Consider the following 71,331-nt stretch of genomic DNA (forward strand, 5'->3'; position numbering starts at 1 on the left):
CAAATACTATTAAATAATGACCAGAGCTTTTATTGCGTACCACAGAACACGTCACAAACAAGTTCAAATAAGAAATAATTTGGGTCAGTTAATTTCCAGGCATTTGCAGATATACGACAGGCCATCTGATATGTCGATAAAACTTCCTTCAGAACACATTATATTTTACGGGTGACTGATGCAAATACTATACTGTACTGTATAATGTACCTTGTCATATCAGTTACCCTGCCCTGTGCTCTTAAAATGGCCTGTGAATTAACTAAGCCAACTTCATTATTTATAACCATCAAGTGCCACATTAGTTACATGGTTTAGTTAGTCAGGGTGCCAAACCATAATATTAACTGACCCATTGACAGTGTCTCGTATATGCTCTCCTCCAGTGTGGAGTTTTAATACAGTATGCAGAGCCTTTGAAATTATTTCCCTCTGTACAGGCACTAAGGTGTAAGAAAATTACCAAAGGGGTATATCATTAAGTCAGCACTGTTATCAAACTTTAGGTATATCTGCCAGTGCCAGATAAGTGTCAGGACATTGAAGGGTAAAAATGGATTGAAGAATTTGAACACTCACTTAAGACAGTTATACAGACAACAACCCACAGAACTGTTAGCTGACCAGACCAGTTACACAGAAGTACTTTTTTAACTAAGCTGAAAGCCATAAACCTTCTACTTTGCTGCTGACAAGTTAGAATAAAAGTTGATTGTATTATCTTGCAGTTACTCTACAATATGAATTATAGTATTACATTACTATAATGCAGAACACTAACATGACCTTGGTTGTCCAGTTTAATGCAGATTTCTAGTAAAGCAAAAACAGGTTACATCCAGTCATATATTAATGTATTAAGGGTGTACAGATTAGATGCATAGACAACTGAAGTGGCCCTCTCAAGCAGCCACAGGTCTTTTATCAGCGTCATTTTTATAGATGAGATGATAGTAGAATGGTTTTATCATCCTTTCTTATTTATAGCTTCGATACGGTAGATGCTTATAAAACACACAATCTATGCATATGCACTTGGTCATTCCTTTTCAACTTAAGCTTTGGATAGGCACCTATAAAACCCCAAATCTTCATATACTACAGGGTCATGGCTTTTTAACCCGTCACGTCCCGAGCTGTTTCGCACCTCCGACACCCCCCAATCCCAAGTGTTTTTTTTTTTTTTTTTTTTTTTTTTTTTTTTGTTGCTAAAACCTCCGCTTTTGGTGAGAAACATTTAAAATTCATAGAGAAATCGCTCGCCTGAGGTTTAAAATACTCGATCCAAGTAGCAGTACCTCCTTACCTTACTGGGTTTTCTAACAGGCTGGCACCAAAGAAAACGAGTTCTGTGGGAGGGTAACTATTTCACATCACTCATAAATGGTATTTATTTATTTACTTGGTACGATTTTATATGTAGTACGAGAGTATATTGGTTTTCAAACAGTAATATAGGCATTATAAGCATTGTTTCACTCACTAACTCATCACCATACCTGACCTTTTTTTGCCACATTACCTGATCATCATTTCTGACTGTTTCTTCCTCTAATGCTATGTAAACTTTGTCCTCCACATTCTCATCGATTGGGGAATCACTCTGGCCCTGAATGTCTTTATTGGCCAGGTCACTGGTAACAGGTGAATTGCCGAGACAATAGCGTGCGGGGGGGGGGAGGTTATGTGGTGTAAGGCACTGTCCCTGCTTGGCATCTTGTAGAGGAATAGAGGAAGGTGTCCCGTGTATACGTACGAAAAATCACGCGCGAAAATTGAAAATTGTGCAAATTATGAACTTGGAATTGCACGACGTACCAGTATGTCGACGGGACTGGCAAGTGCAAAATGTTGCAACGTACCCATACGTCGACGGGACACCTTGGGTTAACTGAAAGTACGGATACAGACAGTACATTATCCAGGTAGGCAGATAAGTATCTTCCCAAAATTTAAATACATCACAAAAAGACAAACCCTATGAGAAAGATATTGGCTCAGTGAAGACTTTGGTTAGATTTTGTTAACTTTACATTATCTTCAGGAAAAAAAAAAAAAATGGCTGATACTTGATTCCCAAACTAAAACACTGAATCAACACATACCATCTACAGGTGATTAGTAAGCTCTCACGGATCATAATATACAAAAAATCCCACCACTGTCTCCTCAGAGTTACACTGTCAACACAATTTTGGGTACCCTGACTAGCTAACCTTCACCCCAGTGAGGCAAGAATATTCTAATGTTTTGTTGATGGTGTGAAGAGTATATGACTAATAAAACTGTAACTGTAACAGGTTGTCTTTGTGGCCCCTGTCTAATTCATTTTTTGCTAACACTTAACCCCTTAAATCTGATGACACAATTTTCATTTTCATAAGGCCACTCAAGATGATTTTATTCAACTTAAAGGAAAGATATTGTTATGAAGGAGTTTGTCAGTGCAATATCACATCTCTTCAGTTCTATATGTCTCTCCAAAGCTGAATAAAATTAGCTGGTGGTAAACAGAAAATGTCTGAATTGAAGGATTTAGTTTGTGATACAGTAATAAGTATGAAATTCTCCACATTCTAAAATTGTAATGGTTTAAAGATTTTTTTTTTATTTTTTAATATGGCAACCATATCTCATTCCACATTTGGGTTAATAATTTGGACTGTTTTTGCTATTTATGTTTTCAGGTAGTTATCTCTTAACCTTATATTTATTTCAAACATTTTCAGGTTTTGTTTAGCTCCATTGCTTGAAGTGTTCCCTCTTGTTTAGAATTTGTAGCCATGTGCTTTGTGTTAATGTCTGCTTTCCTCTCCTCTTTTCTAGGTTTAAGCAGAAACACAGAAGCAGGGAGATAAAATTACACTTGTGCTTCATCCAAGAGTAACGGTAGCAGTCCCATCACCTTTGTTACTCACCAGCAGTTGCCAAAGTATCCAATAGGGAACGTATTACTAAAACCGATGGCATTATTATTAAAGCTGGGAGCATGGGAAGCTGGACAAGCTCCCAACCTTTTTCCATAATTTCTAAAGTATGTGGTGATGATAGAACACATCCAAGCTTTCTGCATTGTAGCTGACTGCACTCCAAAATATGGCATAGAGGCAGATCTAGCCACTACCATCTTACTGATACATAACTGGCCTTTCCTTTGTCTAGGTTTGTTTACCAGGTTTCTTCTTTGTTGATGCTTGCTTGCATACATATACAGTATCTGTTTTCAGTGCACAAATCAAGTAGCTGTTATCGTACTGAGAAATAACTGCTGATTATATACTGAGAAACTTTAATTCTGTGATCACTCATTTAATCATGCTGATATACAACTGAAGATTGTTTTCATAAGAAATCTTAATTGTGTGATATTGTAATTTGTTTCTGCAGATTAATACCCGGTTTGTATAATTATGTAATGTACACTTATGAGGTATAGTTTCTGCCTGCCGTCTACCACAATGCTCAGGTGGAGTCTAAGTCATAGCCAAGCCTTCCATCATTAACTATACTTTGTTCACTCTATCCTGGCCCAAAGCTGCTATCTCTCCTTCTTGAATCCTGAGCTGTAACAATAGATTAACATTAGAATATGATGCTTGTCAGGAAGAAGTGCTATGGAAATAATGTGGAGCTGCAGTGTTATGTATTCCTGCCACTAAGCTATGTGCAATAAGCTACAAAAGGACAAACACTAGGGCCAGGTCAGTTAAAAGAAGTATACTAACGAAGCTTTACGCCACCTGCTAAACCCCAGACAGTAGGTAGAGTGTTAGTGTGTAGGTGGTAATCTTCTTAAATTCGCAGTCAGTCATGTGACCAGTTCCCTGTCATAACCGAGACATGACTCTGCAGGAAGGCCAAGGTAAGGAAAGCATAGAATCTTAATTTTATAAGAGGCTATTGACTATATTTGCCCGTGAATATGTGATCTGGTTACTGCTTCACACCAGCCAGGGATAGCGGGCAGAGGGTGCCAAAAAATTACCATCTCTGTGTACATACAATCTTCCTCATGAATCTCCTAACTTCCCTCTCCCATTGGAAGTTGATTTGGTCGACTAACACCCTTCCTCCTCGATTCATTGTTCCTTTACATACCTCAGAGTGAGAAAAATAGAATAGAAGGATTCCATATAGCTCAGTAGTGCTGATCTTGGGAATCCACTAAGTTAATAGTGAGAGTGAGAGCAGTAACATTCCATTTAACTGTTGGGCTGCTCTTTTCTTTTCTCTTTTTATTTTTTGTTTTACTTTTTATTTTTTTACCTGATCGGTCTATTATTCCTATTAAGTTTGATGTTAGTTCAGTCCTCGAAGCCTGTGACATACAGTGTATGCTGAAAATATGAATGTGAGGGTTACCCCAAGTCAGTGGATCGCTGCTATGTCGGCTTAACCACATTGAGTTCCACTTCCAGCATTAGAATTTAGTGGTATTCCCAGTCTAATTCAGATGACAGATATCCCCAACACCTAAAAGCTTCAAGTTCAGATTTACTTTGCTGAACTATAAAGTTTAATATCATGCCTAACATCATGCTTATCTGAATACCTAAATATACTAATTCATCACTACAGTACCAGCATAACAGAACTTTTATATTTATTTGTTTATTTTTTATCTCATCCTTTAGAGGAATGGCACTGCTGGAAAATCCATGGAAGTATAGTACCTCTGGTTAAGGTGCTCTTAAGGATATAATTGTAGTACTGTATATAGTTACATCCTTAGGTATGATTGATAGTTCAGTGTGTGATAATAATAGTATCATAATAACAAAAATAACAGATGATAATAATGGAGAACCTTTGGGTAGACTAGTCTTAGTTTTAGCCATTACAGGCTAACCCCCAAAACTATGGTTTTAGGAGGTATAGTACAAGTCAACATTCCTACAGCTGACTGAACTTTGCCCTGGCAAAGATTGGTTATTACAAGGTCCCAAGGCAAGTGATGGAAAGAAGACTTTTTGATCATATCCTGCATGCTTCATTGTTAGTAGCCTATCATTCAGTAAGTCCTCATTGGTTTATTTACTTATATTTTGTTTATTTTACCACAAAGTACACAGTAAATTACAGATTATTTGCATTTTGAAGTTTCAGCAGTTTGCCTCAGTTTAATTTTATGTAAATGTTGTGATGCTTTTAAACGAATCCTTAATAGTATATAATGAGGACTTAGTGTGTCAGTTACCCCCTCCATTAATCATGATATATTCATATACCTCTTCTCATCTCCTTTCTCCCTTTTTTTAAAAACTTTCATTTAGTTGTAGTTCTTTAAAAAATTAGTAATTATGTTGTCATGCAGCTTGGCATACAGTAGGGCATGTAAGAAATAGTATAGGATACAGTGATATTTCTGGTAAGTAGATAGGAGATTGAATGTTTGTGAAGCACTACATAGTACAGTAATTCCTTGTATGTACTTTTTTTTTTTTTTGTCTTTCTGCAACTAAATCTAATATAAACAAATAATGCAATTAAAGTTCCATTACCAATTGTAAAAGATGATATACCATCTTCTTCCAAATTACAGTCCCATGAAGAAAGTTGTATTATTCTGCAACACATCTCAGACATATAACCAGGACTTGCTGTATAAGTAGCTCATACAAGGCCTTGCAAAAGTAAGGAAGCTGCATTCTTTGATTATTTACCCAGATTAACCTGTATTGAAAAGTGCAAGTAGATAAGTTGCACTGAACCAGCCTTATCCCTGTACAGTACTTGAGTACTAAGTAGATGGTGTAGTGGATTATTGGTGCAGGCAGTTCTCATTTAAATTTGTGTTGCTTACGGTTGTTTCATCCAATAAATCAGTCACCAATTTCATTTTATGTTTGTCTTTATTCAGAGTAATGTATTTGTATGTCAGCCTGTATTTACATAATTATATATTTTTTTATGTTTAACACAACAGTATTGCAGAATCGCATGCTCCTAAAAGTTGCTTCACTTAACTCTTTCAGTCTAGTGACATGTTATTTTGAGTTATTCTTGCTACCTTGAGATGTTTAATTGAGCTTTAGGGAGAGAAATCCGGTTATGAAGGGGTTAACCCCTTCACTATGAGAGTTCTCCTGGAAGATGAATTAAGATCACTTTGTAGTAATATGTGCATTATATTAAAGAACTAAATGGGGATTGATTTTCTCCTCTTCGCTCTGAGAGGTAATTCTCGGGCTAAAGCAGAGTGAGATCAAAGTATGAATGTTAAGAAAGAAGATGTTGTATTTTAAGAATATAAAAAAAAGATGAAGTGAAGGGGTTAGCTGAACTAGAACTGATGGGGCAGTTACTGAGTTGTTAGAAATACTGTACTAGTATAGTACAGTACTAGTCTCAGCATTGTGATTGTAGTTTTGCTGATGTTATTAGTGTAGTGCATCATAAGCTGTATTGTTGATAGTCTATTTTTGTACTGTTTGTATTAATTTAATTTTGATTATAATAAATTCTACAATTGTTTAGTACTTACTTTCTCACTTGTTATTTATTTGTTTTTTCTTTGGGGAGAATAATGACTTCCTGGTAGAGTGAAGTCAATGAGATCAGTTAAGTTATTAAACTCTGAGCAGTGATTTATGTTGTATCTCATTCTATGTATACTTGTACATTTTTTCTGGACCCTACCTCATCTCACCTTGGGATGGGAAAGGAGATCTATATTTTGATAATGTTGAACAGTTTAGAGGATATCAAGTGACTGCATTCCACAATTGAACTTTGGTTAACTCTGGCTTTGTGAATAAGTGGCCAGTCTGTCAGAGAATTAATTGAGAGTACGAGTAAACATAGCAAAGAACGTAATGTGACTGATACACACATCTTGGCAATTTCTTATGATACTAAGGGCAGTATATATGGTAAGGTTTTTTGAACTGACTGCAACAAGAGTTGGAGGAGAAAGGAAGCCCAAATACTGTACTGTCACAGCTCCCAACCTTCCTGTGCCACGGTAAGTAGGTGCTTGTACCACAAATTCTGGGCAGCGGGATCACCACTTTCTGATGCAATCCTATTTACCTGCCTTATGCAACACTCAGGTGAAATGTTATTAATGTTCTTTATCCCTATCCCTAATTGAAATGTAAATGAAATATGAAGAAGGCTTCGTAAAGTAAAATGTACCAGTATTTGACAACTACTGTGGAAGAACGCATAGGTTGGAAAGCAGAGGTTGTTTGATCGCTTTTTAAAGGTGTTTTTTGAAACCTACCTTATCCCACTTCTTAGGTGGGAATATGGGCCAGGATGATGATGGTTCTAAAATAGCCATTACCAATCACTTGAGGTGCAGCAGCTTTACAGCTCCCGTTACACACACACGGGGATGTGAACTTGGGCTGCCTTATCCACTGAATGATATTCCAGATAAGATCACCATCTTAGTGCTCTAGGTTAAAAGCCTTGTGATATGGGAAGCCGACAAGGATGATGATGATGACAAAGATTTGTGTGTGTCTGTGTGTACAGGAAGATTTGAAGTATAGTTTGTAAAATATTTTCATTTTGAATGGATAACTTCACATGGAGGTCATATTAGTAAGAGAGAGAAGTACCAAATATAGTACAGCATAGGACTGTGTCTTGTTTGTTTGTTTTTTTAAGTAACTTTTTATGTACATTATATTTTAAAATTTTAAACTTTTATTTACTAAACCATTTAACTCCTTTAATCCAGGGACATGTTTATAAGTATCATTCAAACTACTGACAGACAACTGCTGTTAATTTACTATCTGCTGGTGATCCCCACTACTGAAAGCATGACAAAGGTGAAGAGTAGCTTCCAGGGGAGTTTATTCTGTTGGATCTCGTAAATTATCATTTCATATGAATGTGATGAAGCAGACTGATAAATTGTGGCTAAAGTTGTATCAAACTTATCTATTATGGCTGTTGTCAGATAGTTTTACTGAGTTTAGGAGATACCTCTCGGGCTGAAGGGGATGATCAGATATTCTCACTGTGTTATGAAGTGTGGAGCTGTAAAGTGTAAGTCTGTAATCTGTGATTTATTCATATAAGTTTGTGATGTAGCTGATAAATTGTTATATAATGAATCTCAGTGTTTGCAGTAGAGTAGCTGTAATGATACTTCCATACATCTTAAGGATTTTGAGGAACTTTGTTGTTTTAAGCTGGTCAGTTATTAGAAGTGGCTCTGATTTTGTCAATTTGTTGTTGATGAGCACACTTGCCAGGTACCTATTAAATGTGTTGTTTTCCTTATTAACTTGTCACTTTTAGTTTGGATTTCAGTATCTTGTACCTAACACCTTCAGTTCGATGACACACTATTGTTCTTGGCATAGCCATACCATATTATTCAGGTTAATAAAGTTCCATTAGTAAGAGAGAGTTTGAGGGCTGTATCAAATGGAATGTACATGCCCCTGTGAATGAGCAACATACTGGAAATACTGTATTTATGTGCATGCTGTGCCTTTGAATGCCTAATATATACACAAGTCTGGTTTTTGAGTTGTAGCTTCCACAATGAATATTAAGCAACAACTCTGTAAAGTTTGTCAGTAATGCAATATTTTGCAAACTTTATATCTGAAAAGTCTTAATGTTTCACACTAGCCTCTTCAGTCCAAGGAGCCTCTTGTAAGTGAACAGAGTCATCTAGTGATAAATAAGTTAGAAAATTAGAGTTTGTACTAAAGGGGTTAAGCTTCTAGTCTCCCGAAACTTACACATTCCTAGTGCTGTCTGTTGTTGTGGCCCCAGGATCATCTGAATGTGAACTTTGTGAACTGCAGTTTGAAGTTGCCTGCCATCCTCCTCCTCTTGGGGAATAAAGAGTTTAGGGTTGTTTACTGTACATAAACAGACAGCTCTTCACTTATAACAGTGCCACCGCATGAAGGTGTCCCTCTCCAGTACTGTACCCTAATACTGTCTTGTACCTGTATATAACTGCAACTAATGAGAGTCTAAGTCAAGGTCTGGCCATAAAACAGTGCGTCATTTGAAGGCAAAATGTATTTCAGGCAATATGTTATTAACTTCAATGATCCACTTTATTAGTTCAGTTTATGGGTAACCAAATTAAACAAGTAAATATTATGTCATATTTTAGGTTTATGTACTACAGGAATTAAGACATACGTGTACTGGGGTATTATATACTGTAGTATTATGTCTTCACCCCTTCACTCTTTATAATGATATTTGACAGTACTAATACTACTCAGGGGCGCATGAGGCTGACTACTGTCACCTTATACATCAAGACTGAGTAGCCCAACCCAGGGCCCTCATGCTCCTGTTTATATGAAGCAAAATGGGAATGATGATGATGATTCTACAACTTCCTTTCAGCATATGGAGTACCTCGTATGTCTGAAATTCCATCACATACTACAGGCAAATTAATAAGCACACAATGTTTAAGTAATGTAGGTCTAAGGAGTTTTGTCTTCCCTAAAATTCTAGCAAAATTTATATGCTGCAGAGATGGAGTTAGTGATAATCTGGTGATATAGATGTTAGAATTATACTATAGCATAGCTCCATTATTACCATATATAGCTAAGTATACAAGTTACAGGTCTTAATATAACAAGGTATAAACAACCACTGGCCTATGTACTGTGTATATTTACAATATATAAGAAGTTTAGTATGGTATTTTATGGCTAAGCTGTCATAGCAGGTCAACAAACTTTTTTATTATCTGTGCAAAAATAATCAAACTACATACAGTACTGTTAGTTATTCAAAGATTTACTGGACAAGATTATTTCACATTTGGAGAGTGGCATGCTGCTGCTAGTTCACTCACTTTCATACACTTGTGTTCCTACTTCATTACATGTGGGAAAAAGTTAGGATGATGATGATGGTTATGGTTGTAGTGCATCAAGTACCGGTGCCATACTGCAATGGATTCATATAGGGAAATTTAGACTTTTCAGTGTACAGTACATTTAAGGAGGTTCACATGTTGAACTGAGATGTTTTCCTGGTGTGTGTGGATGCCTGTTGGTCCAGTTGCTAGAATCCCAGTTGGTGTGATGACCTTCTCTATGTTCATTCTCAAAGAGGTGACTGGAGGCTTTCAATCATGCAATACCACCAGAGGAAGCAGGCTGGTCATCTACCCTTCAATGCACTGGACAACAGCATGTCCCTATAACTCAAAAAGGGGCAAAATGGAACTAGTCATTATTGTTACAATAAGTGAAAATGACGACTGAATGTATTCGGATTAAAACATCATAGTGCTGTAATACATGAAAGTGCCTTAGGCTAAAAATTATAGTTGTTAGTTAAAAACGAGAGTACCAGCATATCATATCACTAAAGTCTGCTTATAGCTTAAACAGTATTTACCGTACCTACTTCCAAGGTTCCAATGAATATATCATACTGTAGTGCCTCAAGGCTGTTCCAGGGTAATACAGACATATTTAGTCTTCAGTGGTATGATTAATCCTTCTTTATATTGTAACTGTTGCTGAGTTTTGTAATGGATTATTAAATATAACTGTCAGTATAAACAAAATGAACGGTAACTTTTTGGTTTATTTACAACAAAAGATCAACAATGTAAAATGCTGAAATAACCGCTACACAAATCTATTCGTAAACCAAGAGAGGGATTGTCTGCTAGGATGTCAGCAAATCCTTTACCAACTCTGATATAACAACCCTATTCAAGAATATTTCACTGTTGGATACTTATGTGCCTTGACAGTTTTTCTAGGAGTTTCCAGTGACCAGCTAAAGTGTTGCACTCCTATTTAAAATTTGCAGCAATGTAGTCAAATGAAAAAAATAGTTAAAGGCTTATGACAGTGACATGGGAAATAGATCTGGGTGATGAAGATGATGGATGGTATGACGATAAGATTTACTTTGCTCACTTTAATCCATGGATTGCGAACCACAGGTCAGACTGGGTAGAGTCCCGTTATGAGCCACAGCTCAGGCTGTGCTGGCCATGCATCACTGCTAACTACTGTATCCCTACTCAAACTTACACATGGCGGTATGCAAAGATGGAGAGAGAGAGAGAGATTATTTTCTTTTCACCAGATGATGCCTGGGATGTTTATCTTCAAGTTTATATTATACAAAAAGATTTTTTTTTTTTTTTTTTCATTACTCCCCTACATAAACTTATGCATGACCCTGCACAAAGATGGAGAGGGAGATTTTTTTTTTTTTTTTTGATGCCATGGATATTTTTCTTCAAGTTTAGGCCTATAATAAACAAAAACTAAAAAAAAAAAAAAAAAAAAATTTCCACACCATGGGGTGGGATAAAAAAAAAAAAAAAGTAACTGCACAATCCACGGGTTAAAACTGGTCAAACCTGGGAAGGGCCATGGTGCTGGTAACAGATTTCATGATCTCCAATTAGTACTGCACCTCTTTCTGTTCTCCCACTTTCTAAACACCATTTAACATCCAGAGAACCTACCTACCTTCTCTCAAACTCATTCCTAGTTTCCAACTGTTAGCATTCTCTCTCATGAATCCCTCTCTACCTTCCCTTGATCTACACTCCCTTCAAAGTCCCTCTCCACACTTGCATTATCTACACTTCATTCACAAAAGTACCTCTCTACCTTCTCACTATCTACACTTGCTTAATGGGCCCTTCTCCACCTTTTCACTGTCTACACTTCCTACAGCTAAGCACCTCTATCTTCTGGCTAAGTAATCTAACATTCTACTTCAGCTCTTCAAAAGCCCTTCTCAATCAAGAACTGTCTGACCTCTGCCACATACTGCCCCTTGATGTGTATCTTCTGGTGAGGCTCATGGGTTCTCATGTTAAGTAGGCGAGTCTTCTTCCGCGGCTCCAGATATTCTTTCAGATCTTCCGCTAGGGCAAAGATATCACCCTCAATCCGATGTAGTGATGTTATGTACCTGTGTGGGGGAGAAGGATATGATGTCAGTAGTTCTCCCACTTATATATTTTATCTCCTTGTTTTTGGAATCTACCTCCCCCCATATTAAAGTACCGTACGAAAGTCAGGATGATGATGAATGACAATGGTTTAGAAAATGATTCCCAACCAAATATAATTTCTCATATTTTCTAGAGTGACAGCAAAGATTTACACACACCCATAGTTACAGAAGTTATCTGCTGTCCAAAAAACATAAGTGCAATTCCAAGCTAGGGTAAGGAAAAGTTTGATTACTTGAATTTCACTAAAACAGGTCTTAAGGATCTTCTGTAAGACTCATTAAAATGTATACAAAAACCTTTGCCTATAAGGTACCATTACACTAGTCCTGAATGAGACTGCCTTAGCATGTATTCAGTATGGATGGTGGGTGTCAGTACTGAAGTGAGGACATGAAGGTGTGTGGCATATAGAACTACTGGGCTTCAGGGAACTGATAACATATCTATGCCCACAGTTGGACACAAGTAATTTACAAGGCTCAAACCCAAGTTGTTACTGATCTCCACACTTAATTTCTAGGACGTGTGCAGATAAACTGTTACTGTAAGACAGACAACTTTCTTCTGATTCATAACTATGGGATTAAAAGCTCAAAAGTTTACTCAGTTCTAAATTTAAGACAACTTCATGATGAATCACAAGGAACTTTACGTGATGAAAATGATAGGGTGGCTACTTCATCAGCGGCTTAGTAATAAAACACTAAGTGAAACAATTTCAAACAAGTACAATTTGTATCTTGGCTATTTTCAGTGATAATGGCATCAATAGATTAAAAGGGAGGTACATTTGAATAAACTCCTGCACAAAGCTGTCACTCACCTATTCAGTATGGGGTTGTGCTTCATAGGGACTGAAAGTTTTGGTTATTCTCAATGACAATGGCATTCGTGAAGAAAAGGAAGACAGCTGTGTGTGTGTGTGAGTAAGGTGGAAGGGGTGGGGGGAAGAGGGAAACTGAGGATGATGGGGATGGATGGAGTGAAGAGGTTTATGAGTTAAGGTGTGTGAGATGAAGAGGAAAGCCAGATGGTGGATGACAAGTGATATGATGGTGATTCATTTGTGGCCATGATTCCTGGGATGAGGGCATTTGAGCAAATAAAGAGATAGATCAATAGATAAGGAGATACAGATAGATATATTGTCACTCACCTATTCAATATGGATGTGTGCTTCATATAGACTGGGAGCAGGTGACTGGGAGCACGATGGACGAAATAGGGATGGTCTCCAGGCTTTGCTGACGGAGCCACCCATCCTGATGGTTTCACGTCGCCTGATTAGCAATGGTAAAAATGTTATCATAACCATGGAGTTATTAGAGGGTAGGGTATATCTAACAGTTTCAGTTCAAGAAGTCTATTTGAATAACTAGTCCAAAGATAACAAGAATAAATAGTATGTTGTTGAATGGAAGGGAAATTAGATTATTAAAAAGGTAAAATTTAATCATACCTGGCTTGGCTTTAGGTCTGGGTATGACAGTGGGGGGAAATAATCTCTCAACATATGCCCATTCTGCTGTCGACACCTCATACTGAAAATACAACATTAATTTCTTAAATTCACCATACGTGTCAAGTGGGGTTGGTGGAGGATTAGTGCCCCTCCCTGTAAAACAATTAACTCTAAGCCCTTGGCCATCCTGTTTGGGATACATGGCATCTGGCAATGAATGAAAAAATGAAAACCATTCTTGCACCTGCTAAATGATGACTAAAAAGATGTGTGCCTCCCTTTAGCTATGAGCAGTGTACAAATATACTCTATGGTGATCCTCCCCTGCATCAGGAACTGTGCTGCAAGCTGTGCCATACCTCCTACAGCACAGGATGTCATTAGTGTGCTTATGAACACATACCACTGGCATTGTCAAACTGATACTATTAATGTTCTCATGGTCAATATAAATGAAATACTGTATTCTAATCCAATAAATGCCTCATAATTTTATTCAACTGAGTATGTCATGGGAGCCTGAGTACCTGTGAATATCCATAAGTACCGGTATAAAACATTAAGTGCATAAGTGCATCCTTAGGTGGGAAGGGAGGTCTGGATGACAACGATGATGGCAATGTTGATAATGATAACCATACTTTGGTTTATAACTAAGGCTGCCTCTATTTGCCTCACCTGTTCCCTGGACTCAGGTATGGTGTGCTGGCCAGCTGGAAGTCTGTCAGTACCAAAACTCTTGTCCACATGACAGGTTGTGTGGAGGGACCGATGTAGGGCAGATGCAGCACCTTTGGTATGGCTATTCAGGACTGCCAGTGCCCCCCGGTGTGTCCTGGAGAGTCGCCCAATGGATACCAGGCAGTTGACTGCCATTGCATACTGTCTTGTACCTCAGTTCCTCCTGTTAATGTAAGTAACAGTCTAAAGATGCTGAAATTTAATACAGTATTGCCTATACTGATGAGTTAAATGTTTAAAGGGAGACAGTGGTTATGGAGACAACAGACCTAAGTTAACTGCCAAAACACTGTACAAACTACATTAATATTTTTACCACAAACAAGTGAGAAAAATATGCCAGAAAACAAACCCTGGGATCCCTATCCACTGTCACAAAAATGCTGATACAGGTAATAAAATGAAATGGCAATGTTCCCCATTACCTTTACCAGAGTTCTTCCTGTAGTCTGGGTTAATGTACAAGGTGTGGTAAGTTGGTAACCTAGAACTGCATATAAACTTAATGATTGTTTGACACGTGGTAACTTTCGGCTTTTTGATTGAGGCTATAGCAAAATCGCCGGACCCCCGGGGGAAGTAGTGTTGTTTTGATCATTAAAACCACTTCGCCAGCATTGCTGATTCGGTTCCAGCAAAGTAGACGATTTATTGAATACTTGAAGTGTGTAATGCTTTTGAATATTACTTTCGTTATGAATTCAACACAACATTAATTTGAAAGGTTACACACGTGACGCAATTTTGATTGAAATGTTGATTATTGCATTGATTGATAAATATTTATTGTTCTAAAAGGTGCATAATGACTGACTGAAATATTTATTGGTGTGACGGTATACATAGTACATATACAAATAAAGAAGGTGAAGTTAAATCCAAAGAAATCATGAATAGTACTGACTGACAGAAGTGTTCAGATACAACAGTTTTCTCTCAGGCTATCTCAGTCTCAGCTGACTGAAATAATCTAATATTAACTAGAATTGAATACTACCAGCATGAGAGGGTTAAACAATGCATATGCGCAAGGCGATCGTCATTCACTGTCTTCCGCCACCCTCGGCCACTTCCACCGAGTCCACCAGCACCAGCCTCCCTTTCTCCCTTCTCCCGTGGACTCAGCTGCTTCTTCCCGTGTAGGGGTAAAGGTGGTCTTGTATCACCGAGTTGCAGCTTCATCCTAGCACTCACAAATATCCAAAATGGCCTCCAACGACGAGCTGGCGTGCGTGTATGCCGCCCTCATCCTTATGGACGACGAGGTACCCATCACGGTAAGAAAATTGAAGTAATGTGTGATGGCGTTGCACCTTGGGATTTGTTTACATGACTGGCACACGTGAGGGTACTAGTGTTAGAGGGGGATCATGCTTCATATATATTGAAATTCATGTGCATTAGCTGTTTACAGTGGGTCTGTTTCAGTAGTGTAATGGGTAAATAATCCAAATTTTGTTTGAATTATAACAGATACTTGGTAGGCAAGGACTTGAGTCGATTATTTCACCCAGTCTTCCTTGGTTGACTTGGAGCACTGCCGACTTTGATTTCCAATGTTACCGTTACAGATTTCTTGATGGGCTAATGCTCATGTGATTGCTCCATACACTAAGTGCATTTACTGTTTTCCGTTAATGACTGATACGAGGCTAGGGAGCTGTCGGCTCATATGGAGGTGCCTCTGGTCAGAGATTCTCTAATGTAGTTTTCATAACGATTTTTTAATGCTTTTATACTAGGATTAGACGACAGCATTTTCTGGGAGATTTCTAAGTATTGATTGTTGTGGCATTGATTCTGTTCTGCTTTGATATTCGATGTTGTGGCTTCAGATGTTTGCAGCTATGACCCGTAGTGTCCATTTGGTGTCCTCTGGGTGCTGGAAGAACTGTGGTAAACTTGTCATTCATATTGCCTTCTTTCATCAGCTGTTGGTAGATGTAGTGTTTTTCCAGTCAGTCTGTGAAACCTCAAGCCTTGCCTCACCAAAGAGATGAGTTTTGTCACTGAACTTCTTTTTTTTTTTTTTTTTTTTTTTTTTTTTTGTGAAACATTTTCAGATTATTTTTATTTTTCTCATATGCATAGGAAGATTCATTATTGGAATCATTGTCATGGTAATGCAACAGATTAGTTGTTCCTGTAGTTATGTTTTCAGTTTTTATGGTATATTCCTACAGTATATCTTTGCATCATCATTCGCAGGCTGAGAAGATCGGCACAATCCTAAAGGCTGCCAACGTCAACGTGGAGCCATACTGGCCAGGCATGTTTGCTAAGGCTGCAGCAGGACTTGACCTGAAGGCGCTGGTTAGCAACGTTGGGTCTGGGGTTGGTGCTGGAGGTGGTGGTGGTGCTCCTGCCGCTGCACCCGCTGCTGCTGCTGCTGCAGGTACTGGGGCAGGGGGATATTAGAGCTGCAGTTTGTGTACTGTTTGAATTTGAAGGGAACGGGTAATTGATAGGGTGTGTGCAGGTGTTACACAATTTTAAGAGGAAAACGTGTGTATATATGAGGGGAACAGGTTAAATCTATCTATCTATCTATTGCCAGATGTCTCAATCCCGTTTGGGGTGGCCACAAACAAATCGCCTCCACGTTGCCCTGTCCCCCGCCATTTCACTGCCCTGCTCCCAACTCACACCCCCCTCTCTCATATACCTCTCCATCCCATCCGCCCATCTCATATGAGCTCCAATACTTGATGTTCTTTTGAAATTAGAACCTTCCTAATTCAAACTTGCAGGAGGGGAAAAATCTGAAACTGGGGTTATTGTCATTAAAGGTCTGACCAATATACAGTATATCAGTTTCGTCTATTAGTTGTCGGATTTGTATGTGTGTGTGGAATTGTATGCTGTGTCCCATTTTTTTCTATAAGGGCAATGGCGTTGCACCTTGGTAAAGAGCATAGGTTTGGAGCGTGTAGCACTTTATGACCAGATGCCCTTCCTGATGTCTTAGTGTCCCTTGGGTGGACTCAAACCTCTGACCCTTCGGCCAGAACGGAGCGCTCTAATACACAGAGCCACAGCCGCCATGGGTTAGAGCACTCCGCTCTGGCCAAGGGGTTGGAGGTTTGACGGCTGTATGCTTAAAGCTAAGGTAGGGTCTTTCCTAATGGCCCTATATCAAAACGGTATGCTAAAAGTTTAAGTAGGAAAAGTCTTCCTCAATTTGTAGGGGTTGTTCCAACATTTTTTAAAGGGGAGGAATGCTTGGCTTTCTCAAACCCTATATTTAATTATTCGTAACAAAGTAACTCTGTATCTCCAGAAGGCATAGAATATTGTAAATAATTTATGTAAAAAATATTTTAACTTGCTAAAAGTGCAATGCAAACATACACTGGAACTGAACTGTCGGTTATTAAAACACGCAGGCTGTAAGTTACCGAGTAGTAGGTCAAACTCGGGCCCGTCTCTGCCCTGGCGGTTACACGCAGTCATTTTTATTTTTTAAAGAGTACTTAACAGTAGGCGAGATCCTAAAATTGACATGTGTAAACCACTTTTATACGTTACCCATGTGATTTAGCTGAATATGGAACAATTAGTCAATGCTGAAGGTAATAATATACATTAATATATACTTATAACGAGAAAAGTACTGTTCTTCGCTCATAGGCCAAACTATGAAGCGTCGTGCCAGCATCGGATCATCTTTCCATTTTAATCTCAGGCACTGCAAACTGTTTTTCATTTTCATATAATACCATTTATAGTTAATCAGGAGCATTCTATTCATAATTCTTGATAATCGTTAAGGAGACATAGGACCACCTTATTTTGCATTTTTTCCTTGCTTTAGCCCTTCATGGAATTCAAGTACTCTCGAATTGTGTTTTCAAGTTAGTGTTTTTTGTTTCTTTTAAATGTGGTAAAAAGTGCTTTAAAAAACGGTGTTTGTTCACGGACAGCCACTATCTTGCCGTGCACGAAGACAGATGGACGCCATCTTAGAGCGCCATATATGATTGAAATTACCCTTGCAGGCCTACTTAAACAAACCTAACTTAAACTTTCGTAACAACCCAACCTTATTTCTCCTAACCTTACCTAACCAATTTTTTGCTAACCTAACCAAACTTATCCTAACCTGTGCGCGAAGACTGACGACCGCCATTTTTCAGCGAAATTGCCCTGTATCAGTGCTTATTTACACAAACCTAAAATAAATTTTCGTAATTCAACCCACCCTTATTTATCCTAACTTGTTTTAAGCCAACCTAACCAAATTTATCCTAACCTAATCTGACCTATCTCGAGCGCTATCATATTTACAACATAAGTATTGATTGAAAAGTCTATTACTGAAATAGTATATAAAGTATACGTACAAATACGTGCTGATATATATAAAAAATGACGGGAAATTATTTTGTTTTAGTGGTGATTGACATGGTCTGGACAAAGAATAGTCACAGCGACTCCCTCGGGAGCATTTCTGATGCACCAAATGGTCACGCATGGGTACCAACGGCCCCCTTTCCCTTAATGTTCTCTTAGCATACCATGTAGAAATTGAGGGCATGCTTGTACTCTCCTTAGTGTGTAAAGTAGGGACCAATGTAGGGCCTCTCCATATGTGTTTAAGCATACGGCCGTGAGTCCACCCAAGGGTTATTGGTAGACATTAAGAAGGGCATCCGGTCATAAAGTGCTACATGCTCCAGTCCTAAGTCCTCTACCCAGGGGCAATGCCTTAGCCCTTATCAAAAAAGGAGGATACAGCATTTAAAAAAAAATATGAGGCTTCAGTTTAATATGTGTACTTTGATACTCAAATAGTGAAGTGTAGTTCTTTTGTACGTTGTTAATGTCCCACAGTATGATGATACATTTTTTGTCCGTGTTTCACATGACTGCAATGATTATGCTTTTGACACTGAGACCTTATGAAGTGTTTTGTAGTAGGTTCCTGCACGCATTTGGCATTAATAGCTACCAATTGTATTTCAGCACCTGCCGCTGAGGCCAAGAAAGAGGAAAAGAAAGAAGAGTCCGAGGAGTCTGATGATGACATGGGCTTCAGTAAGTTTTGTGATGCATTTTCAGATAACGGATTATTGCGTTTTCAGATTAGCGTAGGATTGAATATTATACAGTAAGAGTAGATGGTCAGATAAATGCAAGATGGGACACCCTTTACTTGCATTTTTGTTAGTATGAGATTTGGCTATTAGAGCGATTGTACATGTCGTAATTGTTACTATATACCTTCCAAATGCCTGCAGTTTCCAACATGATGCTATTTTTTCCGTGTTTCACCTGATTTTCAGTGATTATTATTCCCCTTACTGATATGAAGGTAGTAGTTAAATTTAATGCTCTTATCATTGAAGATAACTAACGTGTTGTTTTCTTTCCAGGTTTGTTCGGTTAGACGTTCCAATATTCCTTGACGTAAATAAAACTCGGAATGTTTTTATGTTGTTTTTCCTGGCCTCCTCTCATGCCTTTTTAGAGAAAAGAATGACAGTACTAATTTCATTGCATACAGTGCATCAGTAGACTCAAGGAATATGGTGGAATACTGTTTATTTTTTGAGTGGGGTTGATTGTTGAAATACCTGTTGCTGAAAAAAGTAGCTGTGCATAGTTTGTTCATTCCATTGAACAAAAAAATCAGTTGAAAAATACCACAAGGGTGTCATGCTTAGTGAGCCATTGTAATGAGATTAATCATGTTACAGATGGCAGTGTTGTGTGTGATGGAAGTTGAGCCATTTGATAGGGAAGTCATTCAGACAGAAAAACATTTAGGAGCTGTATTAGTACACTGTGTCTTAATTTGTACTTGTGGTACAGCTCCCCATGTAAGAGATTATTGTGGATTGGCCGTACTTCATTTAGCACTGTATAAAGTAATCCTTAATCTTCCCTGGTTACATTAGTGCCATATGGTCTTTGTTACCTAGTGCTACCTTTTCATTTCATTTCCCTGGTTACATGGACATCTGTAAGATAAAGATTTCTGCAAAATTGTGGAACAAGGACTCCCACAACCAAATTCATCATCAGACCTCTCCCACCCTAGGGCAGGGTGAGGAGTAGCAATGTCAAGATATCCAAAGTTTGCCCAATTCAATGGACCGGGCTTCCTTTCACTCATCATTCAAGCCCTCAAAATCCTGGCTTCATCCATCCATCCATCATCCAATCCTACATTGCCCCATGAGGAGCGTAGGAGCCTGGGGCTAGGAAGTTGGTCCCGACGTTTAAGATGAGAGTGACCAGCCTCGCTCATCCCTGAGTAGCATTACATGAACAATCAACCCCAACCATCCCTTGGATATAAACCTTTACCGCCTCAATCCGATTCAGACTGGCAAAAAAAAAATGTCACGAAATAGTCAAGTGTATTTGAGTTAATATTTTTTATGTATTCAAAATCAAAGACCACAGTATTTTGTGATTATTTACTTGCAAAAAAATGGAGCCACCAAAGACAAACATGTACTGTACTAGATGAGGGATGACTTCGAAATATAAGGGGTGTTCCACTGGATGGTAAAGTTTGCATCACTAAATCCTGTCCATATGCCCTCTTCATCTGTTAGGTAGTCTCCTCTTGGATATTTTAATCCGTTCTTGAACTCCTCCTCCTGACATTGTCACTCCCCATTTTTCTATACATCACACATCATTTTCTGTCCATGCATAACCTCTTACTCCATCCTTACTGCCCATGCATACCTCTTATTCCTATTCCTTGCATACCTCACACCCGTTCCTTGCGTACCTCTCACTCCCGTTCCTTGCATACCTTTCTCCTGTTCCTTGCGTACCTCCCACTCCCTTTCCTTGCATACTTCTCGACCCTCTCTGGTCTTACACTCCATCACTATCCATCCTAGCATGCCTGTCACTCTTCCCTTCTCTCACTGATACATCACTCCACTCTTACACATCATTGTGGTTTCCAGACTTTTTGGCAGTGATGCCCCTTTTCCAGTTCATTTATAAACAATTGTTTTATTCATCCTGTATGTATGGCATCTTTAGAACTAAGAGGAGCATGTGGAGATTACAAATGAAGAAGTGAAGGAGCATTGTGATGTGGCTGTGTTGGAAAGTGTTAGAACCTACAGAGCTGGTATGGCCATGCAGGGACCTGAAGAATAAGAGACATTAGGAGGGTTGGAGTTGGAAGGATGAGGGGGAGATTGGCTGACTTTCAGCTGGGTAAAGACCAAGAGGGCACTTTGTACAAAGGGGCTGAGACATTCCATGGCTGAAGAGGTGAGTTAACCTTGAGTCTGTGACAACCTTTTTAGTTCATTCTTGCTGCTGTCAATTTATTATTTAACTGAGGAATGGCTCACGATGAGTTTATTAATAATGTATCCAACCCCTTTGCATCATCTGTATCCTTTATAAAGGCATAAAATAAGAGTTCAGAAAAAACTTACTGGTTTCATTGGGTTTACTGGACCATATATGTAACCTGGAACAACACCAATCTTTGGTGTTGGGCAACTATACTGGCAGTCCTAATGTCAGGGATGTGTTCCAAAACAAACTTTTCATACTCTAACGTGGGGAAAAGTTTTATCTTAAAGGTTGTAGTGGAAATGAGCATATAGCCCATTCCACTGGGCAAGCTGTCAATTAGTTTCCCCCTTATGTTTATCCATGCTTTTCGGACCTTACCTTACCCAATCCTTGGGTGAGAAAAGGTATGGACGATGATGGTGCTGGTGGTGAATTTTTATATTTTTACTGTGAACATAGCAAGCGAAAAAAATTATCACCATTATGGTCAAAACACTCCCTAACTGGGTTAATAACACTCACAGGGGGGGCTTCATGAATCTTTATTAGTGAGGTTAGGTGTTGGTTATATTCAAACCAGTTGAGCTAGACTAAAGCATTGAACTGAGTATTATTTTGGCCATTTGAAGTTGTTAATTCTGACTTTAGGATACATAATGTCAGTAAATGCTTTGTTCTAACTTTGAAGGGCAACAAAACAGGACCAGAATACAATTATGCATTTTAAAGGTTTTTGGAAGGCTATAGTATGGTTTTTTGCTTGTCCCAAACATGAACGCTGGATAATCCATTAATTTAAAAGCATCAATAATATGGTTGGTTATATTTACTGAGAAGAAAATGCTCCTACCATGCCAGCTAATTACATCAAAACTCACATTAGCCTTTAACTCGTACAGCACAACTTTTATGCAAGGTTTTCACTTCTAGTGTTAAATGAAATCCAAGTACAGTACTGTTATAAGAGGAAGAGGTGTGCAGTTATTGTGTTAGTTACAAATGGCCTAATTTTGTAAAGAAGTCAATCCACTATGTTGTGCAGTAATGAAAATACGAGACAACCCTTTAAAGTTGATGATGTATTTCTGATTCAACTCAAACTACCACCAGATGATTCTATTTGACTTTAGCTGTAAAGAGCTTACTTAAAGCTATAACTAAAACCTTCAATTCAAAAAGGCTCCAAAGCTGAATTAAATAAGCTGGGGTATGGAAGAATAAACCAACAATATATCATCAGAATGGAGAAAATTCCATTAGTTATAACAGCCAAATGGTGTACACAAATGAACATAATCTTGATTACCTTAAATGAACAAAATGTGACTACTTAAAACCACTTGCTGCATTAAACCCTTCGTAATAAACTTTCAACATGTACTTAATGATTTCCACACCAGATGCATGCAAAGCTAGAAAATGCATGGTTAATTCCTATTGTTAGTGACAATCTAAGAGATCTAGTGAAAAAAGAAAGTACCTGTAAACAGCTAAAATGAGTTAGCAGTTATAATGGGTAATTTGTGTAGCATGCCTGGATAATGTCAATAGGTTTAACCCCTTCAATCTTATGATGCATTTTTCATATCAGTCAGGCTACCACCATACAATCTTACAATACTTAATGGAGGTTAATGAAGACTGACTAACACACGCGGTTATTGATGGTTCTATCTAACCTTTCTAATTCAAAGTGATCCTTAACCCCCAAACCCCAATGACACTAAGTAATCCAGGTATTTTATTTAGTTTTGACACCTCCCTCTTTGTGGCAAAATCCATGATTATTTTAAAACCCTCATGTTCAAAAGTTTTCCTAAATTGAAGAAAACTGCACTGAGAATGTAGGGATACAATATAAAACAAGAAATAAGATTCAGGGGATTAAACAGAATAAAATCATCCGGTGGTACCAGAATAAAATGGAAAGTACGTCATCACTTTGAAAAGGTCAGTTAGCAAATGTGATGAGTGAATTTCTAATGATCCTATTCATCATGGTGAAAGTCCAGTACTGTAATTACAAAAAAGGCCCTGAAATTCCTAGCAACTTATTACACCCATTATGCATAGTGATGGAAAAGCAGCATCTCCTTTGCAGAATCAGAACTATGACTTAAGCATTGCACCTTCCATCCTTTGCCTAAACCTTATGATAACTTACTATATTCCAGTCATTTCCTCATAAAAATATCAAACTCTAGCTTCAATTTGCATATGTACTCAAGTTCATAACTATGCAACTATTTTGCTGTATAATTCATTGGTAGCACAGCACAGATGACAAGTAAAACATTTATCATTAACATATAGCTCCTTTAGAAGACATCACTTTTAAGCCAATCAGGAATGATGCGAATATAGTATATTAATCCTTTATAGAGACATTTTCTAAGAAATCATATACAGCACAATACATGGTATAAAATATAAGAAAACCTTAACTCAAACGTTTTATCTTTGGCACCAAAAATCTACCTCCAACATTATGAACTTAGAAATTAGTATGAGAATCTTACATGGTAATACATCAAATATGCCTTAATATTGTGCATCCTGTACACAAACTTAACAATATAACTTTTGTATCATTAATGTGCACCACTGGGATTTTTTGTGCTATTTTTCTAAACCAAAATTAAGAAATTAAATCAAAGTACATTTGTCCCAAAAGGGAGAAATGAAAGGCAAGGGGTATCAACAGTTTACTGAGAGCTGGTGAATATAATTAATTAGCTTGGTTTCCCATATAATATGCCACATGGGTTTGATATATTGAATTATTAGATTGATGGAGGCCCTACATAGCCGGGTGTCTTTCCTCCTAACAACCTTCCTGTGGCATATGAAAGTGTTGGGTGTAGCTGACAGAGAGCCCATGGTAGCGGCACCCCTGGCCAGGCCCGCAACCCACCACGCAGATAGTTACTTCTTCTTCAGGGCCTTCTCAGCAGCCTTCGTAGTTTTTCCCGTCCCCTCCTTCTTTGTCACTTCCTTGATGACACCCACAGCCACCGTCTGTTTCATGTCACGCACAGCGAAGCGTCCAAGTGGGGCGTATTGCTGGAAGGTCTCCACACACATGGGCTTGCTTGGTACCATTTTAATAATACAGGAATCCCCGGATTTGATGTGCTTGGGGTTAGCCTCGATTTCCTTACCGGTACGCCTGTCGATCTTCTGGATGAGCTCAGCAAATTTGCAGGCAATGTGGGCTGTGTGGCAGTCCAGGACAGGGGAATACCCAGGCTGGATCTGGCCAGGATGGTTAAGTACAATTACCTGGGATGTGAAGTCGGCTGCCTCCTTTGCTGGGTCATTCTTGTTGTCTGAGGCCACAAATCCACGCTTGAGGTCCTTGACAGATACATTTTTCACATTAAAACCGACGTTGTCACCAGGAAGAGCCTCAGTGAGGGCCTCGTGATGCATTTCCACAGACTTGACTTCAGTGGTGGGGCCAGTGGGGGCAAAAGTGACAACCATGCCAGGCTTGAGGACACCAGTCTCCACTCGGCCCACAGGTACTGTTCCAATGCCACCAATCTTGTACACATCCTGTTGGCAATAAAATATTGTCAGACTACTATGAAGAAGTATGAAGTCACCCATTTATCTGGGTTGGTGGTTGTGAGATACAGAACTACAGTACCAAATGATTTGTGGGCACTGTGGTACTGATGTGGATGTACTGGAACGTCCTAAATGTACCATGGTCTGCAGTAGTTTGGCCATGTGGAAATAACGGAGAATGAGGGACTGACTAAGACTATGCGTGTGACACTGAGTCTGGATGGATGGTGATGGTGTGAACTGGAGGAAGGGTTGCCTGAAGGGAGAAGTGACAAGGTGATTTGATTATGGCTTCCTCCGGGATTAAGGCATCTAGCCATGTACAGATAATTAAGCTAACAGCTACAGTGCATAAATGCAACAGGTAAAGCTCTGGCAATCTATAACTTTGTACTGGTACTGAAACAAAGTTGACTCTGGTATGGTATAACAATGATTACTTGATAATGTTCTGAAGCACACTTGGCCAGGTTAATCTATATTCAATAAAACAGTTTATGCTGTTTAAGCCGATACAAAAATATGTAAATATATTACATCCGGACTTAATGGAAAACTGTACTATTCTTTGTGAAGTACTTTAAAAACATCCTGCTCATTCAAAATTTAGTAATTACATTAAAATATACTGATCACTACCTGGAGAGGAAGACGGAGAGGTTTATCTGAAGGTCTGGAAGGAGGCTCGATGTTGTCCAGGGCATCAAACAGTGTAGTGTATTCATATGATCCACTCTTGCGATCAATCTTCTTCTTGGTCCACCAGGGCATGTTATCTGACCTTTCCAACATGTTGTCACCATTGAAACCAGAGATAGGAAGGATTGGTACCACAGCAGGATTATAGCCCACTTTCTTGACATAAGCTGAGACTTCTTTCTTGATTTCCTCAAACCTGGCCTCAGAGTACTTAGGCTCTGTGCTGTCCATCTTGTTGACTGCCACAATGAGCTGCTTGACCCCCAGGGTGAAGCACAGGAGTACGTGCTCACGTGTCTGGCCATTCTTGGAGATGCCAGCCTCAAACTCACCAGTACCAGCTGCCACAATCAGTACGGCACAGTCTGCCTGGGAAGTTCCCGTGATCATGTTCTTGATGAAATCACGATGGCCAGGGGCGTCGATGATGGTGACGTAAAATTTGGTGGTCTCAAACTTCCACAGAGCGATGTCAATGGTGATGCCACGCTCACGCTCAGCCTTCAGCTTGTCCAGCACCCACGCATACTTAAATGAGCCTTTACCCATCTCTGTTGACTCCTTTTCAAATTTGTCGATGGTTCTTTTGTCGATGCCGCCACACTTGTAAATGAGATGGCCAGTGGTGGTGGACTTGCCAGAGTCTACGTGGCCCACCACCACGATGTTGATGTGGGTTTTCTCCTTACCCATGATTGGGGTTCTATATCACTGCAGCTCACAGACTGGAAAAAATACAATACATCAATTTAAACAAGCCACTGAAGTATAGTATGTGAAAATTATTGGCGAATATACAGCACTGATATATTCAACCCTTTTAAACTGTAATTAAACCATGTGCTGGGGTCATACTGTAAGATACTGTGTTTGGTTAGCATTCTGCCTGCTCCTGAATGCTTCCAACAGACTCCAACCGAACAGTACACATGGGTTTAAAGACGAATCTTGTATTCCTCCCTTCAAGGTGCATGTGGCCCAATATATGGATAATGTAATCCAGTATATTTAAAGGTAGACCATACACTATCTATAGTCAATACCCCACACACTGTATAGGAGTGAGACTTGTGTAGCAAGCGACAATTTTCTAGGTTACAAGCTGTGGAAATTAGCTTTCTTTAACAACTGTAGGCATGAGCAGGATGTATGGCGCAACATGAGAAATTTATGAGTACAGTATTTTGGAATGGAAAAGAAGGTGCTGGGTATGAGATGTGGAACTACTGATTGGATAAAAACAAACATACTGTACACACAGACAGGATGTCAAAGAAAGTCTGAAAGTGAAGCTGAAGGATATGTTGGTAAAGGCAGACCTTATGTAGTATGTACGAAGGCTGTAGTGTCGTAAACTGGAGACAGGCGGAGGACTATGCAGGGTGCTGGAAAGACGTACAGGGTTACAATAGGGTGCAGGGCATTACAGATGATGATGAAAAAATAATATTTCCACATACTACTGCTAGTCATTACTCCCAGACATTATCCTCAGTCATTACTCCCAAATATTACTCCCAGACATTATCTTCAGTCACTGCTCCGAGACATTACCCTCAATCATTACTCCCAGACATTACCCCCAGCATTAACCTGTGGAATCAAACAGATAATAACCTGTCATTACACCTACATGTTAAGTTTAATCAACTGCTATACACCCCTTAACATTAAGCTTGGTAATTATCCTTGGCATTTAGCTCAGACATTACCCTTACACATTTACACTTCATCATTACCTCTGAATTTTTATTGGTCTGGACATTGCTCCTTCATTACCCCCTCATATCTGGAACCCCACAGATATTTCTATCGATAGTAGCCCTGATATTATCCAGCCTGACCTGACTATCACCAATTATATTTTCCATCACAGCCATCTGAGAACTCATTAAGGCACTAATGAAATTTAATTGTTAACTTTGCCTCTAATTATTTTTCACATTTCATTCTTTTTTTCATTTTTTTTCCTGGAGAAGTCAGATACCAGAGTTGAAGAAATGTACAAAATGGTAGAGATTAAAGTGAAAGATATCATCATAATGATATGGTTAGCCGGCTGCCCTCTGACATTACTTAGTCTCTTTATCGCTGTAAACTACTTAACCCCTTCTGTACCATACCATCTATTTTATTTTTGTTACTGACAATATTTAATCTTCTTTGGAATGAATTTGAAATGAAAAGGTTGGATACAGCCTTCAATAACTCCTTTAACTGTTTACTGCATCTGTATGGGTACTTCCTCTGCAAGGCAAATCATCTGGCACTAGATTTGGAAATACAAAATAAATCCTTGGGTTGATGGGATAATTGTGACAGTCTCTTACCCTACCACCCTCTGGGACGATCTCGATGGCCATATCAAAGTTTTGCGTTGGTAAAAATAAGACACAAAATGTGTCCTTGAACTGGAGAAATCAATCCATCAATGTCGGGACACCAATCATGGGCTGGAAGAAATCGTCCAAGTAACAGGTTGTCTGTGACAGGGTAAAGGTTTTTAACCCACTTGCTGCACATTGACTCTTTACTGAAACCGTATGTGGTTGCCAGAATTAAAAATCTACTGTTCGTCTGCTCCAACTTGATTAGAGATTCTTGGCCCCTTTTCAGTTCGATCTGCGACCAAGTGTAATCAGACTGGAGGGTCGATTGTACTTGTACTACAGCAACCAAGGCGACTAATTCTTAAGTCATATCTAACGCTCGTCGAATTTTATGCAGCCACGACTTAGTATTGTAGTTGTGGAAGTGGCCTTGTTCTGGTGAAAACATACTATAATTCGAAAAAGTCAGTGATCACCTACTGCGTAAATTCCTGCAGAATGACGTCAACAACAATGGGCCGTATCAATTATTCCCTACGGTACCAGCTAAATTCTCCTTGACAGGTTACCGCTTTTCACGCCACCTTTATACTCTCACCTATCACCACGTTCACCCACAACATCGCCATATATTACTCTTACCTATGACGCAAATTCCTGACGCTGACGAATGTCGGCTTTGTCGGCTCGAGGGGAGAAGCAGAGTACTGACGAGCGTAAAACAAAGCTTTGAAAAATATAATACTTTTTAAAAATATATTTCTAAAATTATATGCCTAAATATTGGTCCCTGTATAGAGCCCCTGCTAATATTTCTTTTCATGCTGATAATCGAAAGAAATATTTATATTAGGCCTACCTAGCCTGCCATTTGTCACTTTGTCAGGCTTTCTTCCTGTTCACCCGTCTCCATGTATGTTTATTTTCTTGTTTACCAAAGCTCATTTCTTCCAGCTATGTCCATTTCGTTTAAATATTGTGGGTGATACATGTGGAACGATCAACTGATATGATTATGCTAAAAAAAAAAAAAAAAAAATCCCAATCGACAGTTCGGTTACACTGATACGCTTTCATTACACAATCCAGTCGAGCCTTGTAACCTCGTGATCAATACACGGGCAGCAGGTCTTGTGGCGGAAATAACCGGTTTCCCGTATAGGTGAACTGTTGTTCTTTTTCGAGATGCAACCTTTGAATTTAATCTTCATCATACATATACCGTCCATCCTGCGCACTACACACCCATGCAGACTACACAGGATGTATGTAGCCTTGGTCTACCCTGTCCTGCCTCAATAACCACGAAACATTCAAGCTCGTTCCATCCAAATTCATCACCACCTGCCCCAACCTTTTTCTACAACCACATACATGGTCCTACGAGAAACTTCCCATCAATATTACCAGCTCTAATACAACACTGTGTACCCGGATGCACAAATATGCGAGAAATTAAATCTGCCAACATTACAAGAGAGAAGGAAAAGAGACGACATGATTATGTTATACAAATGCATCACGGGAAAAGAGAAAATATGCGTAAATGAGTATATAACCTATGGAGACGCAATATTAAGAGGATATTGCAGAAAACTGCACAAAAAAGAGGTGATAAAGACGTAAGGAAATTCAGTTTCCCAAATAAAGCAGTTGATCAGTGGAATGCACTACTGAATGAGATGGCCTAGTGTGTCTCAAAACAATTAATAAATTTAAATATATGTGGTTGGGGTTTATTGCTCACGTGATGCCACTCAGGGATGAGTGAGGCTGATCACTCTCGTCTTAAAATGTCAGGACCAATTTGCCTAGCCCCGGGTTCCTACGCTCCTCATGGGGCGACATAGGATTGGATGATGGATGGATGGATGGTCTGATAAACATGGTTCAAGACACGGGACAGTACGAGCTTGAGTCATCCCTGTAAAGATACAGTTAGGTAAGAATTAGGTAAGATAAGAACCTAACTCGGATTTAATTTTGGACGAAAACCAAGTCATGGGAAGTTTCTGCACTCCCCTTTTCGCTTCCAGCATCATTGACGAACAACTCGTGATAATTTTCCACCCATAACTAAGATCTCATTTAGCATACAGAACAAGAGACACGGGAACATTATGCTTCCTTGTCTTTCCTGCAAAAGCAATTAATAGTTAAGAGAGTTGGCAATATAATTTGTGAATCCCTACTCCCTCCACTGGTAACTGCTACTTAATTGTTGCTACTGTATTCAGATACCTAGCTCTCTCTCAATGGCTCACGTATAATTGTCTTGTGATCATCCTGTTCTCGGTGCAGAGGTAAGAAAAGTCATGTTTCTGCATTTCATAATTTACTACAGTTATCACCAAACATGGCTCATCTGGCCTACCCTGGACGGTCCATAACTGCTGACTCTACAATATTTTGTGAATGAACCCCTTGAACATAACAGAAGAGGGATTGTGTGGGCATGATGGATATTGTTGTTGGGAGGAACTGATCTAAAAATAGCAATATTGAAGGGGCACATACATCTCGCACTGCCCCACGACCATCCCGATCTGTTTTACACACTGCTCTCCAACTATCCAACACATAGTTTTTGTTCCTCCGTCTAGTGTTAAGGATACCTATATACAGTACAGTGCCAGCCGACTTCTGACTAGTGACTTAACTGGGGAGTCCGAGCCCCCTTCGTCAAACCCCTGACCCCTATGTACCCCAACCCCCCCTCCCATTGGAGTCCATTACCTGCAACTTCGATCTACGAGTTATTCCATAATAAATTTCAGTTCCTGCTGTGCTAGGCATCTTAAGAGCACATTGGACCATTAACACAGGTGTGATAAATATTTGAAATTAACACACTCAATGGGCCTCCCAGAATAGGGCCTGACCTCACCTTGGCCAACCCAAAATGGGACATGACCCCATCTTGGCCAGCCCAGAATAGGGTTTGAACCCACTTTGGCCACCCCATTTGTGGACATCTGGCTACGTCACTGCCTTTGACGTCCCTTTTCACTGTGTATACATCAGGCCCGTAGCCAGGACTTGAAATTTGGGGAGGCCATCTCCATCGCAAGGGGGGGGGCTTTATTTTTTTTATACTTTTCCCTCCACGTATACTTCTTATAGAATGTATTGCATGAACATGTAATGAACTAACTATATGCTGCATTATGTAAGTGTAAGGACTAAAACCAGCTGAAACCAATTTTTTGGTACCAAAATGAACGTTCAGAAAACTGCAGGTTAAAATATTTTAATGATAAATATATTTCCTAGCTTTCAAGATACTTTCCATAACTTCATAGCTATTTCAACTTTCATGAGTTTCAACTCGTACCTTTTTCAAAGCTAATTATAACTCCGGCAGTATTGCAATTTGCAAACTGGCACTGATATCCTAACGAGGTTACGAGAAGACGTGCGTACCTAATCACTCGTCCCACTAAGTACTATTTAGCACTGTCGGTTGGGTGACGCTCTACGCTGCACCCACTATCTAGTGTGCCAGGGCCCAGACTGCCAAGTTGGTAGGCTTCACGGTGTTTTCGTAGGTATAAGTTTGAATTTGAAACGGTGTTGCACGCCGTTTTCCTACATATAGATATGCAAACCGCTGCCGTGCTGATACGGTTCATTCAACCTCGACCGGGTTCAACTAAATTCCCGTCTAACACCTATAACCTATACCAGCTTCTTTTGCATATAATGAATTACATCGTGACCATAATTATGATAACCGTCATTGAACTTGTAGCTTTATAAAATAAAATCATGTGTCATAACTAGTATATCTGGCTTGAATTTTCGTATATTTTCACAGTTTATGTGTCTGCAAATCATAGCCTATACGCTTCTAAATGAAAAATTTCTGGGGGGCTAATTAGTTTTTTTTTTTTTTTTTGGGGGGGGAGGGCTAAGTCCCTCCATAGCCCCCCGTGGCTACTGGCCTGGTATACATCCGCAGCCACTCCCCACCACTCAGCCTATCCTGCTCACTCTTCCGCTCACCTCACCTAGTGTCGTATTCATGAGGGTACGGATTCCAAGACAGACTTAGGATATCTGATCTCAAGTTAATATTATGAATGGTAGTAATAGTAATAGTTGTAAACCCAGGCTCATCTGCACGTGAATATGGTGGACTGCAGGCCAAAGTTGCCATTCTTCCGCAGTCCACCATCCTCCTTCCAGGAACCAGGAGAGGACTGAGGGACTTTATATACAACTGGGCAGCTCCAGCACCCGGTCATATCAATGTGACTACATGAAGGCGTCCCTCTCCACCACCTGATGTAATGGACTGCAACACCTACTAACCGATCTACAAAGCCCATCTTCACAAACACGTCACTTTGTGCTCCGTAAAACACGATATATCAGCACTGCCGAGAGAGTGGGCAATTTACAGGTATGGCTAGAGGATTTCCGATCTTATAATGCCACCAAGGGAAGTAGGCTGGTCATGTACCCTTAAATGTCCCAATATACCAGAGGGAGCAGTAATTATTATTATTATTATAATTCACTCTCATCTTAAATGTCAGGACCAACTGCCTAGCCCCGGGCTCCTATGCTCCTCCTGGGACAACGTAGGATTGGATGATGGATGGATGGATTATTTTTTTTTTTATGGCGTACGTATCTGATGACGGTACTATGACCAATTTTTCCATTTGTGCTACTGCCTGTGGATTTTATTCAACTTGGAAGATATCTCGTTAGGAATGGACTAGAATTTGTCTCCTTTAACCTTCTCACTACCCTCAAGTTTGAGTTACTGGTCTACTGCCAGCCTAAAAGATACCCCACGAGACTCACACTCAGTATGAACACCACGGGGAACACAACCTTACTCACTTTCAGACTCCACATGGAGGTGACCCTCTGTGCAAGCCTCGAGGCAGCAGCTCTTTTCCCACCCAAGTATATCTCCCAATAGGAATGACTGGCTTGCTCCATCCATGAGTTTTGCGGCCTTCCCCTTGGTTTCTTTCAGTGCAGGTTGTCTTTCAGATACTACCCTATGAGCAGGGGTCAACCTCAGGGAAACGCACAACATGCCATATAACTAGAGTTGGTGTTCATGTATTGTGTTGGTACTAAACAGCTCAGTCAGGTGGACTGATGCAGCATGCAGTGGCGGCACTAAAGGAGGGCTTTGGGTGCTTAAGTCCCCCCAAACTCCTCTCAGCCCTCAAGACCCCCTAGCTTGTTGCCTCTCTCTTTTGGTGCTCAGGTCCCCTCAGTCTCCCTTCCCCCTTGCTTCCAGGAAGCCCCCCTTAAGCCCATCCTATCTTTTAAGAAATGAAGCTGCCACTGCCAGCGTGCCAAACGACTTCAGTGACTGCATATGCAACATGAATCGTGACTTTATCCCCAGCTTTGAGTAGCCCTGCAGGAATGCCACAAACACCAGCCGTCTTACCAGTTTTCAACCACTGCCTTCTTGATTTCATTTTCAATTAGGGAAGGCATGGCGTCGTTGACTGGTGAAATAACAGCTAGTTGTTGCACACCAGACAATGGAAACCCTGCACTGGAGTATTCTGCAATATACAGTTCTTCAGAGTATTCAACCCAACGATCCCTATTCTCACCTACCCTTAACACAAATCGCCCATCAGCTGAGTTAACCTGAGAGGTGGGTCTGGAGTGGAGTTTCTTCAGGGATCGATAAGCTGGTCGAAGGTCGTTTGCCTGAAAGCAACCTTCTACCTCCTCAGTTATTTCCTTGACAAATTTCTTCTTGTTCTTTCCCGGTGAACTTCTTGCGCGATGAAACAGAAGTCTGTGCTACTCCAGATCCTTGGCCAGTCTGGGAGAATGACTTTCATCATATGTAGCCAGCATCCCCGGCAAGATAAATCTGTTTGATCTTGGGTACTCCCCAACGTAATCTTCAGCTACAGCAAGAACATCCATGAGGCTGATGTGTTATGTGAAACTGTGCCACTGACTCATCCGGCTGACATTTATTTTCTTGTATTTAGAGAGCTCCAATCAATAGCTGAACCAACAGAGCACTTCAATGTCTCTGGAGTCCACGCCACAGCAAACAGGTGAAATGTGTTAGAGTACCAGACAAGAGAGGATTCAAGGCGCTCAGAGACTTTCAACACTGACAGCAGTCACTATAATACCAGATGAAGAAGCGACTCCCATCAATGCAGCAAAAATAATCCTACCAATTATCAAAGGAAAAAGGGAGAGAGAGGGAAACAGCCACCTGTACTCTGTCTACTGCACTTCCTATCGGGTGTCACCGTGCCTCGCCCATCCATTTCATCTAGTCACCACAGACCAACTACACTGGGTTTGTTTTCACCTGACAGAACTGGACCACTCCCATTACTTGCATATTAAGTCGTGGTTGCATAAAATTCGATAAGCCTTAGTTAGGAGGTAGGGATGAATTTCCTGGGTTACTAGTCATATCTTCCCTACAACCCGATCATCAGAGCTGAAAGGGGTTAGAGATCTTGGTCAGGTTAGAGTAAATGTATTATAGGTATGACCACACTTCACGAACTTCACCCCTAAAAACGTTCCGTCTCATCTGCAGCCTCACCGTAACACCAAAACCAAACAGGGCAACATTCACCCTTCCATAACCAATACAACAGCCAGTACGGCTTCATTTCTACGATGCCACTACGTTTACCGCGTGTAAGAACAGCTGACCCTTTCCTCCCACCCACCAAACCCTCAGATTAATACTGTTAAAACAAACAAAAAACATTAAAACTAGTATGGGTACATGAGTTAAGCAGGTGCACTCAAACTTACGAACTAGAGGAAAAAGATAAAACACTGAATGAAGGTTTATATAACTTAGGTCAGAAACACAAAAAGGATGATTCAGTGGCTTGGGTAATCATATTGTGAAGTGAGCCTTTGGTGGTATACTTTAACGAAACAATAAGAGAACAATAATAAATATGTAAGAATGGAATAGCTACAGTCTAGTGCCAAAAAATATATATATGAAAATTCTATCGCACACTGAATTATTACTCTGAAGCAAAGTGAAGATGAATTTGTAATGACATACTAGCCTACTAGGACTTCCTGAAAAGTTTGCATCATATAGTTTTGAAGCCGCTCCTTTTAGTAGTGCTCTGGGGTCTGTGATTCTATTTAAACCCTACCGTAATAATCCTGCCAAACCATCCATCATCATTTAACGATTTCCTCCATTTCCATTACATCTCTTTCATCTGTTGTCCTTCTTCCTATACACTATTTCTTAAACTTTCTACCATTTCCTAATTCTCGCCCTTCTTTACGGTCTGCAACTTGACTTCTTTCCTCTTCCTAAACCCATATTCACATTTTTGCCGTTTTCCTTATCCATTCTCTCCCGCCTTTCCTATCTCGCTACTTTCTTTCTCCCCTTTCTCATACTTCCCAATTTCTCTTCCTTACCTCCGCTATTTACTTATATTTCCGTCTCTCCACTTTAATCCTGTTCATATTTTCATCTTCGTACCCTTCGCTACATACAATATCTTTCCCCTTTAATAGTAGCAATGTTCCTGTTCCCAAACCCTCGCTCCTTTCTAACCCTTCACCTTTAATCTTAACCTCCATTTTGCCCTTTCCCGACCTTCGCAATTACACTAACTAACCCTCACTGCTTTTATTCCATCTACTGTCCATTCCCCAACCTCCTTTGTTTCTCCATAATCTTTGCTAACCTCCACTTCACTAACTTCCATTTCCCCTTTCGTTAACCTCCGCTTCCCCTTCGCTAACCTCTATTTTCGTTTCACAGACTTCCATTTTCCCTTTGCTAACCTTTACGTGAGACAGATTTATATGATCAATCTCCTGTCGTACCCAAGAGTTGTTTTTGCAGGTGCACAACAAGGAAGGTCATATCCCATTTTTAGTTCCCGCATACACAAATCTTGGTTACGGAAGGAAATTATTGTAACTTACTTCGTGCATCTCAAATTTTTTAATTAACTAAGCATCAAGTTGACATTGATCGGATGATGAAAATGGTGAAAATGTTATATTTTGGCCTACCTTCATCAGTTGTTAGGCTATCCCCGTTACCTTTCACTTCACTAACGTAGTTACATGGTTATATTGATTTTCTAACTTGGATATTGACTGTTTCATAATTGCGCGGTAACAGTTATGCGATTTTTGATTTTTTAAATTATTTTTGCAAATTAATATACCGAGAAACTTCATGTATTTATATTTCTTCAGTTTCTCCGGCACAGCCCTCTTGTAAAGTAATTATTTCCTACCATTTTTTTTTTTTTTTTTTTTGCATTTTTGGGTTAATTATAAGGGTGGATATGCATCTCCATCTCTTCAAGCGCTCATTGCAAATTTGTTGCAAACCACCACGCACAGGAAAGATGGCAGCCGTTGGGGAGAGCGAACCGGTGCGTAGTATTTTTAACTTTTCTCCCCTTTCTCCCGCAGCTCAGTGGGTAAAAAAAAGCATTGGACGGTATTTTTACACCGCCCCCGCACAATTCACCCGCTGTAGGGTGAATATGTGCCATTTTTCTACGAGAAAGGGTACGGGTCGTCTCCGGCATGCCTCCTTATCGACCATTTCGCGATGATTTTGCGGACGGTCTTGCAAATGCCTCAATCCAAGCTGTCGATGCTGTTTTTCCATTATATTGCACACCGGACCGGCCAACACTGCACATTGTTGAAGATTTCAGCCTTAGTTGTACAATTCTCACTTCTTACGGAGACAAGGCGGTCGTACCTGTTCGCCGGCTTGGCAGAGAGAGGGAGATGACAACTGCTTGGGAGCTGGTCTGCAATATTGCTTTAGAGGGGAGTTGCCATTACTTCCCCTCACCCTCCCTCTTCGAAGTCGCAGTCAGAGGGGAAATTGGGTACCGAAATGCAATATATTCAATAATTTATAAGTTTTTAAAGATGTAGAATTTAATGATGGATATTTTAGTATGAATTTTGGGTTTAGAAGTTTTACTTAGGCTCATTAAAAGGGAGGTGTAGGGTTGGAGATTGGGCTGGGGAGGTGAGGGAACAGCCGCAGCAGTCGATAGCCAAGATGGCTGCCTCCAGGCTTGCAATGTTTACAAATAGATTCTCGGGCTTATTATCGCCTGTACTGGGTCTGTCGTTGCAGGTAATTGTTCATTTTCAATTTGTATTCAACGAGGATCTACTGAGTCAATTTGCTTGCGGTTCCCAGGTTGTGCATGCATACCAAAGTTCGGTATTCAGCAAGTATTTAATGCCAAAGCAACCTGTAACCTAAGGCGATTTATTTCCTATCTATGTATTCAGTAAGGTGATTTATGTCTAGTAGAAATTTTATTATTGTATAGTGAGCTTTGTCAGTATGACGCAGTACCGGGAAGCCAATGCAAGCATTGTCATTGTTTATTAGCCCACCGCCCATACAACCGATAGGATGTAGAATCAATTGAAGCATTTTTTTTTTTTTTTTTTTTTATAGCATTCTTGCATGTTTTGACTGTCATGACCCAACCTTTTTATTTGTATGTGTATTGACATTGTCCATTGGGTGTGGGGTCAGTTTAATATTTATGATTGTTTGTGTTGGTGTATGACGTATGGATTTTACCATTTTTAGCAGCTGATATGTAAATAACTCACTGAAATATAAAACTTTTAATCAGTACAGTTACCTTGCAGATCATTAATAATTAAGCTGCCCTAACCTAACCAAACCTGTGTGGGCACTAAAGCGAAAAATGGCATCCCTTGTGTAGGATTACAGTTAAAAAAAAAAAAAAACTCATATATTCTATGTTGTGAGAGAACTTAATGGATTTTATCTTACAAATACTGTACATTACGTAGTATAAAATCTATGATGAAACTGTGAGCTGGAGAATCCATTCTCCCTCTTTGTTTACGAAGCGCAAGCTGTAGCACTTGTGACGGAAAAGCCATAGAAAAGATGCCCTGACTTGGTAATGTCAAAAAACATCATAAAAACAAGAATTGGCACTGTCAGAAATGGCAGATTTACTGAACTGTAGATAAGTGGAAGAAGTAAATGACTGGTAGTCATTGCTTTGATTATGATTTATAAACTTCTGTTTATCCCACAGGTTACAGTACTTCATAGTTATATATTTTTTCCTTTGTCCCGTACTTTAGACAGATGTGATTATGCTGGTACATTACTGTATCTCATTCTGATAACTGAAATTTTTCATGGTTATAGGAATCATAACCATGCTTTCCTACTTTCCTTTCCTGGTTAAATTTTGAATCAACCCAATCCTGTTGTTTAATGTGTTACTGATTTGGTGTAATGCTTTTGCTAATGCTAACTTGTACTTCCAGATCCCAAGATGCTTGGTACATACAACCCCAGTCACATGCAATTATTACCCCAACTGGAAGATGGTGAAGGAGGTGAAGCATCGCAAGGCTGTCAAGCAGTATGCATTTCAGCGGCTCAACATAAATGCATTACGCAAGAACAAAATCATACCACCCGAGATTCAGGTTAAATTAATATAATTTATTACTTTAATGTTCTAAATTTGCCATCACTATAATTGGTGGTGAGTTAGAAAATGAAGCTAATAATGAATAAGTCCAATGAAAAGAATATACGGTAAGGCTGTATTACAGTACAGTAGTGTCTTCTGCCATTGATCTGTGTAAAATAGCCAAGCTGCAAAAGACAAAATTTAGAACAGGTTAAGGTGAGAGAACTATAGTAGTAGTTGCACCCTTAGGCCCATTTGAATGTGAATCTGTTAGACTGCAGGCTGCAGTTGCCCTCCTCTTACGGTCAGCTATCCTTCTTTTAAGGAGTAGCGAGGAGGAAGCTGAGGCACATTTGTATAATCAGGCAGGAGACCCAACCAGTTATATCATTGCCACTGTGAGATGCCCCTCTCTAGCATAGATTAGGAGAGGCTTGGTAAGGAATGGTAGTGTCCATGTCCTTATTACCCTTGGTATTGTTAATTGTCACGTGGTTGGGACAACTTTAATATTTTATTCCAACTAATGCCAGATGATTTACTTCAGTGGAAGAATGTGTCATAGGAGCTTGAATGTGTTAATACAGAATCCATTACCTGTCTGACAGTCAGGACAACTGTAGTGTTTTATTTGTGTGAAGCTTTTCACTGGTTGCTCAGTTGATAAACTGTTTGCTTTCTAATATGGCCAAAAAATTTCATTTTCTCCATCTTGAAAGCTGAATTCTAACAATTAATAGAATCCATCTTGAATGCTGAGTTCTAACAATGAATAGAATATGATGCCAGTTATAAAGAAGTGCTATGGAAAGAATGTACGGTATAGCTATAGCATTGTCTTTCTCAGACATTAAGCTAAGGGAGTTAAGCTGCAAAAGGATGAAAGTCTTGGCCAGCTTTTGGTAAAACAGTATCATTTTCCCAGTTTTAATGCCTTGTTTTTCCTATTTCTAGATCCTTCCACCCAATTTTTTTGTAGGAAATAGGGTTGAATATTTCTTGCTGCCATCAGAAGATTGTATTCTGACAGTTTTACAAGTTCAGGGAGGATTAACTTAAATAACTGGAGCTCTTGTAAGCATAATAAAATGACAATAACCTGAATGAAATATCTTCAGATTAACTCTTTCAGTCGATAGTATATTTTATTTTTAGTTCTTGCTACCTTGAAGTATGAACAGAGTATTCAGCGTAGGAGAGACTTTTTGAACTGGAGGGGTTTGGTATAGCTTTCATTAACCTTGTCACTGCTAGAAGTACAGTATTTCCAAATTTGAATAAAATCATCTGGTTAATACCAGACAGTTTACTCATCATTGGGAAACTTCCTGTGAAATGAGGGTTAAAGTGCCATCTTGATATAACCCTTAAACATCATCAGTTTTAGTCTGCTTATACCAAATGGTTTTACTGATGACTGGGATACTTATCACAGAGTGAGGGTAAAAAAAACTTGTATGAATTATTCATTACTGAGTATTACTGTTAATCTTTTAGTTATTTTAGTTTGAAAAAGTTTTCTAGTCCTTTATGTTCTGTATAAGGTATTCAGTATTTCACTTACTGTTTTAGCTACATTATGACTTCATCCTAATAAATCCATCCCTCAACAGGAGATAGCAGATAAAGATATTGCAGCACTGCCAAATATGTCAAGTATTTCAATGTTACACAAGCGTTGCATGATCACTTCACGACCCCGTGGCCTTGTCACCAGGTTAGTGTGCATGACAGGAAGAGAGTACAGTACTGAGGTATATATGTGTACTGGCAGTGTGGACATTGACTCATGTAGTAGTATAGTGAAGGTGCTGTGGAAGGAGGGAGGGATTTCTTACAGGATCATTTTCACTTCTTTTGTAAATGTCAGGACCAACTGCCTATCCCCGGGCTCCTACGCTCCTCATGGGGCAACGTAGGATTGGATGATGGATGGATGTACCTGTACTTTATCTTTGTTTCGGAATGCTACCTCATGTTGTCCTCAGTTGTGAAATAGAAAAGGGCATGGTGACGATGAAGTGAATTAGTATGTGATCTACATCGCTGTGGATGCTGTTTGATGTTTGATGTGTATATATATATAATACCTGTATTTCACTTCTGTGCTTTCTTTTTCTTTGTTCTTGGATTCTGCCCAGGGGCGCACCCAGGGAGGGGGCCCCGGGCCCGGGCTCCACCCCTTAGCTCTCTGGGTCCTTTAAGAATTTATATATATTTCGATAACAGCAAAACATGAAAAATTGGCAAGTTCAAACAAAGAGTAACACATGAGCCAGCAGCTCTCTGACTCTAAACCTGCATGTGACCTCTCGGTAATTATCGGATTACCTGACCTCACCTCACTACAGGCCTCCCCCATAGAAAACTCCTGGGAGCGCCCCTGATTCTGCCTCATCCCATTTCTTAGGTATTCATGGGATGGACATGATATAATATGATGTTGATGATATGTAAATTATTTTTTGGCATTTTTCTTTCTGCATGCTGTTTAATAGTGTTGCTTTTGTTTTTTCTCATTCTTTGCCCTTTAACCATCTCATCCCATCTCACTGAGAGGATATTTTAGAACTGGGATGCTGGAATAAGTATATGATTGACTATACCTAGATGGAGAAAGAGGTAAAAGTGATGGTGGTGGTGGTGGTGGTGCTGATGAATACATACTGTGTGCACCATGCAGACTGATGCATGTATTCATCCATGCATGTTTTCCATCACTGTAAGCCTGCCATATATACAGTATACATTAGAGCCATCACAGGGGTAGAGGAGTACAGCAAATCCTCGTTACATTGTATGACAAAAATGTGTTCTAAAATATTACATCATCATCATCCTGACCCCCTTTCCCACCCTAGGGCAGTGGTACTGTAAATTTGGAGAGAACTGGCCGGTCAGCACTATAAGCAGTAATGGAACTTTAATCAGTAATTTTCAGTAAATAAGGACTTAGTGGCATAAAAGAATGTTAAGAAAGGTAGGAGAATTTTCTGTACCTTGAGGAATGTGGACATGTTTATTGTCACTTATTTATGTTCTTACTTACTTTCATTTGTGGCACTGTTCTAACAGCAATCTTCCACAACACATAAAGGCAATGAAATAATTCTATCATCATCATCATCATTGTCCCCCTAACCTTTCTTTCATCCACAGATGGGTGAGTTAGGATCAGTAGAAAAGAATGCACACATCATTAATGTACACAATTTTCCACAGATGGCGCCTGTCCCGTATAGTGTGGCGTCATGAGGCTGATTACAACAAGCTTTCTGGGATTCAGCGTGCTATGTGGTGAACCCATACACAAGACCACCACCGCATGACACAACTTATCATCTACATGCTTGGCTCAGGTATAGTTTTGTTTGGTTGATTCGTACTTTATATATATATATATATATATATATATACAGTATACTGTATATATATATATATATATATATATATATATATATATATATCATCATCATCAGCCGTTGAGGTCCACTGCAGGACCGGCCTATCCCTAGCAAAGCAGGGACGATACATCCTATGTATCTCTACCCAGTGGCTTAGGCTGTCTGGTAGAGACTATGTAGGGTGAGAAGTGCTTGTGAGTGTGATTGTAGTGTTGTAGTGTTGGATGTGTGTGTAGTCTGTGAACCAAGTGTAATCGGCCTACCTTAAGCCGATTGGGTGCAATCATACTAGTATGTGACACTGGTTCAACCACAGCATCCCCATGTGTCCGCCAAAGTAGCATGTGGCTTGGTGAACGCTTCCCAAAGTTTTTACAACTCCGGCAGGAGGCAAACCCGCGCTCACCAGCGTGCGAAATGCACACTCTACCACTGTACCACAGAAGCTCCATATATATATATATATATATATATATATATATATATATATATAATATATAATATATCTGTATATATACAGTATATATGTATATATATACCGGTACGTATCATCATCATCATCGTCATCATCATCACCATCATCATCATCACCATCATCATCATCATCATCATCCGGACCTCCTTTCCCACCATAGGGCAGGGTGAGGAGTAGTAATGTCCAGACAGCCCAAATTTGCCCAGTCCAATGAGTCTTGCTTCCATTCATTCACCGTTCAAGCCCCTGGAATCCTGGCTCTATCTGATACTCCAAAAACATTCAACACGTTCTGTATCTTCACATAAACATATCCAATAGAGTCAGTCCGGACACTCTCACATTAAAAGGAGTGCCAAATCCCTGATCATGCGCATCTCCTCACAATAATCATCCAGCCAGCTTGTTTCCTTTTTCAGTCCTCTAGCCTCACCAACTTCCAACCCTCTCTTCCTCACACACTCATCTGCCATATCCCTCCACACTCTTCTTTGCCTACCTTACCTCGTCCCTCCTTCATATTCGCTGAGATATTCCTTTATCACCACTTTATTGTTATCCATTCTTTCCACATGACCATACCATTTCAGTACACTCTTTGATCCTGATGCCTACAGACTTCCTGACTCCACATCTTTCACGAATCACATTATTTGATATCCTATCCACCCTCTGTACTCCGCATACATTCCTCAGCAGTCCCATCTCCACTGCTGTCAATTTTGACTTTTCATTTTCATGCCACGCCATAGTCTCACATCCATATGTTAAAGTCGGTTCATTTTGCCATTAAGTTTAGTAAATTACAAAATAACTCATAGTTCCAGTGCTACCTGTACTGATAAGTTGTTATTTACAGTAACAGTTTTAGGGAAAAAAATTATTATTATTATTACTCTATTTTGGAGTGCATCCTTGATTAAATGTGAAGACTGCCTGTACGCGTTTTAGTTTATGGTTTGGTTGATACTGGAGAGGGATGTATTCATGTGGTGGCATTGACATAACTGCCCAACTACTTGGTTTTACAAACTTCCCTCTGCCCTCTCCTTCTCCCCAAATGCAGGATGGTTGCTTGACTACAGGAGGAGGGCAGCATGTTGTTGCAACAATAGCTTTTACTACTGCTACTACTATTAACAACATCCATTCATCCATCATCCAATCCAGCGCCGCCTCATTAGGAGCGTAGAAGCCTGGGGCTAGGCAAGTTGGTTCTGACACTTATGATGAGAGTGACCAGTCTCACTCATCTCTGAGTGTCATTACATAAGCAGTAAACCCCAACGACCCCTTGGATATAAACCTACACAGCTCAATCCAATTGGAGCATCTTAATTACCCATTAAACCACCAGGCACCATAATTTGGTTATATGGTTACCACTTAGTGTATTAAATGGTTTCCTGCGTGTACAGGAAACCTTTTGGCCTATCACTCAGTTAAGTCACCCATAGGCAGAAGGAAGAGGAAAGAGTGAAGGAAAGAAAGACAGAAGAGGGAGTGTAAAGTCACTCGTAGGCAGAAGGATAGGGGAAAAATGAAGGAAAGGAGACAGAAGAGGAAGAAAGGAAGTGAGGAAAGGGCACACACCCAAAGCAGCACTACATCGAGTGTGTGGATGGTGGGCACCCCCACTTAACACCCAACTATTAACAACAACAACGACAATGATAATAATAATAATAATAATAATAATAATAATAATAATAATAATCTATCTATCCATCTATTGCCAGACGCCTCAATCCCGTTCGGGGTGGCCACAAACAAATCGCCTCCACGTCGCCCTGTCCCCCTCCATTTCACTGGCCTGCTCCCAACTCACACCCCCCTCTCTCATATATAATAATAATAATAATAATGGTTTGGTTGATTTCTGTTTATGTTTTCAGATGTTCCAGTTACTCCAGAAACAGGGATGTATACCTCACTGACAAGGAGAGAGTTTTGGTGATATAGGTTACCTTTGTAAAAACTTTCCTGCATTCATAATAAACTGTTTGTTCATTGTTTACAAAAGTATCATAACCCAAAATTCATGGAATTGAGAGAAGAATGGATATTGGTTTTCTTTCCATCCGTATTTTTTCATTCAGCTTTTTTTTATATATTCCTTTTTTTTTCTTTCTTTTTTTTTTCACTCAACCTTCTCATGCATAATATTCATTCCTAATTTGTCATTACAGTAAACCATGTTATAAGTAACCTTTTTAAAATTCTTTTTTGCTCATATGTCCATAATAAATTACAGAATACTGAAGTTCTTTTGCCACCTATAAATCTGATATGCCAGTTTTTCAGCTTACTTTGCAATACACCTTTTACTGTAACTTAGCCTAAAATTACCATTGTGAATGCTGAATTGTTATGGACGATTAATGCTAGAATTCAGTGCCAATCTTGAAGAAGTCCTGTGTAAAGGATGTACAGCGGTACTGTTGTCTTTTAATACAAATAAGTTGCAAAAGGACGAATTTTTTGGCCAAGTTAGAGTGAAACAAGTATAGTTACTTGGAAGAGTATATGATAGTTTGAATCAGAGATGGAGGGCTGTCATAACGAGCAAAATGTGGCTACAAACTTGGAAGCTAACTACTTTGTCACCATTGCAGGCAGGAAGCACTCAGACAAGAAAATAAAGTCAAGTTCAGTCGAGTATAAAATTGTTGACAGATCCTATTCACGTATTGATATCTTTTTTCCCAACAGTTTCCAGTAATTGTAGCTGGTTTTGACAACTGGATAGCTTCCAGTCCACTGAAAATATCAGCTTTACTATGGCCAAAATCAGTATGGGGATTCCTTTGGAGGAATGTGATGTGGTTTTTATGTACTGTATTTATGACTGTGCAGACTACCTGTACAGTATTTCAAATAGGAAAAAAAAATGGGAGAAATGGAGTTCCCCCGAGCTAAGCCCTGTATTGGACTATATAGCCCCGCTAGGGTTACAGGAGCGAGCTACCACTCCCAGCACGGCAGCCCGGGTGAGGCTCGAACTAGCAATCCCCCGATTACGAGTCCGGCGCGCTACCACTGTGCTACCGCGCCCCTCAGTCAAATAGGAAAAGGAAAATACAAAAGAGTAAGCAAGAAACTCATGTTACTGCTTCATTTACCTATCAGTCAAGTATTCAGTTCCTCGTACATTACTATTGATCATCCTATCACCTTTTATATCTGTAGCTGCCCTCATAACTCTTTCTTATATCTCTGGCAGCTCAATCACTGTTATCTCACTAGGCTAACTTATAATCTCTGAACACCCACTAGGATTTGGGGGCACATCTTTTATACTATTGTTCCTTATTATTCAATTCCATGTAGGAGTTAGATACTTTTGAGATTGAAAGATGGGTATGGGAATAACTTATTATTTTTTTTTAAAGGTTCATTCATTACTAGGTCTGGAGCATTGTCTGATATATTTTTTGAAGATTCGATTATTGTCTCATAAGAAATAGTATTTGTACCATGAGTTGAATGTTCCATATTTACATTTTTGAAGAATATTTAAAAAAAAAAAAAAAACTTTACATGTGTTGAATGTTCCCTATTTTCAGAAGAGGATAGAATATTATGCACAGATGGAAAATTATTGCAAAATAATGCGCATTAGATTTTCATGTGAAACCTGAAAGATATGGTGAAGGTGATAAGATTGCGCAAGAAATGAGACGAGGCTTCAGTAGGGAAGGAAACTACATGCATTGTGTACTACAGCATATTACAAATGAAAATAAAGAAAAATCAGTTTTTCCCCCCAGGAATTCATTGGGGCATTCCAACGTGAAGTAATGCTGAAAGTCAAAGTATCCAGCGTAGAGGATGAAATAAAAGTACAGTATAATTAATTTTCCAGGACAGTGCTTCTTACAGGTTTCATTTGTTTACATTGTCAGTGATTAACTGGTGCACATTGATTCGTCTCACGATAAATGAATGAAAATCAAACGGATTAGTAGTTTACTACGGACAATCAGATAATAATGAGAGCGTGTACTACTGTTCCGTGTTATGCAAAATCGAGTGCAATTTTCTGCATCACGGAACTGCTGTCGAGCTTGGGCTAATTTGAACAGCTGCCTTGCCTGACATCTACGCCTTCAGGACAAACGCCGAGTGGGTAAGTACGAGGATTCCTTAGATATGCCTTGTGTCTGTGTGTGTGTGTGTGAGAAAGCCATTTCTTGTTCATCCCTGGCCTATAATGTTGGTCTTCACCCAGCACAAAGTCAGTGATAGTATGGTAGTGATTCAAGTCGAGTGCGGAACAGTGTGGAGTTCAGCTGATTTAGAGCTTAGTTTTCATTAAAATCTAGGACAAATTATTGTTGACATTCTTGAAGGTAGGTCCCGTAGACGTGGCACCAGCGCATTGATGAACCAGTGACAGGAGAAGGTACAATGTGGCACCACCGCATTCCCGCAGTCACCATTTCTCATAATGTTTCAGATAGAGGCAACCAGTATTAATATATCGATATGCTCTCTAGAGTTCTTAAGTCACCCAGTTGATATATACTTTGTAATGTTATAACGGCTGCTAAATATCTGCCATTCTATTAAAGGGCTGCGTGTTATCTGAGGTAGGTAACTGGTGAGGGTCTTGTGTAGGAAATGCATTATCGGTTCCGGAAAGTTTCGCTCGCCGGCACATTGAACTCCAGGGCTGCCAACCCGCTCACTCCTGGCATTCACAACTTAAAACATTCTGCATTTACGTAACTTTCCACTGCTAGTTCATCACCTTGTTTTAAAGGTATTTGTTTGTGAAGTGTGATGTGATTTTTCCTTAATATTAACGGGTATAGGCAAAAAGTAAGACTTTATCTTCACAACATGACTTGCCTTCATTGGGTCTCTCCGTTACTCACCAGCTGGGTTTTCATTCCTGCATCTTCCTAGCTACAATTTGATCTCCCAGGTATCAGCAGACCCCTGTATTGTTGTATTATATAAATTCTTATTAAATTTCAGCGTTGGTTAAATGGAACTAAAAGCCATATAGAATTTTGACATGCCTGCTGCTTTGTTACTATGATCTGCATGCTTCGCTGGGGTTAACTTTCTTTACCTCTCTATTCACACAAAACCAAACATCCACTAAAAATCCGTCCCATATATCGAAAAATGTTTATAAATTTCCAAGGCTTGGTCGTGTGAGGCTGGAGGTGTGCTAGAGTGAGGTCCATCTGGCAGGGTGCAAAGCAGTGAGGGCTGTGTTACGTGGGAAAAATATTTGACGCCTTCATCCCTGTCGACCTACATCATTTCCTACCGACCTGCCTTACTGCTTGTCTTCCTGCCTGTCTGTCTGCTCACCTGTCACCTGCTTGCCTTCCTACCTGTCGAGCGGCACCTGCCTACCTTCCTACCTATCAGCATACCTACATTCCTGCTTGTCGACCTCCCTGGGTGACATCCTGCCTACCTCTCAACCTAATTGCCCTCCACCTTTCGACCTTTGCTTACCTGCCTATCTCTCCATCTGTCGATCTATGCCTACCTACCTTTCTACTTATCGATCTATTACCTACCTATTTTCCCACCTGTCGACCTATACCTATCTTTCTATCTGCCTGTATCTACCTACCTTCTTACCTACTTACCTAGCTGCCTGTCAACCTGCCTTACTGTCAACCTACATACCCATCTGCCCCACTTCTTACCTGTTTACCTGTCACACTATCTGACTACCTTTCTTCCTTATAGACCTACGTTGCATTCCTTCCTACCTACCTCCCTACTTAGATCTACCTACCTCCCTGTCTAGACCTACCTACCTACCTACCTACAACCACTGATACATTGAGCCTACCCAACCTGCCCTATTGCCTGCTTGTTGACCTATCTCACACCCTGCCCAACCAAACTACGACCTCATTGCCTTCTGTTTTCCTACCTATCTACCTACCTACCTACCTACCTACCGTATGTACTGCAGTGCCTGAAGCCTTTTCTATTCCGTGCTTACTCCCAGCTTAACCTACACCCACCTTTTTGGTTTACCTCTGCGTTCTATATACCTGTGTACCTTAGCGTAAACCCCCTTATCTTTCTATCTGTATCTACCTACCTGCCTATCTACACCCATGTATCTACCTGCTACGCCCATGTATCTACCTGCCTACCTACCCACCATGTCTGTTCCTACCTACTTACCCACCTAAACCCATGTCTGTTCCTACTTACCTGCTTACTTTTTTTTATACGAGTATATCCATCTTCCTACCTACACCCTTGTCTGTTTATCTGTATACTCTACCTATCAATCAGTACCTACCACTTCCCAGCGTACCTACCTATGTGCCTACGTATCTACCTACCTAAATACCTACGCATCTACCTACGTATCATTCAGTACCTACCACTTTCCAGCCTACCTACCTATATGCCTACGTTTCTACCCACCTACTTCCCAGCCTACCTACCTATACACTGTACCTACGCATCTACCTACCTAGCCACCGACCTATCAATCAATACCTACCTGAAACCCCACCTACCTACGTACTGTAACCTACCTCCCTCGCAAGCCAACCTTCCTCTCTCTCCCTCTCTCTCTCTCTCTCTCTCTCTCTTTCAGGCTACCACTTTCCCTCCCACCCTTCCTACCCCCTGTCACCCATACAACCTTCTCTCCTATGAACTCACCTACCGGTAACGGTATTTCTCTCTCTCTCTCTCTCTCTCTCTCTCTCTCTCTCTCTCTCTCTCCTGTTCTTAAGCTTATGTAAAGAAAGTCATTCACTTTAAAACCGGCCACTTTGAACTGCCAAAATTCTCTCTCTCTCTCTCTCTCTCTCTCTCTCTCTCTCTCTCTTTCGGTGATAACTACATTTAAATTAATGTCCTTTTGTTTTACGTAACTCACTGGCAGAATAAGTCAATACGACGGCTCTATATCCTTTCCATAGCATTTCTTCGTGACTAGCACCATATTCTAGTGTTAATCTTGTTGCAGCTCAGTGCCAGAAGACAGTATTGCGGCTCTGCATGCTCTCCTTGGCTCTTCTTCGTGACTAACGCAATATTCTAGCGTTAATCTCTTTTACAACTTAAGCATTCAAAATGGAGAGATGGCATTTTTAGGTCAAGTTAAAGTGGACGGAGTATAGAGCCAAATTGTAGTGCTGAGTATTTATTTATTTATCGATTATTATTAATTTTCCTTTCACCCACGAGTTTTTTCTTTTTCTTTTTTTTCACCTACCGACATTTTCATTCATTTTTTTTCACCCACATTTCCATTCATTTTATCATTCATTTTTTACTCATTTTCATTTTACCCATGCCTGTTTTTTGACCAAGACTTTTCATTCATTTCTCGCTAACCTGTCTGCATCGTTCATTCGTTTTGCATCCTCTCACCCATGTTTTTCATTCATTTATTATTACTGTTATTCCTTTCACCCTTTTCACTTTTTTTCGTTATTATTTCATTCTCCCGTTATTCATTTTTCTGTTCACATGCCCCTTTTTTTTATTTTTTTTTCTCATTTTTATTCCCATAGTTTCATATTTCTTCGTTTTATATTTCTCCTCGTACTCTCAGGCTCCTCTGCCTCACTCCCAGCTAAGAGAGAGAGAGAGAGAGAGAGAATACATTTTCATCACGTCCATTCACCACCCACGAGAGAGAGAGAGAGAGAGAGAGAGACCTACTAAGAAATTTGAACTTGCCTATTTTCTCTTTCATTTACCTTTTTTCTTTTCCTTTTTTTTCCTTTTTTTCTTTATGTAGTGGACCCTGTGTATCCATGTAGACTTTCACCTGCCTCCTACACGCCCACGCCCACGCACACACGCACGCACGTACACATGTAGGCGGGGAAAGTGCACACATGAGGGATGTTCACAAATGGTAATGTTAGGATGCAAGTCTCTCTCTCTCTCTCTCTCTCTCTCTCTCTCTCTCTCTCTCTCTCTCTCTCTCTCTCTCTCTCTCTCTCTCGTGGGTGGTGAATGGACGTCAAGATGTATTGGATTTTCTCTCTCTCTCTCTCTCTCTCTCTCTCTCTCTCTCTCTCTCTCTCTCTCTCTCTTTCTGTCTGTCTTGTATTGATTAGATGACTCACGGGAAAGAGAGAGAGAGAGAGAGAGAGAGAGAGAGAGAGAGGGAGGGAGAGAGAGAATTATTTTTAATTTATCATTATTATTATTATTATTGTCATTAGCATTAGTTATTTTTTAATTATAATCATTATTACTCACGTCATCATTTTGTGGGTCAGAGGGTTGGATGATGATGATGATGATTGTTGTTGTTGTTATTATTATTATTTATTATTACTATTATTATTGTTGTCGTTATTGTTATTATTGTTGATGCCATTTTGTAATTGGTCTCATTACTACTACTACTACTATTACCATCACTACTCAGCCTCTACTATTACTACTACTACTACTGCGACCACAAAGCATTTTGTAAACAGTCATCCACGTGGTAGGTGCAGGAGTCAGCTGATGTCACCACGTGGTCACACAACACGTGGTATCACCTGTCCTGACACGTGTTTACCCTGGTATTTTGTTTACGTCATGGTATTCACTGTATACACACTGAGTATCTATTTGTTTATCTGGTGTTCTGTATAGCTGTGTATCTATCCATCCGCCTTCCCTTTCTATCTATCTCATTCGTTCTTTCTTTCTGCCTCATTCATTCTATCCATCTGCCTCATTCTTTCTATCTCTCTGCCTCATTCATTCTATCCATCTGTCTCCTTTTTATTCATTTGTCTGTCATTCTTTCTATCCATCAGCCTGTCATTCTTTCTGTCTGCCTGTCCTTTCTATCCACCTGTCTCTCAGTCTTTGCATCCATTTATCTCATTCTTCTCTCCATCTGTTTGTCATTCATTCTGTCCATCTGTCATTCTTTCTGTCCATCTGTCTCTCCATCTTTTTATCATTCTTTCTGTCCATCTGCCTTTCTGTCCACCTGTCTTTCCATCTTTTTATCATTCTTTCTGTCCATCTGCCTTTCTGTCCATTTGTCTGTTCTTTGTATCTATATGTCATTCTTTCTATCCATCTGTCTCGTTTCTATCTACATGTCTAATAGTTTTTATCTATGTGTTTGTCACTTTAACCACTGCATATCTCTGCTTTGGCTATACATCTCATCCTTATTATATCTATCTATTTATGTATCTGTTTTTGCAGCCATATATGTATTTCTTATCCTGTGTGTATAATTTTTTGTCAAATGACTTATATAGATGCTTCTGATTATAATAAGTCATTTATTTTGCTCAGGGAACAGTACGTAATTAGAGAAAGATTACGTATTATATATAATTGTAATTATAATTAATACATAATATAATAAATAACTATAATATTTTTTTGTGTCCGACTCTGGGCATAGACTTCACAGTCTGCTCCCAAGGCCCTACATTTCATACACCTCTACATGTCACCACTTCGGCGCTAACATCCACCGTCCATATTGAATACATGCTAAGGCTGTCTCATACAGGACTGGTGTATTGGTATTAGCGGGGGTGTTTTTACGACATGTCGGCGGGTCTTTTGGTGTGTACATCGGTAAAGTCTGCTTTATATGAAAGAGAGAGAGATTCTCCAGGTGCTTGAGGGTGCGACAGTGGATGTATGTGGAATAACTGAAACAAAATGGAGAGAAGAAAGTGAGAGAATGGGAGTATGGATGGGGTATATGTGCAGGAGTAGGTGAGAATGAGAGGGCAAAGGAAGAAGTATGTATAGTTGTAAGTAAAAGATGGAAGAAGAGCATAAGACAGTATGGATCAGTTGGGTCAAGGATTATGTGGGTAAAGTTGAAAGTTGGAATACAAATGTGGGCGATTGTGTGTGTGTATGCGCCAACGCAAGATCGTGCTAGAAGAGTGAGAGAAGAGTTCTGGACAAATGTAGAAGTGTGCATGGAAAAGTTTGGAAGGAATGAGTGTTTTTGATCGGTGATATGAATGGTAAAGTTGGGAATGTGAAGGTGGATGGAATAGTTGGTGAGTGGGGTGTGCCTGCTGAGATAGATGAGAATGGGAGTGAGTTATAAGTGGACATTTGTGCTGGGAGGGGGTTGGTGATAGCCAATACCCTCTTCAGGCATAAAATGATCCACAGGTATACATGGCGAGTGATGAGAAGGGTGGGTGGTGAACTGAATGAAAGGAAGGCAATGATTGATTATGTGTGTGTGGATGAAAGGATGCGAAGATGTGTAATGGATGCAAGAGCTTATAGAGATTGGGGGAGTGGACTTTCTGACCACTACTTGGTGGTGGCCAGAATTAGAATTCAAGTAAGATGGAGGAATAGAAGAAGGGAAAGACGAGAGGAAGGAGTAGTTGCAAGGAGAGTGGAAAGGTTACAAGAGGATGAGAAAAAGGCAGAGTATAAGAGAGAAATGGAGGAACGATTGGGCAAATATGAATTGGAGCAGATGGGAGACGTGGAAGGTGTGTGTAGGATATTTACAGAAGAAATATGTGCAGCAGGTGATGTGGTGTGTGGAAGGAAGAGAAGACGGAGGGGGGTGCAAGGAACAGCGTGGTGGACTGAAGAGGTGAGACAGGCTGTGGCACAAAAGAAGAAAGCATACAATGAATGGATGAGAAATAGGGGCGTGGAAGAAGTTGAGAGGCGGAAGAGAGAGTTATATGTAGAAAGAAAGAGAGAGGTGAAAAGATTAGTAAGAGAGAGTAAGAAGAGAGTGGATGAGGAATTTGGAAGGAATTTGAGTGTAAATTGGAGGGACTGTAAGAAAATGTCCTGGAAAGAGGTGAAAAGAGTAAGACAGGGTGGAAGTGAAGTTAGCAGGGGAGTGAAAGATAAAAATGGTAGATTACTAGTGGAGAAGGGAGAAAAAGTGAGCAGATGGAGAGAACACTTTAAGGAATTGTTGAACATAGAGGATGGAAGTAATGCGAGTATAAGTAGCTGGGGAATGGCTGGGAGAAGGAGGGAGGTGAGAAGACAGGAAGAAATCAGTAGGATAGAAGTTGTGGAAGCAATGAAGAAAGTTAAATGGGGGAAAGCCCCAGGAATTGATGGAGTGTGTGGTGAAATGCTGAAGCATGGGGGAGAGATAGTAGTAGAATGGATGTGGAAGATGTGCAGATTGGCCTGGGAGGAAGGTAGAGTCCCGGGGGATTGGAAGTCAGGTATAATTATTCCCTTGTACAAAGGAAAATGGGAAAAAGAAGTGTGTGGTAATCACAGGGGCATTTGTCTTCTTAGTATAATAGGAAAAGTGTATGGTAGGATACTTATTGACAGAGTTAGAGAAAGAACAGAGAAATTAGTTGGAGAAGAACAGGGAGGCTTTAGGAAGGGAAGAGGTTGTGTAGATCAGATATTCATTCTTAGATCTTTAGTGGAAAAGTTTATAGAGAAGGGAAAGAAGTTGTATGCGGCTTTCATGGATTTGGAGAAAGCATATGACAGGGTGGATAGACAAGGATTGTGGAAAGTGTTAAGAATATATGGAGTAGATGGGAAGTTGTTGAATGCTGTGAAGAGTGTGTACGATGGTGCGAAGGCTGCAGTGCGTGTGGATGGTGAACTAAGTGAATTTTTCTCTTTGAAAGTTGGGTTGAAACATTGATGTGTCATGTCTCCATGGTTGTTCAATCTGTACATGGATGGGGTAATAAAAGAGGTACAAGGTAGGGTAGTGGATGTTGGAGTGGCCCTGGTGAGAGAGGATAGTGTTTGGAAACTCCCTGTACTGTTGTTTGCAGATGATACTGTATTGTTGAGTGAAGACGAAGGGGAGCTGCAAGGCTTGGTGGATGAGTTTGGGAGAGTGTGTAAGAAACGGAATCTAAAGGTGAATGTAGGGAAGAGTAAAGTGATGGTCTTTGAGAGAGGTGAAGTCAGTGAATGTACAGCGAGGTTGGATGGTGAGGAATTTGAAAATGTGAGTGCGTTTAAGTACTTGGGTAGTGTGATGAGTAAGGATGGAGGTTTGGAGGGTGAAGTGCTTGAAAGGGTACAGCAGGGAAGAAAGGTTGCTGGTTTTTTGAAAGCAGTGATAAGAAACAGGGAAGTGAGCATGGAAGTGAAAAAGTTACTACATGACAGTATTGTGATACCAACTCTAACGTATGGAAGTGAAGCTTGGACGTTGTTGGAAGGACACAAGTCAAGAGTGAGAGCAGTGGAAATGAGTTATTTAAGAGGAGCCTGTGGAGTCACATGGAGAGACAGGCTGACGAATGAGGATATAAAGGAGCGTTGTGGTGTGGATGTGGATGTGATAGGAAGCGTTATGAGGAACACACTGAGGTGGTTTGGCCATGTGGAGAGGATGGAGGGTGAACGACTGACGAAGAGAGTGTATGTGAGTAAGGTGGAAGGGGGAAGAGGGAGGGGGAGGCCGAGGATGAGATGGGGGGATGGGGTGGAGAGGTATATGAGAGAGGGGGGTGTGAGTTGGGAGCAGGGCAGTGAAATGGCGGGGGACAGGACGACTTGGAGGCGATTTGTTTGTGGCCACCCCAAACGGGATTGAGGCGTCTGGCAATAGATAGATAGACAAATCCTTAAACTGTTCCCTGCCCCAGGGGGGATTTGAACCTTGGTCCTGTAGGATCGCTGGCCACCTCTCTACCGATTGAGCCAATAATAATAATAATAATAATAATAATAATAAATCGTATAGAATGGGATGAATCTTACCATAATTTTTCCTTTTTACTCTAACTTGTCCTCAAATTGCCATCTCTCCATCATGAATGCTAAGATTTACCAATAAATTTACACTAGAATATGGCGCTTGTCACGAAGAAATGCTGTGGAAAGGATGTAGAATCGTACCAGTGTATTCCTGAGTTACGTGTGATAAGCTGCAAAGGGACGGAAATAAAGCCAAGTTGCAGTGAACAGAGTATAGGCAGAAATTGTAAAGAGTTTTGGTCGTTTGTTTTCCTTTGTGTATCTGTCTGTCTGTCTGTCTGTCTAGTTATATGTGTGTTTGTCTGTCTGTCTCTCTGTTTTCATTTAATTTAATATGTTTTATTTTATCTCAGTTTATCCATCTATCTATCTATCTGTTTATCTGTCTGTATATCTGTGTGTACAGTATCTATATATATTTATCTATCAGTCTATATCTATCTAAGTAATAATGATTCTCTCTCTCTCTCTCTCTCTCTCTCTCTCTCTCTCTCTCTCTCTCTCTCTCTCTCTCTCTCTCTCTCCTTTAGCCACCCTTCCCCCGATCTATTTATAGCTCACTGTTTGCCTTCCTCGCCGGTGAGAGAGAGAGAGAGAGAGAGAGAGAGAGAGAGAGAGGTGGAATGGAGGGAAGGAAAAGAGCAAGGAGGGAAGGAAGGAGGAAAGAAGGAGGAAGGAAGGGAGGGAGGGCAATAAATAGGGATGGGGAAGAGGAGGAAAACAAAAGGGAGAGAGGAAGGTGGGAGGGAAGGGGGAGGGAGAAAGGGAGGAAAGGAGGAAAGAAGGATAACAAGGAGGGAGAGAGAACATAAGAACATAAGAACATAAGAAGAGAGGATAACTGCAGTAGGCCGGTTGGCCCATGCTAGGCAGCTCCTAGAAGAGTAACTGAACTACTAGAATGAGATAAGGATAGCAAAGAAGAAGGCTCTCCCCCGCCCTCCAAACCCTCCAGCCGAAGCCGGCAGGAAAAAGTCAGAAAGAACACCACGCCGTATAGAAAAACTGGCGTGGACATTTTACAGGAAAGTGTGAAAGGAGAATAGAGACTATCATAGTGTAACCTGAAAAGAAAATTTATTTTTTAATTAGTATTGGTTATAATATTTTCTTTATTCTATATCCACCCCTTATTTGTCATATGCTTATCTAGCCTATGCTTGAAACTCTCAATGGAAGAGGCAGCAACTACTTTACTAGGTAGCTTATTCCATTCGTCTACTACTCTATTACCAAACCAATTTCTACCGATTTCCTTTCTGAAACGGAATTTTTCTAGTTTGAAACCATTATTTCTAGTTCTATCCTGTATGCTCACTTTAAGTACCTTGCTAATATCTCCCTTATTTATACCATTCATCCACTTAAAAACCTCAATTAAGTCTCCCTTACTCTACGCCTCTAGCGAATGCAGACTTAGTCTTTTCAGTCTGTCTTCATATGACAGGTTCCGGACGTCATGTATCATTTTAGTCATTCTTCTCTGTACATTTTCTAACGAATTAATATCCATTCTATAGTAAGGACACCAAAATTGTACTGCGTAGTCTAAATGTGGCCTTACTAATGCTAGATAAAGTTTCAGTATTACTTTAGATGATCTATTGCTCACGCTTCTCGAAATAAATCCTAGGACCCTATTTGCTTTATTTCTCGCATTAATGCACTGTTGCCTAGGTTTAAGGTCGTTACTAATCATAACTCCTAGATCTCTCTCGCATTCCGATTTGCTAATTTCTTTGTTATCTAAGCTGTATTTAGTATCTCCAATGGTCTTGCCTACGTTAAGTACTTTACATTTTTCAACGTTAAATTCCATTTGCCAAGTTTTAGACCATTTGGACAATGTATCGAGGTCTTTTTGTAAGTTATGGCAATCGTCAGTCGAGTTAATGATACGCCCTATTTTTGTATCGTCGGCAAATTTGCTGATTCTGCTATTGACTCCTAAGTCTAGATCATTTATATATATGATAAATAATAAGGGACCGAGTACTGAACCCTGTGGTACACCGCTAGTTACTAATCCCCAGTCCGACTTAGTTCCATTTATTAATACTCTCTGCTTTCGTCCTTTCAGCCAGGATTCTATCCATTTTAAGATATCGCCGTCTATACCGTGTGCTCGAACCTTTCTAACTAACCTTTCGTGTGGGACTCTATCAAAAGCTTTACTAAAGTCCAGATAAATAACATCGTAAGCTTTATCGCTATCTACTGCCTCATAGACCTCCGAGTAGAATGACAACAAATTTGTGAGGCAGGATCGTCCTTGCCTGAATCCGTGCTGACTTTCGCTTATAAGATTAAATTTTTCTAAGTGTTCTCTAATCTTATTTCCCAAAATTGACTCTAACATTTTTCCTACTATTGACGTTAGACTTATCGGACGATAATTCGACGCAGCTGATTTATCACCCTTTTTAAAGATGGGCACTACGTTTGCGGTTTTCCACGCCTCTGGAACTTCTCCTGAACTTAAAGAGTCATTAAATAACGTTAAAAGTGGCTGACATAATTTTTTCTTTGGTTTCTTTTATAATTTTTGCATATATATCGTCCGGACCTGGCGATTTTTGAGGTTTTAACTTGTTAATTTCTTTCAATACGTCCTCCTTACTAATGGTTATTTTACTAAGAATATTTTCCGTATTCTCATGGTAAATATTTGCTGCTTGAGGGACCAGGCTTAGATTTTCCTTGGTGAATACTGATATGAAATAATTATTTAGGATGGAGCACATTTCTTTATCTTCACTGGTAATGTCACCTGATTCTGTTCTGAGTGGTCCTATCCTGTCTTTATTTTTCGTTCGGTACAGTTGATAAAACCCTTGGGGTTTTCTTTTGATTCACTGGCAACCTTAATTTCATAACTTCTCTTTGCTTTTCTTATCTCCTCTTTACTTCTCTATTTAAAATTGTGTACCGGTTACGTAAGTGTTCCTCTCCACGTTTTATTTTTCTATATATTCCTTTCCTTTGGCCTATGAGAGATTTTAATCTGTTGTTTAACCATCTTGGTTCTGAATTGTTAGTTCTAAACGGTTTTGAAGGAATATATCTATCTTGGCCTCCGTATATTATATTTATTAACTCGTTATACTTCTCACTGGTCGAACGTCTGTTTGGTACTGGAGCTGAGTTAATTTCCGTCACCTGGACTACATTCCTATCTACCACCTCCCCCTCACAGACACCTGACGGACGTCCCCACGTGCTTCCTGCGCCTGACCTATGACCTGGGGATCCCCACTAACCTGACATTCCCTCAAATAGCTAATCTCCCTGTGGAATACCGTTCGAAAATAAGCTCTTAAGCCATCGAAATCTCCTAGACGAAAATTAGGAACGGTGGAGGTATTTTCAGTGGAACAGACATCCCAAATAAATTTGAACTTAATTTCTTCATGATCGCTATTACCAAGTCGTCCACCAACCTCTATATCGCTAATGATATTTTCTTTATTAGCTAAAACCAAATCTAGTATATTATTACCTCTGGTGGGCTCCCTGATATACTTATAAAGGAAATTATCCTGTACTACCTCTAGAAATTCCTCTGACTCTGCATCTCCTGTCTGATTTCTCCAATCTATCCTTGGCAGATTAAGGTCCCCAACAAGGAGGGATGGAGGGAGGAAAACAAGAATGGTGGGGATGAGGGAAGGAGGAAAGCAAGAGAGAGAGAGAGAGAGAGAGATTCACCATAAAGCCAGAAGGTTCTCCCACACCCTTACTTCTCGTCTCCCCCTCCCTCCCTCCCTCCTCCTCCTCCTCCTGCTCCTCCTCCTCCTGCTCCTCCTCCTCCTGCTCCTCCTCCTCCCCCTCCCCCCCTCTCCCCCTCACCCCACCTAACCGGCACGAAAAATGAGAAAAACAAAAACACCTCGCCGTAGACACACACACACACACACACACACACACACACACACACACACACACACACACACACACATGGAAAACAAGAGAAAAACGAAAGACAGTAAATAATAGGAAATTAGTAAAGAAAAACAGCAGAGAAAAAGACAGGAAAATAAGAAAAAGGAAAAAATAAGAGCAAAGACAAAGAAAATTGTAAATATGGAAATGATAGGAAAAAGCAAAATCGGTGAGAGAGAGAGAGAGAGAGAGAGAGAGAGAGAGAGAGAGAGAGAGAGAGAGAGAGAGAGACAGACAGACAGACAGACAGACAGACAAACAGACAGACAGAGACAGAGACAGACAGACAGACAGACAGACAGACAGACAGACTATAGGCAGATCAAGTGGACTTAGTGATCACACGAGGAGACTCTCTCTCTCTCTCTCTCTCCCTTCCCCTTTCCTCCTGCTCTCCTAATCTCTCCCTTCCTTCCCCCCTTTCTCTCCCCTTTCTCCTCCACTTTCTCTTCCTCTTCCTCTCTGTTATACCATTCTTTGTCCTTGTCTCCCCCCTTCCCTTCTTCGTTCCTTTCTCTTCCTCTCACTTCCCATTTCTCCCTCCCCCTCCCCGTCCTTTCCTCCCACCCTTAATCTCATTCCCTCCATCCCTCCCTCTTCAACCCCCTCTTACTTTCCCTCCTTTCTTTCCCTGTCTTCAGCGCCCTCTTACTGTCCCTCCTCTCCCTTCCTCACCTGACTCTCCTTCCCTTCCCTTTTCCATCCCTCCCCTCTCTCTCTCCTTTCTTTTGAAACTATAACAAGGAAATATTTGAAACTATAACACAGAAGACTATGTAATTTATGATAATTGTAGCTTATTGACACGTAGTGTATAGATATAGTAGGACAGAATATAGTTTACCACTTTTCAGTCTTTCCTATGAAGATTCCATGTCAGCTTTTCCATGCTGCATGGTGGTCCTTCTCACTTTTTTCCTGCCAGCTTCGACTGGAGGATTTGGTGAGTGGAGGAGAGCCTTCTTGCTTTACTACTCTTACCTTCAACTTGTAGAATTAGATATCATAGTGATAGTCTTCTCTGTAACAAGCAGCCTCGAAAGGACCATAAGGTCTGTTGCTGTTTGCTTTCCTTTGTACTCCCCTTCCTTTCCTTTCCCTCTTTCGCTTCTTTTCTTCCTTCCTCTTTCCTAGATTCTCTTTCCTTCCAATTCCTCCGTATATACCCTTTCCCCCTCCCTCTCGCTTCCCGCCTCAGCTTCCTTCCTCCCCCTTTCTACTCCCTTTCTCTTTATTTTCTCCCTCCCTCCCTGGCGGTCAAGGGCAAACATTGAGTCAAGTAAAATTCCCCATCCAACACATTCCACAATATTCCTACTCCTAATATACCCATCTCAACCCCTTCCCAGCGATGCTGTATGTTCTTTTTTACTCTAACGTTGTGTCCAAAACTGGCATCTCTCCGACTGCAGAGATGTAACGGGAGATTAACACTGGAATATTATCACAGTCACGAAGAAGTGCTATGGAAAGAATGTAGCGTTGTATTGCCTGTCTGCCACTGAGCTACGTGAAACAAGCAACAAAAGGACGAAAATCTGAGACTATATAGTTAAAGTGAAAGGACGATTTTGCTTCATTCAGTCGCTTTTTGGTTATTATTACCCTCATACATTTCCTTCAAGTTGTGGGAAGATACAAATATTCGGTTAAATAACTTTCCCGGTTTAATACATTTTCGTAGGCTTCATAAATTCATCTAAATCCTTTCCCTACCATGACGCCATAGCTGACTCTTGCTCCCGGTAGACACTTTTCGAACTGGTGGGGTTAAACACATACTTCGTTAACCTAATACGGGAGGCTTTTACGAGTTGAATGAAATAGTCGAGTATTGATCGAAGGAGTACACAGTGGCGTACCTGAGAGAGTGCGGGGGGGGGGGGCTGTTTGAAACTTCCCCCCGGGCCCCCAATTGAGGGGGTCCCCAAGAGCCTTAAAAATTTACAAGCTTTTAAATTAATATTTAAGAATATATATATTTATCATCCCGACAATCCCGGCTGAGATATTAGGTAAGTTTTGAGAATTAGGCGAGCTAGGTTCTTTGCGGGGCCCCCCTCCAGGAGGAGGGCCCCGCAAAGAACCTAGCTCCCTGGGCCCTCAAATCTCTGGGTACGCCCCTGGGAGTACAGATACACATAAAAAAAAGCAGAGATGATAAAGGAGCACTACGAGTATATCAAGACTTGTTATCCCGTATGGTGCAGTCATTTTTAGTTTATCAAATCTAAAGCCAGACACCATATTCAGCCTTAAGAGTGAGTCATAGGAGCCTTGATCAATATGTCGCCATCAGCCTTCTCTTTGTTTAAACTCGCACAGTATACCATAACGCCAGACTCCTGTATTAGGTGAAGGGTTAGCATTTTACAACCACGTGAACGAGAACTAGGTGGACTGCAGCCTAAAGTTACCCTCCTGCCGTCCACCATCTCGTTTTCAAGGGACAGGAAGTGAGTTAGGGTATCTGCAGTCGAGTCACACACGTATATATTCCACCACATACAGTTCTCCCTTTCCAGTACCCAGAATATTACAGCATCGATTACCACAAGCAATTTATTCCTACTGTAAGACACATCAGCTAAGTCCTTCAGCACCATAGTACATAATTTTACTGTCACTTCCATTCATTTTATAAGTTTACATTGAAAGTTGAATGAGGGTTACATTTTTTTCCAGTGCTTAAAAACTAGGCAACAGTATGGAAGTAGAAGAAACAAGCTAAAATCCTGCCAGACTACGAGTTAAGAAGGTGTAAAATGAGTCACTAAGGAACAAGTGTTGCGATATCATCAACGCCATTTAGAATATCACCACCACCACCACTACCACTACCACTACCATCATCATCATCATCACTTCCATCATCATCATCACCATCACCACCACCATCACCACCACTACCACTACCATCATCATCATCATCATCACCATCACCACCACCAACACCACCATCACCACCACCACCACCACCATCATCATCATCATCATCATCATCATCATCATCATCATCATCATCATCATCATCATCATCACCACCACCACCACCACCACCACCACCACCTGTTTTCACCCCAGCAGACCTCAGAATGTCCCAGATTTTCCACACATAGTTTGCAGATCCTTCCTAATGCATTCAGACCACTTATACCCCGCCAGACAGTCTCTCGTGTGTTCTGGGAACGGCTGCCTCCACACCACGCCCACACCAGCGGACTGAGCGCTATTTGCAGACTAACTTGTGTATCGGAGAAAAGAATATAGCAACCGATGAATGAATGTATGATTGTTTTGATCGAGAAATAATGTATATATATTTAATCCTCAGGTCACGGAAAATCAGATCCATGAGAGAGAGAGAGGGGGGGGGGGCAGCTTATGACTGGACTTAGGATAAGGCTGGATATTAATAGACTACTGTAGGTTTAATTGGGTGTGGAAAAGTATATTTATTTTGTGTGTGTGTGTGTGTGTGTGTGTGTGTGTGTGTGTGTGTGTGTGTGTGTGTGTGTGTGTGCGTGTGTGCGTGTGTGTGTTTTGTCCCTGTAAAGACATAATAAAAACAGTGCATATGACAGAGGTCCATACCCCTTTTTCAAGTGTAGTCTTATTGGGGGTTAAATTTGACTAGTAATCAACGAGACTCGTACCTCAAGGCTTAGAATTTTCGCAATCAAACCTGGCTATAGTGAATAAGTCCAGTTTTCATAGGCTGAGTTTAGTTTGTATGTTGTGGTATGCCCATCTATCTGTCTGTATGTCTTTATCTGTATTTATCTATCTATTTATCTATCTATCCATTTATCTGTCTATATCTGTCTCTGTCCATCTGTCTGTCTATCTATCCATCTATCTCTGTATCTCTATCTATCTCTCTGTATCTATCAGTCTATCTACCATTCTATATCCATCTATCTCTATTTATCTATCTATCTGTCTGTCTATTACCACAAGGCATCCGCGTAAAGTAACCTGTTTTGATTTGATAATTATGTACGCTCACCTTGTCACTTCGGTCGGCACTCCATCACGTTATAAATTTAACGAATATACTGTAGACGTTGTAATTATAAAGTTTACCGATGGCCATGAATCTTAACATTAATTACATCATGTACCACAGAACCGTAATTTGTAACTGTCGATCTCTAGGATAAGTGACGATATTATTTTGTATTTAATTTAGGGATGAGAGAATGGAAAAGGTATGTATTTTTCTCTGTTTTCCTAGAATTGATGAAGTAAACATTGGATGATTCGTCTTTTTCGTCTACGTTCATGATATTGGTGATATTATTGGTCAGCAGCTTCATTTAGGATCATTTCATTATTTTGAGATTACAAATTATCGTTATATTGGTATGTGTGTGTGGGACATGATCTTTAAATAGTAACTTCTAGAACAGGAATGATAGGCTAAGATGAGAACGAAAGTATGGCGTAATTTACCAAGGAATTTTTGTCAATTTGGGCGTTTTCGAGATATATATGTAGTGGAATCATGGTGTATTTCAGGGATATGGGACGTTTATGGAGTGAAATAGGGTACAATATGGAGGTGAGACGTCGGGGAAGGGAAAGTAGGGGAGAGAAGTGGGAGGAAATGGTATCGAGTGCGGGAGAGGATGTTGCTTTGGGATATTTACTTCTTGAGATGAGATTGAGGGAGACGTACAGTTACAAAGAAGCTAACTCTCCTTCTCCCCGGCCGATGTTTTTCTACTTGTCTTCCTTCCAGAATGTTCCTTTACAGGTTAAATTTGAGTGGTGGGACGTCAGGTTAGGGTTTGAGACGAGATATTGATGTTATAGTAATCTGTAGTTCCACCAACCGCTCCCCTGCAGCAGTGAGTCACTCGGCCTGTGACGTCATTATTTTGCCGAATTATCATTTAGTCACCAAGTTACTAATCATTTGTAAAGGTTTTGCCAGTTTTATTCATAATTTTAACATTGCATGTGCTGAGAGGTGAAGGGAGTTATAGGAAAATGTGTAGCTATTACATAAAGGCATTCGAGCTAGTTCATTTTTATCCTGTAAGATAAACCCCGACGATTTATGGTTTCCTTGATTTTTCACGTGATTTTTTTGTATGCATTAGAGTATTCCAGCACGTGAGTCCATCTGCCACGTGGTGTCCCCTTCCCACGTGTTGCTCCCACAACCACGGTCAGGTTGGCAGCCATGATAGTTGTGGGGGCGAGAGGCGGCTCCCAGGCAGACGTCTGGGCGCCTTTATATTACCCAGATGTAATGCAAGTGATAATGCCGCCAGAAAATATCGTCAAAGTGGCATGTCTTGTTCAGATAAAATAAAATACGAGCTTGGTTTGCACATTTTCAAGGTCAAGGTCATTCTTCCGGTAGAGCATATGGTGCTCAGCTTACACGCTCCGATCTTTAAAGAACTCTCGGTTAGATTAGATACAAGCACTCACTAAATCCTGCTGTAATCCGAATTTTTTAGAGCATTGTAAAGTACCCTGCATACACGTGGATGTGCTTCTTGAGAGGTAACTTCCAATGGCTTCCAGCATGGCCCGTTCCAATAATATTTTCGTAGTGACAAGTGATATGTATCTTTCTCCCACGGACAGGCAGTACAGAAAAAATGACATCGTGTGGCAGTTTAGGCGCAATCAGATGAAATGCTAACAAATATATAGGACTGATCAGTATATAGTACAGATGTAGTCTGGTTTACACGTTTGTTGGTTTTCAATCTGTTTTTCGTGTCCTTGAAGTGAATAGTGATTTTGTATAACATCTGTATATGCCGAAAGTAAGCCAGTAGGTCTACATGTCGTGCGTATGACCGAAAATGGCGAAATACTGTAGTAGCAGTAGCCTTAAATATGCAGCTTATTTGTTTGTCCTGTGCATATTTCTCCTCTAATCAGATATTCCTCTCTTCATCAGGCATCACAGGTGTATTATGCTTTGTTTTTTCAGTAATATATGGGGAAAAATATCTGTAGTGAGGTTATACGAGGAAGATTGGAGGAAGATGCTTTGTTATTGCATCATCTTGGGAAGGCAGAGGGAGTGAGTCAGTTTGTTTGGCAAGGAAAGCGATAAAGAGAGAGAGAGAGAGAGAGAGAGAGAGAGAGAGAGAGAGAGAGAGAGAGAGAGAGAGAAAGCAGTATCCATTCTGTGTCAAAATGTGGTGTCACTTTGCTACATGATTTAGGTGTTTGGGAATGTGGTGCAACCTTGCCATGTGGAAGGAATTACATGAACTGTGAAAGTAGCCTAGTATTACCTGCTTGTTAATTAGTCAACCAATCAATCTCTCTGTTTATCTATCTGTCCTTCTATCTATCCACCTATCTGTCTATCTATATAGGCCTATCAGTCTGTCTGTATCTGTCTGTTTCTCTGTTTATCTATCTTTGTATCAGTCTGTTAGTCTATCTGTCTATCTATTTATCTGTTTATCAGCCTGTTAATTTATATATGTATCTATCTATCTGTGTCTGTCTGTCTATCTGTATAACTTGGCCTTTGTTGCTGAGGACGAAACATCAGTCGGGGAACGCCTTATATTCTATCTCCACCATATCCAGACGATTTTTTTTTTCTATTTCTTTTTATTAGGGTTCAGTTTTCGAACTGGGTGGCTTTATTATAGTCTCATTAAAAGCATTGCAAAAATACTACAGGCAAGTCATTGTACTGAAGAGGCTAATTCCTTCGTAGCGCTTATTTCCATTATATCACCTATACTGTTGAGAGAGAGAGAGAGAGAGAGAGAGAGAGAGAGAGAGAGAGAGAGAGAGAGAGAGAGAGAGAGATCAACTTCCCGAAACTACAGGTACGGCAGTTTCACTATGCGCTTATAAATCACCCCTTTCCTTAGGGCATTTCTAAGACACATAGTTACTGATTACGAGTGGCACTTAACTTAGGGCTTTCATAGGTTTTCTAGGTGGTGGTGGTGGTGGTGGTGGTGGCAGTAGTAGTCGTCGTGGTGGTGATGGTGGTGGAAATAGTGGTAACAGTAGTAATATGGTGGTGGTGGTGGTGGTGGAAGTAGTGGTAACAGTTAGTAATATGGTGATGATGGAGGTGGTGGTGGAGGTGGTGGTGGTGGAAGTAGTGGTAACAGTAGTAATATGGTGATGGAGGTGGTGGTGGAGGTGGTGGTGGTGGAAGTAGTGGTAACAGTAGTAATAAGGTGGTGGTGGTGGTGGTGGAAGTAGTGGTAACAGTAGTATATGCAGTTTCTTATACTGGTAAAATTTCAGATTACCAGTGATGAGGATGTGACTACTTAGTTTCCTTTCATCTAGTTCCTTTCTTCGTTCATACCTTTGCTGGAGAGAGAGAGAGAGAGAGAGAGAGAGAGAGAGAGAGAGAGAGAGAGAGAGAGAAATACAAATGATAGGCTGCTGGTATCTTATAGCTTATGAGAGAGAGAGAGAGAGAGAGAGAGAGAGAGAGAGAGAGAGAAATACAAATGATAGGCTGCTGGTATCTTATAGCTTATGAGAGAGAGAGAGAGAGAGAGAGAGAGAGAGAGAGAGAATAAACTAATTATTGTTTTTCTCTATGACGTTTTGTTAATTACAATTTGCACTAAATGAACAAATAACACCGTCTGCAATTTATGTGTTGACTCAGTTTATAACACTTTATTTTTCTTGTCTTTATGATGTTTTATTACGTCTTTATTATATTCTTGTTATCAATAGGCAACTTTACTAGCTTTGATTATTTAATTGAAGTTAGATACAGCCTTCATTAATCTTTAGGCCACTTGTAGACACTCCTAAGCTAAATTAAATGTCTGGTAGTAGCAAAAATTATATATAAAGCTGCCAAAACTATAAATACAACAGTTTGTATGTCTGTAGGTCTCCGAAGTGCTAGATGAAGGAGTATAATGCATGAATATAGTAAAGATGCTATTCTAAGGGGTGAATGGATATACGGTACCATAAATTGTACACAGTAAAATCAAGCATAACTACTCCTTTTTGCAAGTAGAAATTCTCATTTTTTGCAAATTCCATTTTTTCAACCATGGATGCGGTTCTTCCTCCATCCTCCCAGCAAGACAAGTTTCGCCGTTGTGAATGAGCGTGACTAACTTTATTGGGCTGTGTGTGTGTGTGTGTGTGTGTGTGTGTGTGTGTGTGTGTGTGTGTGTGTGTGCATATTTTTTTAGGATGACCTGTGCACTCGTTACAAGATTGAAATAGGTGTGGAGTGCTGATGCTGATGTCTTCGTTTGCTTGTGCGTTTCTATGATCTTAGCTTTCAGTCACCTCTTAATTATCAGTAATTATATATCAGTTTATAATAATGAGCCTGCAGTGCATGTTTATTATGATCTGGAAGGGTGTGAATTTCATCAGCTTTATCCCTTTCACTAACATTGCATTTCATAATTATATATCAGATCTCTGGTACCTTACCGAAGTTTCTTACTGCGAAATGCAAATTTAGGGGAATGCAGATTAAACAAGATTGAAATGTTTATCCCACAAGGAAAAATTGAATTTCCCGCCGCTGCAGCTCCATGATGCTGCGCGCGCTTCTTTTCCCTGTCGCCCAATCAGGGGCCGGATAAGGGAGTGACGTCACGCCTGGCTGCCAATCAGTGAGGTTCCCATGAGTGACGTAGTGGCGAGATGACCAATCAGAGGTTGGAGCGAGGCTATATAGTGGTAACATCACTAGTTTTCAGTCCTTTCCGTCGTGATCAGTCGACGCAGGCCTGCTGCTAAGGTGAGTTTTGGTATTTAATCTTGTTTTCGTAAGATTATTAGCCAAAGCTTATTATTCTATTCAGTGGTTGTTGTTTACTGCAGTGCGAATGTGCAGTAGAGTGGGTAGAAATATCGCTATTATGTGTACTTAGTGAAATAGCCGAAAAATGAGTTGGCGAGCTGCCGGCTGTCAAGGTGTCCGCATGGCAGCCTGGCACATGTTTCGAGGCAAAGCCTTGTTTATAATCTTATACACGTCGAAACTTATTGCGGGAGTGAAAATGTGAAGTCGTGAAGTGCCGGTTTAAGTAAACTCGAAATAATGATAGTGCTTATGGGTGAGAGTTGGTATGGGGTATGGTGAGGCAGCGGGTGAGGGTGCGGCTGGCCATGCTGGGATGGTAGGCGCCGCCATCACAGACCGCCTCGCCCACACTCCATCGCCGCACGGAATTTACCCTTCAATAGATGTTGGAAGAGGGTTTCGATGAATTTTGGTCAGGTTTAATGGAACTAAAATTGGAGTTTTTCTGGGTGCCATATTGCATGCTTAACTTGGGCCTTTGTCACGTGCTGCCTAAGGTATGAAGTAATTTTGTGTATTGCTAAGTTGTAATGTTTTAATGTAAAAGTATTCGGAAAATTCTAGTAGTTTTGGTTGTTACACTGAATAGGCGAATTAAATAACCGGTACCACTCACCCTCATGCAGCACCGGCAAAAACACAAGTCATGTGGGCAGTGAAGATTCAAGTAGGTAAGAAAGATACTATTGAAATGGCGGCAGATGTCGGTAGGGTTGGTAGTCTTGGTGCGGGGAGGAAGAGAGGGAAGGGGAGGCGTGATGGCGGCCGGTGGTGGGAGGGAGGGGGGGGGTTAGGGTTGTACAGAGGGCTTTTGCGGCACGTGAAAACCAAACTGCTAATTTAAGTGAATTTATAAGTAATCTTGCTTAAATTTTTAAAGTGTGCTTGTAATCAGTTTTTAAGTTCTGTTTGCGGTGTTACGGCCTTGTTAGGGAGGTGAAGCCCTTGGTGTGATGCGGTAAAGTAGTTTGGCAAGCCTGGTAGGGGACAGAAGGCAGATCTTAAGTTACCTGGCAAAACATGGAAGTTAAAATGTTCCAAGAAAAAAAATTAAACAGCTGCCAGAAGACACGTGGGTGAGGGGACTACCACTTAGATAACTTATTTCCGTTGCTGGGCGCTGGAAATAACTGGATAAAACTAGTGAATAACGCCCATACACCCTAATTAGTGCATTGAATCGTAAAATATAATTAGTAATTCTGCTGGGTTTTACTTGTGTAGTGACCGTAACTTTCATGGGTTACACGGCCGCCATCTTGTAGGAAGTGGTAACCCGTGTGCCGGGTGGTACGGGTGGGGACAAAAGTTATAGCAAGTTTCGAATGGTTATTACTTTCTTTTGCTAAATTCTATTTAAACTTAGGCATAGTATATTTTTGTTCGTTTGCTAAATGGTAAACTAATGGTTTTAAATCAAGTGGAGGAGTAGATATACTTTTGGCCCAGCCTGTATTTCTAGGTGTTTTTGTGCGCTTGGAGTCTGGCATTCCTGCTATATTAGTAATTTTTACTAAACCAGGTTCCCAGTTGGCTTGGGGGGGAAAGAAAAATAGAATTAGCAAGTTATTTAAGCTGGCTATTAGACATTCATTCCTGGATAGGCTCAGTGGTATTATAGCTTTACCCCTTTAACTTAAAATTGCTGTACACTTGATAGTCCTGCTAGTCTGTGGAATGGAAGGGGAGTTCAATAGTTTTTCTGCCACTGAGCAGCTTGAGTTAAGGGTGGGGGGGAGATGAGGGCTGTTATGGTGTGCAAGCTTGGGTAATGCAGTTCAGATCTTTGAATTTTTGTTTTACCTGAGAAACTAATTGACCATGGGGGTAACAGTAGTTGTCTAGGCATTGTTGGTATGAACAGGAAGGTCGTATAGGAGTTGAGTAAATGGAATAATTTTTTTGAAGGTGGAGCAGTTGCAGTTCTGGCATATAAGTTAACACTTGGTTTTAGTTCAAAAGTGCATCTGATTTTGTATATTTGATGTTGCAGGTGATTCGTGTATTTGTTCGAGTATAATAATAATGTATAATATATTCCTGCATAATAATGATTCGTGTATGATACAAAATTGGATGCACTTTTGAATGATAGGTTGCCAGGGTATGATAATGACAACCTCATAGTAGTGCGCTGCGACTATAGTTAGTACTAGATCAAGATCTTCAAATAAGTAAATGGCTGGAGAAAGTTTTGTGTGGATGGTGGCAATTTAAGCTTTTCTGAATAGTTACAGGGCATGTATGGTAGGGAGGGATATTAAAGGGGGGGGGGTTCCTGAGCTGAATGGTGGAGGCAAGTGTATAGGAGTTTGTTCTGAGAAAACTTACAGCCAAAGTAATTACCTGTACAATCTATTGATCTGTTAGCATTGCAGAGTTAAAAGTATGGTCACTGTACATCCTGCATAGGAAAGGGAAAAGGGGTTAACCTCCCTGAGAGTTGATTAGGCAGAAGGTACTTTTCAGGTATGGTGTTGGGTATTTTATAAGTTAGGAAAGTGGCTAATACTTTGAAGTTCTAATCTTTTTTTATTTTTGCAGAAGTTTCTCCAACTAACCAACAACCATGGGCAACGAAGGGGGACCAAAGAAGAAGGATAAGATCCACATCTCCATCGTGGTGGTGGGCCATGTAGACTCAGGCAAGTCTACCACTACTGGCCATCTCATCTACAAGTGTGGTGGCATCGACAAGAGGACCATTGAGAAGTTCGAGAAGGAGTCTAGTGAGATGGGCAAGGGGTCCTTCAAGTATGCGTGGGTGCTGGACAAGCTGAAGGCTGAGCGTGAGCGTGGCATCACCATTGACATCGCTCTGTGGAAGTTTGAGACCACCAAATTTTACGTCACAATCATCGACGCCCCTGGCCATCGTGATTTCATCAAGAACATGATCACTGGAACCTCCCAGGCAGACTGTGCCGTACTGATTGTGGCGGCTGGTACTGGAGAGTTTGAGGCTGGCATCTCCAAGAACGGCCAGACACGTGAGCACGTACTCCTGTGCTTCACCCTGGGGGTTAAGCAGCTTATTGTGGCAGTCAACAAGATGGACAGCACAGAGCCCAAATACTCAGAGGCCAGGTTCAATGAAATCAAGAAGGAATTGACAGCCTATGTGAAGAAGGTTGGATACAATCCCACAACAGTGCCCATCCTCCCCATCTCTGGCTTCAATGGTGACAACATGCTTGAGAAGTCAGACAACATGCCTTGGTGGTCCAAAACCAAGATTGAGCGCAAAAGTGGAAACTACGAGTTCACTACTCTCTATGATGCCCTGGACAACATCGAGCCCCCAAGCAGACCCAGTGACAGGCCCCTTCGTCTTCCCCTCCAGGTGGGTATTGGACTAGTTTTCCCATTTTCCCTGGTCATGTATAAAAGCACCTTTACACTGAAATACAATGAACTTTTTTCCATACTGTTATGAATGTTGGTATATTGCTTCTGTACTGTTAGCTGTTAGTACACAGTAGTTAGTTGTCTTTGGTGTTGGAAAGGGAGTTGTGTGGCATCAG

General features: G+C 40.3%; 6 protein-coding genes across 7 annotated transcripts in view; 4 read left to right on the plus strand and 2 right to left on the minus strand.

The window, feature by feature from the left end:
- The window catches only part of LOC145392200 (uridine phosphorylase 1), a 38,752-nt gene extending 35,304 nt beyond the window's left edge, over positions 1-3,448 (plus strand). Inside the window, exon 7 of the mRNA XM_080266653.1 lies at positions 2,827-3,448. Within this exon, the coding sequence (XP_080122779.1) occupies positions 2,827-2,832 (6 nt within the window). The 3' untranslated portion in view covers positions 2,833-3,448. The remainder of the gene's footprint in view (positions 1-2,826) is intronic.
- A 7,880-nt stretch (positions 3,449-11,328) lies between these two features.
- mRpL49 (mitochondrial ribosomal protein L49) lies at positions 11,329-14,714 on the minus strand. 2 transcript variants are annotated; one of them, XM_080266656.1, is made up of 5 exons: positions 14,582-14,714; positions 14,088-14,313; positions 13,407-13,488; positions 13,104-13,227; positions 11,329-11,901 (listed from the first exon to the last, which is right to left on the minus strand). In XM_080266656.1, exons 2-5 carry the CDS (start codon positions 14,283-14,285, stop codon positions 11,712-11,714), a joined length of 594 nt encoding a protein of 197 aa, XP_080122782.1. In that variant the 5' UTR covers positions 14,286-14,313; positions 14,582-14,714; the 3' UTR covers positions 11,329-11,711. The 2 variants fall into 2 exon arrangements, with proteins under 2 accessions (XP_080122782.1, XP_080122783.1); XM_080266657.1 differs by having other exon boundaries at positions 14,576-14,698.
- A 497-nt stretch (positions 14,715-15,211) lies between these two features.
- RpLP1 (Ribosomal protein LP1) lies at positions 15,212-19,582 on the plus strand. The gene is made up of 4 exons (XM_080266721.1): positions 15,212-15,427; positions 16,359-16,545; positions 19,116-19,187; positions 19,526-19,582. Exons 1-4 carry the CDS (start codon positions 15,356-15,358, stop codon positions 19,537-19,539), a joined length of 345 nt encoding a protein of 114 aa, XP_080122847.1. The 5' UTR covers positions 15,212-15,355; the 3' UTR covers positions 19,540-19,582.
- A 4,542-nt stretch (positions 19,583-24,124) lies between these two features.
- LOC145392254 (elongation factor 1-alpha-like) lies at positions 24,125-36,826 on the minus strand. Its single transcript, XM_080266720.1, has 3 exons — positions 36,771-36,826; positions 25,644-26,428; positions 24,125-24,989 (listed from the first exon to the last, which is right to left on the minus strand). Exons 2-3 carry the CDS (start codon positions 26,394-26,396, stop codon positions 24,357-24,359), a joined length of 1,386 nt encoding a protein of 461 aa, XP_080122846.1. The 5' UTR covers positions 26,397-26,428; positions 36,771-36,826; the 3' UTR covers positions 24,125-24,356.
- Positions 36,827-37,074: 248 nt separating this feature from the next.
- Positions 37,075-44,524, plus strand: mRpS14 (mitochondrial ribosomal protein S14). The gene is made up of 5 exons (XM_080266723.1): positions 37,075-37,160; positions 38,354-38,518; positions 40,119-40,222; positions 41,728-41,864; positions 44,280-44,524. Exons 1-4 carry the CDS (start codon positions 37,083-37,085, stop codon positions 41,804-41,806), a joined length of 426 nt encoding a protein of 141 aa, XP_080122849.1. The 5' UTR covers positions 37,075-37,082; the 3' UTR covers positions 41,807-41,864; positions 44,280-44,524.
- Positions 44,525-67,663: 23,139 nt separating this feature from the next.
- Positions 67,664-71,331, plus strand: part of LOC145392256 (elongation factor 1-alpha-like) — a 4,627-nt gene continuing 959 nt past the window's right edge. The window contains exons 1-2 of the mRNA XM_080266722.1: positions 67,664-67,741; positions 70,352-71,150. Of these exons, the coding sequence (XP_080122848.1) occupies positions 70,377-71,150 (774 nt within the window). The 5' untranslated portion in view covers positions 67,664-67,741; positions 70,352-70,376. The remainder of the gene's footprint in view (positions 67,742-70,351; positions 71,151-71,331) is intronic.

This window comes from Coenobita brevimanus, chromosome 21, assembly GCF_032717465.1.
Source record: "Coenobita brevimanus isolate Jiangsu-jjx chromosome 21, ASM3271746v2, whole genome shotgun sequence".
Lineage (NCBI taxonomy): Eukaryota > Metazoa > Arthropoda > Malacostraca > Decapoda > Coenobitidae > Coenobita > Coenobita brevimanus.

Excerpts from the sequence above, each read along its gene's own strand:
- RpLP1 (XM_080266721.1), top strand. The coding sequence starts at position 15,356 with ATGGCCTCCAACGACGAGCTGGCGTGCGTGTATGCCGCCCTCATCCTT. Across the intron at positions 15,428-16,358 it reads ACGACGAGGTACCCATCACG|GCTGAGAAGATCGGCACAAT; the intron begins GTAAGAAAATTG and ends CATCATTCGCAG. Across the intron at positions 16,546-19,115 it reads CGCTGCTGCTGCTGCTGCAG|CACCTGCCGCTGAGGCCAAG; the intron begins GTACTGGGGCAG and ends ATTGTATTTCAG.
- mRpS14 (XM_080266723.1), top strand. The coding sequence starts at position 37,083 with ATGGCTGCCTCCAGGCTTGCAATGTTTACAAATAGATTCTCGGGCTTA. Across the intron at positions 37,161-38,353 it reads TACTGGGTCTGTCGTTGCAG|ATCCCAAGATGCTTGGTACA; the intron begins GTAATTGTTCAT and ends TTGTACTTCCAG. Across the intron at positions 40,223-41,727 it reads CCCCGTGGCCTTGTCACCAG|ATGGCGCCTGTCCCGTATAG; the intron begins GTTAGTGTGCAT and ends AATTTTCCACAG.
- mRpL49 (XM_080266656.1), bottom strand. The coding sequence starts at position 14,285 with ATGGCAGTCAACTGCCTGGTATCCATTGGGCGACTCTCCAGGACACAC. Across the intron at positions 13,228-13,406 it reads CAGACCTAAAGCCAAGCCAG|GCGACGTGAAACCATCAGGA; the intron begins GTATGATTAAAT and ends ATTGCTAATCAG. Across the intron at positions 11,902-13,103 it reads CACACATCCATATTGAATAG|GTACATAACATCACTACATC; the intron begins GTGAGTGACAAT and ends TCCCCCACACAG.
- LOC145392254 (XM_080266720.1), bottom strand. The coding sequence starts at position 26,396 with ATGGGTAAGGAGAAAACCCACATCAACATCGTGGTGGTGGGCCACGTA. Across the intron at positions 24,990-25,643 it reads CTCTCCGTCTTCCTCTCCAG|GATGTGTACAAGATTGGTGG; the intron begins GTAGTGATCAGT and ends TATTGCCAACAG.